The sequence below is a fragment of the Chiloscyllium plagiosum genome, unplaced genomic scaffold, assembly GCF_037043375.1.
Source record: "Chiloscyllium plagiosum isolate Xiang-an unplaced genomic scaffold, Cpla_swu_hap1 HiC_scaffold_35, whole genome shotgun sequence".
Lineage (NCBI taxonomy): Eukaryota > Metazoa > Chordata > Chondrichthyes > Orectolobiformes > Hemiscylliidae > Chiloscyllium > Chiloscyllium plagiosum.
Genome location: NW_028270173.1, coordinates 16,615,688 through 16,679,463, shown reverse-complemented (window position 1 = coordinate 16,679,463; position 63,776 = coordinate 16,615,688). Strand labels below are relative to the sequence as shown.

Here is a 63,776-nt window from a genome sequence, read left to right as displayed (position 1 = left end):
GTGCAGGTTCATTACTTCTTGAAAGTAGAGTCGCTGGTAGATAGGATAGTGAAGAAGGTGGTTGGTATGCTTTCCTTTATTGGTCAGAATATTGAGTACAGGAGTTGGGAGGTCATATTGCACCTGTACAGGACATTGCTTAGGCCTCTGTTGGAATATTGTGTCCAACTCTGGTCTCCTTCCTATCAGGACGATGTTGTGAAACTTCAAAGGGTTCAGAAAAGATTGACAAGGATATTGCCAGCATTGCAGGATTTGAGCTATCGGGAGAGGCTGAATAGGCTGGGGCTATTTTCCCTAGAGGGTCGTAGGCTGAGGGGTGACCTTATAGAGGTTTACAAAATCATGAGAGACATGGATAGAATAAATAGACAGTCTCTTCCCTGGGGTGGGGAGTCCAGAACTAGAGGGTATGTGTTTAGGGTGAGAGGGGAAAGATATGAAAGAGACCTAAGGGGCAACTTTTTCATACAGAGGGTGGTACGTGTATGAAATGAGCTGCCAGAGGAAGTGATGGAGACTTGTACAATTGCAACATTTAAAAGGCTTCTGGATGGGTATACGAATATAAAGGGTTTGGAGGGATATGGGCTGGGTGCTGGCAGGTTGGACTAGATTGGTTTGGGATATCTGGTTGGCATGGACGAGTTAGACTGAAAGGTCTGTTTCCTTGCTGTACATTTCTATGAATCTATTTGATCCAGTGATTATTACCTTGGAGGTTCTGCTTTTTAACTTAGTTCTTAATTATTCAAAGTCTTTCAACCAAACCTTGTTTCTCATCCTCCCAATGTCATTGGTACAAATGCGGATGATGACTATTGGATCTCTCCTCTCCCCCTCCAAGTTATGCACTCGGGCAAGCAATATAACCTTTGGGGTTCCCACTCATAGCTGCCATGAACAGTAGCAAACAGTACCTGTTCTCTCTAATTTTACTGTCCTCTGGCACAGTTACATTTCTATTTTCTTTCTCCGCTTAAAAAGCTCTTTGTGCTGTGGTCAGTTTGCTCTTCATCCTGAGAGTCCCCAATCTTTTCTGCACAGCTTGCATGAGCCTTGTAACTGGTGAACAATTGTCAAGATCGAGGCTCCTCAGTTGTAACCCCTGTGTTGTCATATCTGCCTCATTTGCAATTAAGTCCTTATATCACTAATCATAAACCAACTTTTAGATACCTAATCTGAAGGGTGTTGTCACTCTCTCAAGCAAAGTGTCCAGGTAACTTTGCCCTTCCCTGGTATGGCGCAATATCTGTAGCTCAGACTCCAGCTCCTCAACTCAGATCCGAAGTTCCTTAAGCAGCAAACACTTCTTACACATGTGCCTACTTTTGATGATAGTGCTGTCCAGTTGCTCCAACATGTTCAGCATCAACACATCACATGTCTTGCCATCATTATTGTATTTGATTTATCTTGTAAGTTAATTGCTCATAATTTCCTGCTCTTTACACTTCACTGTACTGATATTGTTTTTGTAAACTATAAATTAAAAAAAATGAGTAGCCTTCTAATATTTAAGCAGTTATTTATAAGAAAAGAAAGAAGAACAAAGCAGACCAGAAAACTAACCTTAATTGTATTTGAAATAGAAATATTCACCATCTCTACTCACCAATCAGCTTCTTTCCCTGTAAATGATTTGGAGTGCTGCTCCAAAAGCTAGTGCTTCCAGTTAAACCTGTTGGACTATAACCTGGTGTTGTGAGATTTTTAACTCTCCCTGTAATTGTGTCAAACTCTGGTCTGTACTGTAACTCTGCAGCAAGTTGGCCTCCTGATCCATGTCATATTTCATTTCCCACTATTTCTCACTCTGGAGTGTTTACCTCTTGCAGTAAATTCTAATAAAAACACCACAACTCCCTTTGCACTGAATTTCCACTTGGAACCAAATTTCTTAACAATAGTCAGTAACTAATTTGGCCTTTACCTCATTGCTGCAGTCCCATACTGTCCATGCTCCTTACTAAATGTGCTGTGGCTTAAGAACTTATAGGTGCAGTTTTATTTTTAACTTTACTTTCATCTTAATCAAAAGTGCTGGGTTGAAAGTTTACCATCTGTGTGTACAAGTTAATACTAGCTGGTTTGTGGCACATTCCTCAGTAGCCAGTTGAGGTACGTTAGCAGTTGCACAAACCAAATGACCCATGATTGAGTGAGCTGATTAATCAGTTGACTTCCCTTTTATAAATGTATGGTCTGTGACACACAAATCAAGGATGATTCATTTATTGATATATCACAGATGCCGTCTCTAACACCATAATAAGGTTAAACATGAGTTCATACAGAAAATAATGCAGTAGATATAAACCAGCATTAGACAATATTATTAAAATCCCAGAATTCACAATCTGATTAAACATCACAATCCCAGCAGGGGTAACACAGTGGTTCAGTGGTTAGCACTATTGCCTTACAACACCAGAGACCCAGGTTCAATTCCTGTCTCAGGCAACTGTCTGTGTGGAGTTTGCATGTTCTCCCCATATCTGTGTGGGTTTCCTCCCACAGTCCAAAGATGCGCAGGTAATGTGAATTGGTGCATTAGTCTGGGGTAAATGTAGAGGAATGGGTTTGGGTGGGTTGCTCTTCGGAAGGTTAGTGTGGACTTATTGGGCCGAACAGTCTATTCCCACACTGTAGGGAATCGAATTGAATTACAGAGTATTTTACTCCGGCATACATATTTTAATCTTTACAAAATTTAACTTGTATTCAAGATAAATGTCCAATTAACAAGGTAATTTCAACTCATCAATTTGTGAGAAAGATGATTATCAACCATCCAGTATAGTCTCCTTCAAAGAGCTGGTTGATGTCAGTAACTGGATATATTCTCTACTAGAGTTAAGGGTAAAGTAATTGAACAGCTTCAAGATTTCAGCTGCATGCAGAGCCTGAGCATGGATTTAGGGGGGGTAGGTCATTTTGCATTTCAATATTTGAAGAGACGAGGGATTGTTTCTGAATGCTATTGATTTGGCTTCAAGAAGATATTTGAGAAGGTCAAGGAGATTAAGGAATCTGGTCTTCTATATGGCAGAATGTGACTAGTATTGTTCCATAAAAGGTTCTGAGTTGAGGCCTCAATTACAGCCACAACCCAGTTTATTCATAATTCAGTTGCAGTCAAAAGCCACATTTCTAAATTTGGTGGTTACAACACCAAGATAGGTGGCATTGTAAACAGTGTAGATGGAAATATCAAATTGCAAAGAGATTTTGTTGGATTAAGTGAATGGCAAAGCTGACAAGTAGAGTTCAATGTGGATAAACGTGAGGTTATCCATTTTGAAACTGAAAGAGGTAGAACAGGGTACTTTGTAAATGAGGAGCAGCTGGAAACAGTGGAGGTTCAAAGAGAGGATTAGAGGTCAAGATGCACAGATTATTGAAATGGCATGTTGCCATCTGGAAAATAGCCAAAAGGGCTAACAAATTGTTGGCTTTTATTTTTGGATTTTGAGGGAATACAAGAGGCAAGTCATGATACAGCTTTGTACAAAACCATGGTTAGACCCTACTCTGGAAACTGCCACAGCTTGATGAGGAGGGAATTTGCATGGTTTTCAGTAATTACAATTGAACCTGAAACTTCTGTTTAGAATTCCACCAGAAGACTTCCTACAAAGTAATAGTAACCACTCAAAGGACAGAAAGAGACCTTTTCTTTTGATTATGGAGTCTAAAACTAGACCTCTTAGTTTAAGACATTAAAGGAGAGTGTAATAGAAATTTTGAACTGGCAAATGTGCTAGACAAATTATTAATTTTAAAACTAATATGGATAAACTTTTGTTATCCAAAGGCATTAAATGATAGGGCACAAAGGCCTCTTGGTGTGACATTTCCCATCTATGTAACTTAGGCATTCATGTGCATTGCTGTTGAGGCCAGCATTTGTTGCTATCTCTAATTGGCATTGAAGGTGGTGGAGAGCTGCAGAATGAATTAAAAGTACATATTTGTTTTCCTAATTGTTTTTGGATAACTTTCTGTAAATCATATAGAGACTAAAGCCCCTCTGACTGTAATCATTTCCCAGTCTATCATTACCATACAAAATGGATAACTATATGCTTTGCTACTTTGCATTACACTGCCATTTTGCTCACTAATCCAGCCTGTTTGTATTCTCCTCAATACTTAACATCAACTATAACATTGCATAATCAACATTAGCTTCTGTTACAAAAGGATTGGAATATAAGTGTACTTAGAGTCTTATGATAAGTATGCAGGCCACCGGTGAGGTCAAACCTGGAAGACTCTGTGCTGGGTGAAGATCCTGTAAAACCCTCACTAACAGTCTTGTGGGTGTGCCTATGCGACAGATACTGAAATGGCTCATGAAAACAGCTCATCACCACTTTCTGCCACTCAAGGCAAAATAACAGAAACTAACTATCAATGGTTTGTAATCCGGATAATTTTCAAAGCTGCTGAATTTTTTTTGCTAAAATTCCATCCTGGATCAAAAATGGGAAAGATTCTCTCAGTGAAATCATGCGTGAAAGTGTAAAGATTGGACATGTTGTCTGCGTTGTAAAATGATAACTGTCCACCCTCGTAGTCCAGGTAAACTCCAATCTTTTGGGGTTTCACATTGGGTGTGAGGGTGGTCCATGTGGGAGAGGTACTTGCAAAATAGTCATTTTCATTTCCTAGTCCTACTGTCCAGTATCCAGTTTCAGGTTTTGGGTCAATTTCACCTCTCCTCTGAGCAGACTGTCGGGCCACTCCAAGACCCCATTCAGTCTTGTTGCCCACTTGCACCTCCCAGTAATGTCTCCCTGATGTGAATCCCTCCAACCCCAGGACAAAGGCCCAAGAATCAAACCTCTGTGAAGTGATAGGGAGCGACTGTGCTTTATTTCCAAGTCTCACACTAGTCCAGTCCTCAGATAGGATGAGTTGGGGATGTGCTGTTTTTGGATCCAGAGTCAGAGAGGCTGGAACTGGGAGAAAATAATATATTCAGTGATACAGTTATTTGCAATGCCTTACTAAAACTCTAGTAATTCAAAGTATCCCACCATCAAGTAAAGTTTCCTTCATTTTAATTATATTCAAGAAAATCTAAGGCATTACCCCTCCTTATCTCTGTAATCGCCAGCTTCACGACTCTTCAAAATAAAATGTTTCTCTAATGTTCCTGGACTAGTAATTGAGAATGCCAGGCTAAAGTTGTAGGGACATTAATTTGAATCCCACCATGGCTGATTGTGGAATTAGAATTCTGTATGCATCTGGAATTAAAAACGAAGGTAATGGCAACTATTTAAGTACTGTTGATGATTGTAAAAACTCATCTGGTCCATTTAAGTCCTTAGGGAAAGAAATCTGCCATCCTTATCTGATCTGGCCTACGTGTGACACCAGACTATGTATTCTGGTTGACTCTTCACTGCCTGCCAAAATGGTCTGGCAAGCCCCTCAGTTGAATTAAATTACCACAAAGTCGAACAAAGGAATAAAATTGGATGGACCACACAACATTGACTGAAACAGCAACCTTATTCACAACACAAATTCCTCCATACCATCATCTGGATGCTTCTAACAAAATTGGGAAGAGCTGTCCCACAGACAAGCGAAGCAACAGCTTGTGGACAATGCCAAACAACACCATCATTTCTGGGTATGTCATGTTCCATTTGAAGGACAGACCTATCAGAGGTAGCAGAATAGTGGCATAAAGCTGAGAAGCAGTTGATGTAGGAATCCTTAACATTGGTTCTGGAATTCAAGACATGTGATGACATCAGGTCAAACATGAGCAAGGAAACCTCCTGCTAATTAACACCTCTCAACAAACCTTCCTGCACGCCACTCCCTCCAAGCCCTTGACTGATGATTAGTTATCATCTTCAGGAAATCCATCTACATGTTATATGGAACTGCCATCGTCTAAATAAGACTAACCTCAAACAAATCCAGCAATTCAAAACTGGGCACTCAGGAGGTGATATGGACTATCAGCCACAGAACATTTGTATTTAACCAAAATCTATAACCTAAAGGCTTGGTATACCCTCCATTGCATCCTACCATCAGCTCAAGAGATCAAACCTATCACATTGAGGAGTGTAGGAGGATATGCTTGGACCAGGTATACCCAAAATGAGTTGTTAAACCAGTGAAGCTATTACACGATACTATTTGCATAACAAACCACAGGAGCAGCTTGGAATAAACAGCACTAAGCGGTTCCTACAACCAAGAGATCAGAGGTAAGCTCTGAACTCCGGCTGTAACCAGACATTCGTATGTATCATCTACAAGGTGCATTGCAGAAACTAGCAGTGACGCACATCCTATAAACAATTTTTAAAAATCTTCCCACCATTGGTGGTCATGTCTTCTACTACCTGAGATCGATGTCCTGGAAATATCTTCACAAACCAGCCTCTCCACATCTAACACATTCTTAAAACCTCCCTCCTTGACTAAACCTTGCTTGTATCCCTTAACATTGTCCTTTGATTCTTGATTTCAAATTTAGCACAATTAGGCTGCAATGAAGAATCTTGGGATATTAGAGGAGCTGTGTACAAATTGTTCTTTGATTCTGGGTCAAGAAGGTGGGGAGGTGGCTGCAGATTCTGATTCCTTGTGCTGTGCAGAGCAAAGACTCAAAAGGAAGAGGTTTTACATAGCGGGGTAACATGCTACAGAGCTATTAAATTCTCTACCTTTATCTTTCAGAATGCTGACAAATTATCCATCAAGTTGAATTAGGATTAGCTCCGAACATCATAACAATGAGCCAGATCAGACAAGGAAAGGAAGCAAATCATACAATCTGGATCTCACTACCTCTTGGGATGTCCTATATGTGCTGAAAGGTCAGTGGATTGAGAATTGATCTATTCAATCACATGAGGATCCATTGGAAGAAACTTACAATCCAAGTAGACATAATCCTCAATTTGGGGTAGCTGATGATTTATACACAGGATGTAAAGCTCTGATCTCTGACAGCTCCCATTTATGCAGCCAGTGCGGCATGTACAACATCAAACCAGAAGCATTTCTCCAATGCCTCCTGATGGTTCTCAGTTTTGTATCCATTCTGATCCTAGCCTTTCAATCTCCTATTCTGTCAATTTTTCTGGCAGTATTATTATGACATATTTTGGGAAAGGAATTTGGAAGTCTACATACATAACACCAGCCTCACAACTGTCATCATCAACCTTCTGCATTTTATACATAAATACTCTGTCACAACTTCACTGTATACTCATGTCAAGAGTTTTGCAAGGTTTGAATGGAAAAAACTGGAATCCTTTTACCTGGGTGAATGCTCCCTATCATTTCTTTCCACACAATATACTGTAGAGGCCCTTTGAATCTTCCCAGTGAAATTGAGGCAGGTATCACTGAATCTTCAATATTCTGGGATTCGATCCTGTGAACATAAAATATTCAGTGTTAACCTCTGTAGAGTTTTGATGTTACTGAATGAAATTAAATGGAAAGGCAGAGAATACATACCCTTTGTCCTTTGAAACCTCATCTTGAAATAAGAGAGAATCACAGGTCTAAGAGGATAATCAAAGGTTAGTGACACAGCTAACATGTTACCAATCAGTATTCTGTCTCAGATCAGTCAAGAATAAATGAGTGTAGTGTAACAATTCGTAATAGAACATTTCTATTTGACACTGCTTCATGTTGTATATTTTCAAGGATAACATTGAAATGAGGTAGTTGTTATTCCTTAATGAGAATTTGTTATTTCTATTAATAATGCATTGCCATATTTTAATGCTATGATTTTGAGACAGTTTTTTTCTCACAACATCAGGCAAAACAAAGAATTGGCTTAGTTAAATGTGTTGGAGACAGAAATTTTTAAAAGTTAAACCTGGTGTCCAACTATGGGTGACATGGTGATTCAGTGGTTAGTATTGCTGCCTCACAGTGCCATGGACCTGGTTTGATTCAAGCCTTGGTCAACTGTCTTTGTGAAGTTTCCGTGTCTGTGTGGGTTTCCTCTGGGTGCTCTAGTTTCTTCCCACAATTCAAAGATGTGCAGGTTAGGTGAATTGGTCATGCTAAATTGCCCATCGTGTTCATGGATGTGTGGATTAGGTGCATTAGTCAGGGGTAAATGTAGAGTAATAGGATTGAGGAATGGGTCTGTGTGGGTTACTCTTCAGAGGATCGGTGTGGTCTTAAGAGTCATAGAGTAATAGAGATGTACAGCATGGAAACAGACCTTTGGTCCAACTTGTCCATGCCGACCAGATATCCCAGCCTAATCTAGTCCCATTTGCCAGCACTTGGCCTATACCCTTCTAAACCCTTCCTATTCATATACCCATTCAGATGCCTTTTAAATGTTGCTATTGTACCAGCCTCCTCCAATTCCATACATGCACTACCCTCTGCATGAAAGAGTTGCCCCTTAGTTCCCTGTTATATCTTCCCCTCACACCCTAGACCTATGCCCTCTATTTCTGGACTCCCCCACCCAACGGAAAAGACTTTGTCTATTTACCCTATTCATGTCCCTCATGATTATATAAACGCCTATAAGGTTAACCCTCAGCCTTGAACGCTCCAGGGAAAACTGCCCCAGCCTAGTCAGCCTTCCCTACAGCTCAAATCATCCTACCCTGGCAACATCCTTGTAAATCTTTTCTGAACCCTTTCAAGTTTCACAACATCCTTCCGATAGGAAGGAAACCAGAATTGCACGCAATATTCCAGAAGTGGCCTAACCAATTTCTGTAAAGCTGCAACATGACCTCCCAACTCCTATACTCAATACTCTGACCAATAAAGGAAAGCATACCAAATGCCTTCTGCGCTATCCTATCTACTTGCGACTATACTTTGAAGGAGCTATGAACCTGCACTCCAAGGTTCAGCAACACTCCCGAGGACCTTACCATCAGGTGGGCGGCACGGTGGCACAGTGGTTAGCACTGCTGCCTCACAGCGCCTGAGACCCGGGGTCAATTCAGGCGACTGACTGTGTGGAGTTTGCACGTTCTCCCTGTGTCTGCGTGGGTTTCCTCAGGGTGCTCCGGTTTCCTCCCACAGTCCAAAGATGTGCAGGTCAGGTGAATTGGCCATGCTTAATTGCCCGTAGAGTTAGGTAAGGGGTAAATGTAAGGGTATGGGTGGGTTGCGCTTCAGCGGGTCGGTGTGGACTTGTTGGGCCAAAGGGCCTGTTTCTACACTGTAAGTAATCTAATCTAAAAAAAAAGGTGTATCAGAAGAAAAGTGAGGACTGCAGGTGCTGGAGACCAGAGTTGAAAATGTGGTGCTGGAAAAACACAGCAGGCCAGGCAGCATCTGAGGAGCAGAAGAATCGACGTTTCGGGCTTATTCCTGAAGAAGGGCTTATGCCCGAAACATCGATTCTCCTGCTCCTCGGATGCTGCCTGGCCTGCTGTGTTTTTCCAGCCCCACATTTTTCAACATTAGGTGTATCAGTCCTGATCTGATTTGCTTTTCCAAAATGCAGCATCTCACATTATGGCCTGTTTCCACACTTTAGGAGTTATATGATTCTATAATCTCTTCTGCTGTTTAGTAGATGCTTACAAGTTGCTACCGGATATTATTACCAGCATACTTCTGTTAATGCTGGATTTCAGTTCTTAGTGATTTGACATGAAGATTTTCCTGACGAGCTGAGTTTCTCCAGCATTCTCAATGTTTCTTTTGGACAACATCAGCATACAAAAGAAAAATCATTCTTAACTAATTTACAGGCCTCATCTATGCCTTCATTACCTCTAAACCTAAATGTTCCTAATATATTGCTAGCTGACTCTAACTTCCATAAACTTGCAAGTTTTTCAAAACTCCATTTCTTTTGTCCTAATAGGTACCAAGTGCCTTTTTAATACCATTCCTGGGCTCACAGACTTGCATAGTACAGCAATGTATCAATTTAAAAATTTCCAGCCTTGATTTCAAATCTTTCCAAGGCCTTACACTCCTGTAACTGAATCCTCAGTCCCACACTCTTCAAACCATACGTTCTTTTTTTAAAATTCTGACTAGTTCATTAACCCTGATTTTACTCACCCCATTAGGGGTGATGATGCTTTCAGTTGACTTGATCCTAAATGCTAGATCTCTCTGACTAAACTTTTTTGCCATATCTAACTTTCTTCATTGAGGATTCTGCTTAAATACTATTTCATTGTCCAAACCTTTAATTATATATTCTGGTATCTCCTTACATGGCTGAATCTCACATCTTCATTTACAATGCCAATTTGAAATGTTTTAGGGGTATCTTGTTACTAAAGTGTTTTGAAAATATAGACCGTGTTGCCTACAGTGACTGCATCTTTGAGAGAGCCAGGGCCTTAATTTAATCTAGTAAAATGGAAGATGCTGGTAATACTTAGCAAGTCAGGCAGCAACTGTAGTGATGAACAAAGAGAATGTTTCAATGACTCTTCATCAGAGACACTTAGTTTCATCGCTTTCAGCATAAATGGCCACAAATCCTGAAGGTAGCAGGACAAGGTGATTCAGAAGATATATCTGTTATCTTTCCTTTATTACAAAGTTATTAGAAATCAGGTCAAGGAGGAACTGCAGTGTTGGAAACAATTGTAAGTGAGATTAAACTTGAGTATTGTGTTTAGTTCTGGTCATCTCCTTCCAGAAAAGATTTTAAATCACCAGAGATGGTACAAAGGAAATTTACAAGGATGGTGCCAGGACTGAAAAAAATAGTACCTATGGGGAAACATTTGACAGGTTGTAGTGATTTTCTTTGGAATAAAGGTAAGCCGAGGGGCACCTTAATTGACGTGTGAGGGGCCTGAATGTAGTGAATGGGAAGGACCTTTTGACCAGGACAGAGAGAAAGGGAAATGAAGGTGACCCTTACAGAGGTTTATAAAATCATGAGGGCATAGATAAGGTGAATAGCCAAAGGTCTTTTTGCTAGGGTGGGGGAATTCAAAGCTAGGTGCATGTTTTTTTAAGATGAGTAGAGAAAAATTTAAAAATTACATGAGAGACAACATTCTTTTAATAGAGAGTGGTTTCTATGTGGATAGAACTGCCAGAGCAACTGGTGGATGCTGGTACAGTTACATCATTTAATAGCCATTTGGATAAGTACATGAATAGGAGAAGTTTGGAAGGATTTGGGCCAAATGCAGGGAAGTTGTACGAGTTTGGTTTGGGAGCGCGGTCGGTGTGGACTAGTTGGGCCAAAGACTCTGTTTCCATGCTGTATGACTCAACGACAAAGATCAGGTGGCATAGATTTGAAATGATTGGTAGAGATTGGAAAGGAGATAGACAAGAAGCAATGAAAACGGGAGTAGACTGCGTGGCTCTTCGACATTTCTCAAGTCCAGTTTCCTGCAATTTCCTGTAAGCATTGGTTCTCGCACTGAAGTTCTAAGGGAGAAAGGATGTTGTTAGTTCAGATTAAGTGATCAGAATGGCAGAACAAAGGAGTGTCTAACTGCCAGACTGGAAAGGACACACAGTCCCAGTCGGGTGGGGGAGGGGAGACAAGGTGACAGAGAATGTAACAGGTAAAGCTATAAGAAAGGGAAGGAATGGGTTCACAATCTGAAGGTGCTGAACTCAATATTGAGGCCAGAAGATTGGGAAGTGCCTAGTTTGAAGATGGGGTGTCGCTCCTCCAGTTTGCGTTAAGATGGGCTCTTGAAAATGTCAACTTTTGAAGCGTGGGTTTCCTTCAGTGAAACCACTCCTTACCGTCAGAAACCTGAGCGAGTCACGTTCCTTAATCTGATCCTGTAACTTTGATAGTTCTTCTTCAACGCTACTTAACTCCTGTCTGATTGCACTGAGTTTTTTCCCCATGATTTGCAGAACCCTCTCCTCTTCTTCCCTGAGATCTCGGAGTAAACGCTGCTCTTTCTCAGTGAGAATCCGGTGCATTTTAGCGAACTCGGATGTGATGTGGGTCTGCAGACCGCTCGCCTGCTCCTACGGAATAAAAGGTGAAGCGTCATTAACGTTTCGCGATCAAGAGCAAGCGGAGTCCAGAAAATCTGCTCAGGGTCGAGCCCGAAACGTCGATTTCGAAGCTCCCTTGGATGCTGCCTGAACGGGTGTGCTCTTCCAGCACCACTAATCCAGAATCCCTCACCTTAAAGTCAGACAAGAGCTGCTTCTGCCGCCGTTCGGTGTCCTGAACTTCGTCTTTTCTACGGGTCACCGATTCTAAACGTGGTTTCAGTTGATCCTAGAACGAAGAGTCAAATTGGAAAATTAGAGCTTTGGACAACAACAAAAAAAAATAGAAAATGAGGCAAAAATACCCGAAGTGAAACCCTCCAGGTATCTGTTTTTGTTTCTACCTTGTACATCTCCGCAGCCTCGTCTATCGGTAGGAACTCATGAGATTTGTGCTCCCGCGAATCCCTGCAAATGAAGCAGATCAATGTCTTGTCGGTTTCACAGAACAGCTTCAGTTCTTCCCGATGTTTCCCGCAGTGAAGTTTCTGCTTCGACTCCAGTTTTAAATTACGAGCTTTCTCGGCCAGATTTCCTAAGGCCCAGCTGGCTCTGAGCTTTCTATCCGGAAACTCCTGTCTGCATTCCGGGCAGGAGTTTATCTCCTTCTTTTTCCAACTCTGGGTGATACAGGAGCGGCAGAAGTTGTGCCCACAATCCAGTGAGACCGGATCGGTGAAGAAATCCAGACAAATGGCACAAATCGCCTCCTCGGTCCAATTTTCAGCCTTCCTTCTGTCAGCCATTTCATCGACCTATGTATTCCTATTGGTTTCACTTTCATTATTCGGAATGACTGTCTAAACATGGGCCGGCTCTTAGCCTCCGGGGTGGGGCAGAGGAGGAGGAGGAAGGAAAACTATCAACACCCTGGAGAAGAAGCGATCCACCACCCCGGCCCCCGCCCCCACCCAGGAGAAGTACATGAAAAGCAAAAGACATTCGGCGAGAAGCAGGTTTCGCTTTTTGGTCGATGACTTATTATCAGAAATCAGTTTCTCCTCCCCACAGATGCCGCCAGTTTCCAGCATTTTCACAGAATCCCTGCAGTGTGAAGCAGGCCACTGGGTCCATCGCATCCACGCTGACCCAGTCCCCTCTCTATCGCTACACCTAACCCTCACATTTTGTGACACTAATAGATGGCTTATTCAGCTCACCTGCACATCTAAGGGAGGAAACCAGAGCCCAATCAGGCTGAGAATGTGAAAACTCTATACAGGTGAGGCAAGTTGCCCCAGGGTGGAATCGAACCCAGGTTCTTAGAACATCGAACATTACAGCGCAGTACATGCCCTTCAGCCCTCGATGTTGTGCTGACCTGTAGAAACATTCTGAAGCCTATCTATCCTACACTATTCCATTTTCATCCATATGTTTATCCAATGACCATTTAAATGCCCTTAACTTTGGCAAGTTTGCTACTGTTTTAGGCAGGGCATTCCACATGCTTACTACACTCTGAGTAAAGAAACTACCGCTGACGCCTGTCCTATATCTATCACCCCTAAATTTAAAGCTATGCCCCCTTATGCTCGTCATCACCATCCAAGGAAAAAGGTTCTCACTATCCACCCTATCTAATCCTCTGATTATTTTATATGTCTCAATTAAGTCATATCTCAACCTTCTTCTCTCTAATGAAAACAGTCTCAGGTCCCTCAGTGTTTCCTCATAAGACCTTCCCTCCATACCAGGCAACATCCTAGTAAATCTCCTCTGAACCCTTTCCAAAGCTTCCACATCCTTCCTATAATGCGGTAGCCAGAACTGTATGCAATACTCCAAGTGCGGCTACACCAGAATTTTGTACAGATTAGATTAGATTAGATTAGATTAGATTAGATTACTTACAGTGTGGAAACAGGCCCTTCAGCCCAACAAGTCCACACTGACCCGTCGAGGCGCAACCCACCCAGACCTAGCCCCTACATTTATCCCTGTACCTAACACTACGGGCAATTTAGCATGGCCAATTCACCTAAACCTGCACATGTTTGGACTGTGGGAGGAAACCGGAGCACCCGGAGGAAACCCATGTAGACACAGGGAGAATGTGCAACTCCTGTATGGCTGAAACATGACCTAGTGGCTCTGAAACAATCCCTCTACCAATAAAAGCTAACACACTGTATGTCTTCTTAACAACCCTATCAACCTGGGTGGCAACTTCCAGTGATCTACTTATATGGGCCCCGAAATGTCTCTGCTCATCTACTCTGTCAAGAATCTTACCATTAGCTCAGTACTCTTTATTCCTGTTGTTCCTTCCAAATTAAATCACCTCATATGTTTCCACTTTAAACTCCAGTTGCCACCTCTCAATCCAGCTCTGCAGCTTATCTGTGTTTCTCTGTAACCTGCAACACCCTTCGGTATTGTCCACAACTCCACGGACCCTAGTGTCATCTGCAAATTTACTAACCCATCCTTCTACGCCCTCATCTAGGTCACTTAGAAAAATGACAAACAGCAGTAGCCCAAAATCAATCTTTGCAGTGCACTACTAGTAACTGAACTCCAGGATGAACATTTCCCATCATCCACCATCCTTTGTCTTCTTTCCATATATGAACTCCAGGATGAACATTTCCCATTATCCACAACCCTCTGTCTTCTTTCCATAACTGAACTCCAGGATGAACATTTCCCATCAACCACCACCCTATGTCTTCTTTCAGCTAGCTAATTTCTGATTCAAACTGCTAAATCACCCTCAATCTCATGCCTCCATATTTTCAGCATTAACCTACCAAGGGGAACCTTATCAAATACCTTACTGAAATCCATATACACCACATCAACTGCTTTACCCTCATCCACCTATTTGGTCACCTTTTCAAAGAACTCAATAAGGTTTGTGAGGCACAACCTATCCTTCACAAAACTGTGCTGACTAAGCCTAATCAACTTATTCCTTTCTAGATGATTATAAATCCTATCTCTTATAACCTTTTCCAATACTTTACCCACTGAGGGATGATCTGACTGAAACTTACAGAATACTGATCAGCCTGGATAGAGTGAACATTGGGAAAATGTTTGCATTGGCTCAGGAGTCTAGGACCCAAGGGCACAGCCTTAGAGTAAAGGGAAGATAAGGAGAAACCTTTTCAGCCAGAGAGTGGTGAATCTATGGAATTCATTGCCACAGAGGGCTGTGAAGGCCAGGTCACTGAATATATTTAAAGCAGAGATGGATAAGTTCTTGAATGCCAAAGGGAACAAAGCTTACAGGGAGAAAGCGGGAAAATGGGGTTACGAAACTTATTGAATGGCTCAAACATGATTGAATGGTGGAGCAGACTCAATGGGCTGAATGACCTAATTTCTGCTGCTATGTCTTCTGGTCTTATGATCGGAATTCAGGGGTGGGGTGGGGGCACCTATTCAGTGATGAAGAGGACTGTAATGTATTCGATGAGAGTTTATTAAACTTGAAGAATGCACAAAAAATTAACAAATGAAGTTTGACATGTTAAATGAGATATAAATATCTAAATATAGCAGCAGGTGTAGGCCATTCAGCCCTTCAAATCTGTTCTGCCATTCAGTATGACTGCAGTTGATCATCCAACTGATCTAATGAAAATCTTTATAATTCTGAGAGGTTTAATGGAGTGTAATTCAACTTGCTGGAGACAGCAAGACTATAGACTATCAACATAAGATTCTAAGACATCATTTAAGGGGAAATCAGTCAGTCTTATGTAAGAGAGGGAACTGTAATTTACAACTGCTCCAGTCTCTCTTCATAAATCAATCCTACCTTTCCAGGAATCTGTTCTGGTAAACTTTTGTTGCACTCCCTCTGTAGCCAGAACATCCTTCCACAGACAAGGAGACCAAAACTGCACACAATACTCCCAAGTGTCATCCCGCCAAGCTCTTTAATAATTGCATCAAGACTTCCCTGCTCCTGTACTTAATCATTCTTCACTCAGTGTAGAATTTTGTTTTGGTAGTAAGTATAGGGAAAAGAGCAAATCTAGATGGAGAAATAACAGGAAATGCAAGTAAATATACACCAATCACTAAAGTTTGCACCTGAAATTAACAAGTTAATATAAAAAACAACAAACAGAGTTTAATTTCCATAAAGAATGCAACTGAAAATTAAAGATTTTCTGCTCAATCTATGTTCAAAATTGGTTGGATCACACTTGGAATAATATATGCAGTTCTGGTTGACATATTGCACAAGATATTGCTACTTTGGAGAAGTTGTGAGAAAGATTTACCAGGATACCAGAGAAGTGTAGATATCCTTATTCAGAAAGGATTGACAGCCTGATAGAATGGATACAGAGATGATTCAATTTGTTGGAGAGAGCAAAACTACAGACCATCAAAATAAGACACTAAGGCATAATTTAAAGGTAAATTTAAAAGTAAACAAGAGAAAGGAATGGAAAGTTACAATGATAGTTTGAGATGAGAATTATGAGTGTAGGCTTGTTTGAAGTATAAATGGTGGCAGCTACTGGTCATATCAAATGCAGGGTCTTTAAGAAGAATAATAAATAAAGAAAGTGATGTAAAAAGAGTGACATAAAGGAACTTAAGAAATTACGTAGCTAGGTAATTGAAGACACACCACTGTTAAGTGTTAAGAATGATGAAAATTATAGATGCTCAAGTGACCAGAAGTATAAGTGCAGCTAACTCACATGATTGTGACATTAAGATGTTATCTTAACTTGGAACTTATGTAGCACAGGAATGATATCTGAAAGAAATTTAGTGCAAGAGAGGATATAGATGACAGAGTTTTGGAATACCTGTAAATTTTACAAAGGTAGAAAGTGCAGTTTGACTTAGAGTGCAGAGAGGAATGCCCCATCTTCAGTGTTATGTACATACAGCTTAGGGAATGTCACAGAGAATTGTCACATACCATAACTTTGTCTTCTATATATAAATATCGCAAGTAGAATGGGCCTGTAACATTTTCAATCCCTGCTAGCTTCAGAGCTGATTTCATCTCAGACCGGAACTGTCCCCACAATGAACCATCATCAAGTTATTGTAGAAGGAGTATTTAACATTACAGAGTTTGATAAAATCATAGTGAGACACTAAATTTATTTTAATTTTTCTTCCATCTCCAACCTTTCTTACTCTGGATCTGAGCACAGCACATCTCTGGCTCATCCTGTCTGAGGACTGGACCAGTGTGAGGCTTGGAAACATACAACACTTACTCTCGAATATTGTGGAGTGGTTTGACCACCTTCCATGTATCCCGGGATCAAGAGTGTTCATGTCAGGGAGGCATTACTGGGAGGTGATGGTGGGGGATAAGATTGAATGGGGTTTGGGAGTGGTCTGAGAGTCAGTCAATAGGAAAGGGGAAATTGATACAAAACCTGAGACTGGATACTGAACTGTGTGTCTCTTTCGCAATAGTGACTTTATCTGGCACAACCCCCTCATGGATACCCCTCACTTTGAGCATGAAACCCTGGAATATCAGGGTCTTCATGCACTGTGAGGTTGGACAGGTGTCATTTTACAATGTGGGCATTATGTCGCATCTCCACACTTTCACCCACACTTTCACTGAGAGAATCTTTCCCTTCTTTGATACAGGATGGAATTTTGGCAAGAGAAACTCAGGACCACTCACAATTCTCTGGGTTAAAGGTCATGAACAGTGATGTGTCCCTTTCCCTTATTCTTCCTCCGGTAATAACATTTCCACTTAGTGATTCTCTTTGCTGTTTGGTGTGTGTGAAAGAGCCTTCATATATATATTTTTGATTTTGCTTATTCATTTCTACCTAACAAAAAAAATCCAAATTTCTGATTTGCTTGCTCATAGTGCCTGAACAAAGAGCTTCTAAAAACTGACACTATTTACTCGTGGTGTGAATGTGAAGGAGGTTCCCAGTTTCTGGCTCATTATATCTGTGAATGAGAAATTTCCAGACATTTTTACACTTACTCTCTGGAAAGAAACTTTCTCAGCATCTGATTTTCTGCACTCCCACATACTTGTATTATAACTAGTATTTCCAGTTTTGTCTTATTCTCTGAAACTTTGCCCAACAATAGGTTTCATTCACCAGTAATCTATCATTCCCAAGCAGTTTATTCTGAGTTTAACCCTTTGTGACTTAGGAAATTTCTGCTGGGCTATTTATTTCTTTGTTGACCTGTAACCTATTTCTATTATCTTGGTGGGCCCAATACCTTTTTGAAAGTACTTTCTGAGGTCACAACCAGGGGCTTGCTGTTATAATCATTTTTTTTAAAAAATGAAGAACTGCAGATGCTAGAACTCAGAAACAAAAACATAAATTGTTGGAAAATTTCTGCAGATCTGGCAGCATCTGTGGAGAGAAAGCAGAGTTAATATTTCAGGTCCAGTGATCCTTCAGGCTACTGAAGAAGGGTGAGTTGAAAGTCTTAGTGCCCCTGATTTCTCTGGGTCTGGTGGTAACAAATTCTGAAATTAGGCAGATTACGTAAGGATTTTAATAAGCCTGATTCAATATTTGACTCTTCTTATTTGTAGATTTTCAAGCTTGTGTAATATGAATTGTGATGTTGCAAAGCTGCTCCTGAGGGCCTATGTTCAATTTCAGACTACATTTTAGCATTCTTGTTGATCTGAGCATCTAATGTGCATGTATGTGTGTGAAAGACCAGGGTGCCTCACAGGCACAGCAGTTGTGACCTACAGAATATAGTTACAAAGAAGAGTTAATGGATTCAAAATGTTTCCTCAGTTTCTCTCTCTACAGATGCTGCCAGACATAAAACATAGAACATGGAACAATACAGTGCAGAACAGGTCCTTGAGCCAACCTATGAACTAATCTAAGCCCACCCCCCTACACTATCCAGCGTTATCGATATGCTTATCCAAGGATAGTTTAAATGCCACTGATGTGGCTGAGTTAACTACATTGGCAGACAGGGCATTCCACACCCTTGCCACCCTCTGAGTAAAGAACCTGCCTCTGTCATCTGTCTTAAATCTATTATCCCTCAATTTGCAGCCATGCCCCCTCATATAAACCGAGGTAATCATCCTTGAAAAAGGACTCTCACTGTCCACCCTATCTAATCCTTTGGTCATCTTGTATGTCTCTATTAAATCTCTTCTTATCCTTCTTCTCTCCAATGGGAACAGACCCAAGTCCCTCAGCCTTTCCTCATAAGACCTTTGCTCCAGACCAGGCAACATCCTGGTAAATCTCCTTTGCACCTTTTCCAATGCTTCCACATCCTTCCTGTAATGGGGTGACCAGAACTGTACACAATATTCCAAGTGAAGCCACACGAGTGGTTTGTACAGTTGCAACTGTACAAAAACACAGACTTGCTGTGTTTTTTCAACACTGTCTGCTTTTATTGTGGATTGACAGCATGCACTGAATTTTGCTTTAATAAGTGCCCCCAGAGTGGATTTGCGTAGTTTAGATCAGCCAAACACCATGGACAGTGAATCTCCGGGGGGGGGGGGGGGGGGGGGGGGGGTTCTAAAAATGAGAATCTGTTTAGTTGTTTTTTCTTCTTGTTAGCATACTGTCCACTTGGCCATTACACTTGAAGTTAACTTCAATGTGTATACTCATGATTTTCAAGGTTTTCATCTCTGTCAGCATATTACAGAGCAATATAATCTCAAGGGGCATGTCTTTGTACCCACCAAAGTCCACTCAAATAACATCACATTCATTTAACTGTGGAATGTTTTTCCTTTCCATTCATTGAGATAGTTTGGGAACTTCCTGAGTCTCACCCTGTTGGTTACAGCTGATGTGTCACATTGTCTCTGTCATTCCTGTGCTGGAGATCAGGTGAACTGAGAGCAACATTAATGAGGGTGAAGAAAAATACTGGCCCCGGTCAACTGCCTAGTGGAACATTGCCTGTGAATTGAACACTTTCAGACAGATGAAGTGCAGTGAGAGGGAGCCAATGATGTATTAGACAAGCATCTCATGTATCTGTAACATTATCAAGCTCTTTAACCACAATATTAACATAGAGATTGTCACCAATTAAATTGGAGAATAATTGGAGTGACTTGATGAGGAATTGCCTGGCGCCTGAGGAGAGGAATATTAGAAATCCAGCCAAACTTTGATTCAGTAGTTGTTCACAGGGCAGATTTGAGCATTCAGGGTAATAACCCTCAATTACACTCAATTATTTCACAACCCAGCCCAACAACAGAGACTGTATAATCAGAAACAGAAAAAAAGGAATTGCTGGAGAAACTCAGCAGGTCTGGTAGCTTCTGTAGAGAGAAAGCAGCATCAATGTTCTGAAGAAGGGTTACTAGACTTGACATGTTAATTCTGCTTTCTCTCTGTCAGACCAGATGAGTTTCTCCAGCAACTTCTGCTTTTGTTTCAGATTTTCAGCATTTATAGTTCTTTGTTCTCTGTATAATTAGAGGCAGGTAATTAAAGAAAAAGCACACTTGGGATTATTTCATGGATGTCCAAGCAAACATTTTGAGTTGAGATAATGGGAGTTCATCTGACTCATTTCTTGAACACAAGATGAAGTTTGTATATCAGAGTAAAATCCTCTGCAACTCAGTGACTGTAGTGTGTTTAATGAGTGCTTGAGCATTGGATTTTAATGTTATTGGTTGACACCAACTGTGAGTATGTAATGCTGGTTTATGCCTGTTGTGCTATTTTCTGCATCAGTTTTTTTTTATCTGTGTGATGGTGTTTGGCATGACACGATTAATATAGCAAAGAAAAGGGATTATTTTATCCTTCCTGTGTCAGATTGAATACTTGTCAAAGAAAGTTTACGAGTTAACCCAGCTTACAGCAACTAATAAATGTTGACTGGTTAATCATAGATGACCCACAATTCTAGGGCTGTATTAAACTTCTCATGTGCATGTTACAAAATAACAGCCAGCTGTAGGCTCATAGAATTGTAGCAACAGAGAAAAGGCATTTGACATTTTGAATCTATTTCAGCCACCAGTAAGAGCTATTCAGAAAGCTCCTCTGAGTGGCTTGTAGCACTGCAATTGTTTTCCTCACAGGTACTGATCTCATCTGATTTTGAAAACCTTCATTAAATTTGCTTTCATAATCCTCTCAGGCAGTGCATTCCAGATGGTTATTGTTAGCTATGTGAATAGGCCTTTCTTTTTTAACATGTTTGTCAATCATTTTAAATCAGTCTCCTCGGATTCTCAACTCATTTACCAATGGGAATAGTTACTTTCTGTCCACTCCCCTCCAGATTTAAAGCAACGTTATCAACTCTTCTCGAAGTCTTCTTTGCTATAAGGTGAGCAACTCCAGTTTCTCACATCTATTCACTTAACTGAAGTTCTGCATACCAAGAAACATTCTCACAAATCATTTCTTGGCCTTCTCAAAACCCTTCAACTTTCCCTTGCAGTGCAATGTCTAAAACTGGAAAACATCTTTGTCTTTATGCTCTAAGCCAATATTTGCAAATGGAGGATTTTGTATGCTTTTGTAGCCATTTTGTCAAAGTTTCCTGACATTTTTAATGCTTTCATTTGTTGTTATGAAATTATAGGTGTGTACTATACCTTTAAGAGAGAATGAAGGCTGTTTTAGCAGTGACAATTTGCAGGCCACTGCCATTGTCACTGACTAGCAGTCTCAGAGTATACTGGAAAATTTAAAATATGTAACATTTGGCTGTAAACTAAATACCTCAGTTGTTTTGACCACCATTTGAATTTAACCAGTCAGTTTAAATTCAGCCCCAGGATGCTAAAACCCAATCAAAATTGAATTTCCCTGTTTTGGGAACATTGAACCCATGAGAAAATCCACTGTTTGGGGTATAAATGAAGTTGGCATTTTGAGAGTTAGCCAGAGAGAGCACCAACTGCCATTGAGAGACTGCCAAGCAACATTCTCTATTAAAGGTACTTCTATCATATGAAACATATTTGCAGCAGAAGACTGAAGATGACCCATGGAGATCTACAAACAGAAGAAGACTGACACCAGAGATGACAGCTGCTGCCTGGTTTTGAAAATTATGTTACTATAAATTAATTATGGCTTTTATTGGATCAGTATATTGTTGTAGAGTGGAAGGTAGATAACAAATCTATAAGAGAAAGGAAACTTAGAGTTGTAAATAGTTGTTTAATGTTCACTTTTAAAGTTAAAGAATAAATGTGTTTTTTTTTTCTTTAAGTAATGGAATTTGGGTAGTTGTTTGTCATTCATACTTTAACAGATTATGAGGTGAGGGGAGCTTTTCTGTGTGTTTGGGTTAATGAGCAGAAGGATTCACTGCCGTGTCATAATAGCATGTTCTCCCAGATCCCTCGGCTCCTTTAAAATTGTGTGTTTGATATCCTTTCATTTATTTTTCGTTTTGCTTGATCTTCCTACCATGAAGTGTGACTTCTCAACACTTAATTGAATCTGCCATGTGGTCACCCCATTCATCACTTCCTGTGTGTACTATTGAAGCTGATACTATCCTCTTCAAGGTTCATTACACTTCAAGGTTTTTATGTTATCTTTAATTTTTGAAATTTCGCCCTGTATACACTTTTATAGTCATGTACATATCGTGGAAACTTTTGTCAAAGCAGTGACCCAGGGAAATTTCACAGTATAATTTTCTTCAATCAGAGAACACTCATTCAACTATTCTGTTTCCTGACCTGCAGCTATTTTATGTGCATTTGACACTATCCTTTTTGTAACATTGACTTCAACTCTACTGACAAGCTTACTAGGTTTTTTTGGAAGTTCATGCACATCACATCATCTCCATTTCTTTTCAAATTTAATAAGCACGATTTGCCTTTAATAGCTTTCCTTAGCACAGAATTGATTAAATAATGACGCATTCTGCCCCACATTATCATTCACGAAAGTTTTAGGAAAACTAAAATTCTAAAAGGTGGCCTTTAGATACCTTTAAAATTATGATAGGATTTCATGATAGGATAGATGGAGAGAAGGTATTTAAATATGTCCACAGCTTGGTAGCCTTAATATAAAATAAACACCAAGAAGTTTGAGGCCGGTTCAATTGCAACATTTAAGAGGCATGTGGATGGGTATATGAATAGGATGGGTTTGGAGGGATATGGGCCGGGTGCTGGGAGGTGGGACTAGATTGGGTTGGGATACCTGGTCGGCATGGAGCAGTTGGACCGAAGGGTCTGTTTCCATGCTGTACATCTCTATGACTCTAAGTGTAATAGGGATTCAGGGAAATGTCTTTATTCAGATTGTGGTAAGATTATGGAACTCATTACCACAGGGATCATTGAAGTGAATAAGAACGATGCACACGTGGGAACATCAAAAATGATATGCTAAAACAAGGTGGAAGCTTGAATACAGCATAATCACCTGCTTACACCTGATTGGCCAATAGGTCCGCTTCTGCACTGTAGATTTCTTTTATTTGTTCTTAGTATGGGGACATTACTGGCAAGCTTCCATTTATTGTCCAGCCCTAATCATCCAGAGGGCAGTTAAGGGTCAACCAAATCAATATGGAACAGGAGTCACATTAAGCAAGAACAGGTAAGGATGACAAAACGAATTCCCTAAAGGCCTTGGTGAACCAGGTGGGTTCTTAACAACAATTGACCGTTGCTATGGTCACCATGAGGCCATTTTTAAAAAAAATTACAACTTCTGGAATTCACATTTCACTATCTGCCATGATGGGATTGAACTCATGGCGCTAAACTATTAGACTGCTTTGTTTTGGAATACTAGTCCAATGATATTACTGTGCTGCCACCACCTCCAGCGGTTCTTTAAACCACTGGTTCTATAATCCAGCGGTTCTTTAAACCACTTGCCCCAGCATTACTTTTTCTCAGACCAGCTGCAAACTATTTGTATTTACTGTTGCAATAGCAACTGATTCACTTTTGATGGTTTGCATTGCCCTTAAAGCGTTGGTTGGAAATATTTAGTTGGCTATTTGATGACAGGGGTGATTAATAAGATAGTAAAAAGAAGAAAAATGATAAGAAGTCAAGGTGATTTTGATGAGAGCAAGTCACTCAGTTGTGCTTAACAGCACTTCGGAATACAAAAGAAAAGGCAGCTCATCTCTTGAAACAGGAATGCAAAAGTACAAGAAACGGGAGCAGGAGTCAACCAGATCTGGAAAGTTTCAATTAGATAATCTCTTGATTTTAAATTCAGAAAATTTCCTCATCCTCCCATCACATGACAACTCTATCTTCCCATGGACAATCTTCTGAATCTTTGTTGTACTGCCACTAAATCAAATACACCCATCCCTAAAAATGGAGATCAAGACTGTGTACAGTGTTCCAGGTGTGGTCTCACCTAAGCCCTGTTCAGTTGTATTAAAAAAAAATCCTGTAATCCAAGTCGTTTGCAATGAAGGCCAAATCGCCCAGTTCGCTAACCAATGAGTATAAACTAATTGTACCAGCGAGGAATTGTTGATATGTTCAAGAGGATGGAATACTCCAAGCTGACCCTCGCTGGCAAAGAAATATGAGAAGGTTATGAAAGCAGAAAATGATGGAAATAGTATGGAGGATAAGTAACACCTATAGAATGAAAAAACTGAGTTAGTAGTTCAATTGGATATCTTTTTTGTCAGAAGGTGTGTATATGTTTCAGCTGAAAAGCTTCAGAAGAGCTGAGTTGTAGGGAGGAAATTTAAATCACAGTGGCAATAGGAGAGATTGCGGACTGCAAGTTGAAGGCAATCAAATTGATTTATTCCACTCTAAGGGACTGAAACATGGATTCTCAGCACAGTGGATGAACAAGGACACAGATGAATAGGACAGAAGAGGTATCCTCCATCGATTTAGGGTTTAAAGGACTAGAAACTGAGGAATGTGGAAAATAATTTTAATAAGCAGGGACTAAAAATGCCAGCAACTGTCAGAGTTTCACCTTCTCTACAATTGTTCGGAAAAATGAATAAAACTTTCAAATGTTTTCCAGGATCACATAGGAAGGCACCCTTTGTCTTCCTGCTGTGTAATTACACTGTCAAATAACTGAAATTCAAGAGCCTGTCAGTGAGCCACGGTTTGTGCTTGATGACTTTCCAAATTCAGGCACAGATTTCCCATTCATCAGCTGCAAGGTGTAGCAACTTATGAGCATTCTGTGCTCAAAGTCACGACGGGCTCAATAGTGCGAACAGGGAAACGTGGAGGTTGTAGTCTGTCTGTAGAACTAAGCGATTGGTTCAGATAGTTGTCATATTATGTCTTTATGAGGGAGGATGACAAAAGTTAGTGGAGAACAGCACAGACTTCTGATGTGATGACTAATGCTCTTCCATTGACATTGAGAGTCACTGGTTAGGCCAATGCCTGTCCCTTGAGAAGGTGGTGGTGAGCTGCCTTTTTGAACCGCTGTAGTCCATGTCTTGATATCAATAAATAACATGTCTGACCCCTTTACCGCTAACTGTTCATCAATCTTCACAGGCTTCTTTGGGAAAAGGAACTGAGTGAGTTCCATCTGAACTCCACATTTTGCCATTGTAGCAGCCACGGTGCGAGACTTTGTGCCTCGATATTCCTCTGCCCATTTCATGGAAGTTCTGTGCAAAATAAACTCCTTTTAAATCCAAGTCGTCAACGACATCTAGGCCTCTTCTCCTTCAGTTGTCGCTGGCAAACGCCATACATGGAACAATGTCTCTGTCGCGTGAACATGATTCACTTTCTCCTCATTTGTAACGGTGAAACATCGAGCTCCCACTATTCCACGATTAGTTCAGGATATCCCATGAAGTTACTTTGGACAGTGCCAATGATCATATCATATTAAAGAAACATCATGAAGTGAAGTCTTGTTACCAAACCAAAATCAAAAATTGCCGGAAAAAACTCAGCAGGTCAGATAGCATCTAAGATAGAAAGCAGAATTAACATTTCGGGTCCAGTGACCTTTCTAGCGATTTCTGACTTCCAGTATCTTTATTTCTTTTCGTTTAGCCATTTTTCTAGCCTATGTGTAGGTCGAACAATCAAGTTTTGCTGCTTTATCGCCAACAATGGCCCAACGCTTTCCCCCAGCGTGTGGGGAAAACCAGTGAACTTGAAACGCATTGACGGCTCCACACATCGGTCGCCGCAGGAATCATCTCTCGTGTTAGCGATAGCCTCGCCTTGCGATAAACTCGAACAGGAATTCACTGAACAGGGAAGAATCAATTCCAACGGATATTGTCCGAGGATGGTCTGTGGCTGGGGGAGAGAGGGGGCCATGGTACGGCAGATTGATTCCAATTTCCGACAGGAGCGGGAGTCATCGCTCAGAGAGAGATGCAAAGCAGATAACAAAGAGAATAACAAATTCTACGCTCTTTCTACGGACACCTGAGAGTGTACGAGAGGTATATTCTTGGTGCAAGTTGTATTCCTTGCAACAAGAGCGAATAGTAGGTTTTAGATGCACTCCAGTCAGCACTGCGAAACAAAGGAAATAAGAAACTTGGGCTGATCCTCGAATAAGGTGAATTCAAAACTGCACGTGTACCTAGCATTAAACACACTCAGTAACCGCCAGTGTTGTGAATAAACACCGCCAAATGTACAACCATGTAGGCAGACTCTGAGGGACCTTTAACCCTGAGGGGTTTGGGAGCCGCTGAACCTTTCTTGCCATGAATCCATCCCAGAATGAAGAGAAAGATAATCTCAGTGAAAGTGTGGGTGAAAGTGTGGGTGAAAGTGTGGACATGTTGTCCCGCATTGTAAAATGGTCACTCTCATAGTCACGCGGGGTGTGAGTGTACGGAATGAGCTGCCAGAGGAACAGGCGGAGGCTGGTAACAATTGCAACATTTAAAAAGCATCTGGATGGATATATGAATAGGAAGGGATTACCGGTTATGAGCCATGTGGTGAGTGGTTGGGACTAGATTAGGTTAGGATAACTGATAGGCATGGATGAGTTGGACCGAAGAGTCTGTTTCCGTGCTGTACATCTCTATGACTCTATAACATTGGTGAGGCCTCTTCTGGAGGGTTGTGTCCAGTTCTGGTCACCCCTCATTCTCCCACGCTCCAGCTAAAAAGGTCCCAGTTTATCCAGCAAACACACCGCCCCACCCCTAACACAAGCACTCCATTCATGGAAACACCCTGGTGAATCTCTTCTGAACTCTCTCCAGCTTCGTAATAGCCTTCTTATAACGGGGTGGCCAGAACTAGACACAGCACTCCACAAGAACGGTGAGGGGGGAAAATGGCAGAGGACTATTCCCTAGGATGGGTGATTTCAAGACTCGGGGTATATTTTAATGTGAAATGAGAAAGATTTTAAAAAGGCATGAAAATCAATATTTTTTACACAGAGTGATCCATGTGTGGAATGAACTTCCAGTGGAAGTGCTGGATTTGGGAACAATTGCAATGTTTAAAAGACATTAGGGTAAGTATAGAAATAAAGGACGTTTGGATGGATATGGGCTAAGCGCAAGCAGGTGGGGCTAGTTCAGTTTGGGTTTATGGTCAGCATGGGCTGGTTGGACTGCAAGGTCTGCTTCCATGACTGTAAGACACGGATCCGTGGAGAAATATGGGGAGAGATGATCAGAATTAAGTGACAACACTCAACAGCACTGCCTATCCAATCTGTTACCAAGGATCAACCATTTGCCTGTCTAAATGAAGGAATACCACTGATCAGACATGGATGGCATGTAAGAATTTTCACTGGAAAATTCCATGGATTGTGGTCTATTTTTCCAGAAGCTGTAATAAACTTCGGGACATCTTTATTGTTTGCCAGTTTTCATTGTTCTGTTTTTCTTCAGCTTTGTGACAAGTCTTTCTACATCAGTGGCATTGGTGTTAGCAGTCGGTAGAATAAAGGACTGAAAGACTCAGACCGAAGCATGAAAAAGTGGATGGTCCTTCAAGAAGTGAGAAGGATTAAATCTTAGTGCATTCCAATCATGCTGGACTTCGGGAGTATGGAAAATAAACAGCATGGAAGCATGGGAAGGGTTAAATCATGGAGACCACTGGCGATCTGTTGAAAGGGGTCTTTGGAATGCAGGGTGGGCTAAGAATATTGGAATACTCTTACACCAATTAGCAGAGTAAGGTCGAGGCCGAAAGGTCTGGCAAGATGAGATAACACAGTTAGTAAAGTTAGCTTCACCTACTGAGTATCATTATCTCAGGATTGGGACCATAAATATTTGGGACATGACATTAAATATCTAATTAATAATTAGTAGAGTCAGCCTGCTTGAGATTATTGACAATAAATATCTAATCATGACATTAGGAAAATATTAAGTAGGGTATGGAATGAAAGACCATTGTTGCAAAAGCTGACACTAAATATCTAACCGTGACATTAGAATAACATTAAGTAGAATGTAGGAAAAATTCTAGGGGCAACTAAAGAGATAATGAGAACTAATATCACTGGATTATTGTGTAGCTAGAGTGAGGTACTTTGATTAATATAATTGGACATGTTGATAAGCTAACAGAAATATGATTTTAAAAATATAAAAAAACCACAGACCCTGAGGTTCATGGGCATTCGAGAATCTGCTTTCTGAATGTCAAGTTCAAGATTTTTTGTTTGCAAATAAAAGACCTACTTCTTGAAGAACTCTCTGCGTCTCCTGGTGATTCTCTACATTTTCTCCACGATAGGACCTGCTACCCCACATTGCCCCTGACAGTGCAAGGCAATGTGAAAACGATACGAGGGAGAGATAGTGCTGGAGTGACAGTGTCACTGAACTAATAATCCATAGAACCAGTTTAATCTTAACATGGTGAAATCTAATTTCAGTTAATTCAAATTTGGAATTAAAAGCTAGTCTGAAAAATGAGAACCATTAATGATTTTGTCTATTTCTATCCGATTCACTAATGCCGTTTAGGGAAAGAAATATGTCATCTTTACCCAGATCTGCAGAAATGCAGTCGGTTCTTAAATGGGATCTGATCTGTAAGCCACTGAAATAAGGGCTGCTTTTTTACATTCCATGATGTGGCCATCACTGGCTGAGCCAGCATTTATTGCCCATCCCTACTTTCTGTTGACAAGGTGATGGTGAGCTGCTTTCTTGAACCACTGCAGTCTATCTGGTACCGGCAGAACCACAATGTAGTTAAGAGGAATTTCCATGATTTCAACTCTGCCAAACAGAAGGGACAGTGAAAGATTTCCAAGTTGGGGTCGTGAACAGCTTAGAGGGAAACTTGCAGGTGGAGGTTTTTCCATATAGCTGCTGCTCTTGCCCTCCTAGTTTATTGTGGTCGTGTGTTTGAAAGGTGCTGGCTGAGGAGTCTGATTGTATAAACCCTATAAGGTCACCCCTCAGTCTCTGAACCTCCAGGAAAGAAAGCCCCAGGCTATTCAGTCTTTTCCTATAGTCTGCAACATCCTTGTAATTACTTTTTCCTGCACGCTCTCAGGTTGACCAACATCCTTCTTTAGTAGGGAGACCAGAATTGAACACCGTATTCTAAACGTGTCGTCACCAATTTCCCGTACAGCCCTAACATGACATCCCAATCCCGTACTCAATGCTATTATCAATGAAGGTAGACGTGCCAAATGCCCTCTTCACCACCCTGCCTACCTGTGACTCCACTTTAAAAAAAACTATGCGCTTGCATCCCTAGGTCAATTTCTTTGGCAGCACTCCACAGGGCCCTACCATTAAGCGTACATTGCTGGCCTGGTTTGCCTCACCAAAATGCAACACCCACACTTATCTTACCTACACTCCATCTGCCACTCATTGACCTATTAGACCATCTGATCAAGGTCGCGTTACACTCTGTGATAATCCTCTTCACTGTTCACTATAGCGTCTATTTTGGAAGTCATCTGCAAACGTAGTACCTGGTAATTGAAAGACATAACTGTTGTCAAAGCTTCCGTCATCACAAATATCTGAAGGTTTGCAGTTACAAAATAAAACCTCAACATGCAAATAGTGTCACTGTAAGAATTGTCAGATTCACTCTCTCTTGCAGTGGGTGCTTAACGTCTGCCCCACTGCTATCCAAAAGAAAGTACAAACCAGGCTTATAATAGAAAATTCTTCACCTCCCTGGAGGAGTTCAGCTCCAACAACCCTCTCAGAGCTGGATACAATTCAAATCTACTTGATCAGCATCTCATCAAATACTTTCAAACATTCACCATCACCATATATACCATTAGCAAGTTGCACTTCAGCCACTTAACAAGTCTTCTTGATAAACAACTCCGAAAACAACAACCTGTACCATCGGAAGGACAAGGATAGCAGGTGCATAAGAGGACCACATCCTGAAAATTGCTTTTCCAAGCCTTGTCCTAGTACTTTTATTCCCTTTCTATATATAAAAAAAAGATGTGAGCATTATTGGAATATTCACCATTTGTTGCCCACATTGCCCATGAGAATTATAGAGTTCCTACAGTCTGGAAGTAGGGCATTCAACCCATTGGGTTCATAGCGACTCTGAAGAGCATACCACCCAGCACCACCCTCACCCTAAAACCCTGCATTTCCTATGGCCAATCCACCTAAACTTCACATCTTTAGACCGTGGGAGGAAATGTGAGCTCCCAAAGGAAAACCACACTGATACAGGGAGCATGTGCAAACTCCGCACAGCCAGTCGCCCAAGGGTGGAATTCAACCCCAGTCCCTGGCACTGTGAGGCCACAGTACTAATCACTGAGTCAGCATGAGAGAAGGTGGTGGTGAACTGCCTTCCTGAAACACCGCAATGCATGTGGTGTGGTTACATCAAAGGTTAAGGAGGGAGTCCCAGTATTTTGATCCGATGGCAGTGAATGGACAGAGATTAAATCACAATAATGCGTGATTTGATGGCGAACCTGCAATTATTGATGTTCTTATGCATCTGGTGCCCATATGTAGAGATTGTAGGTTTGCAAGGTGCCTACAAAGAAGCCTTGGTAAGTTGCTGCAGTGTTTCTTCATGGATTGCACACATTGCTGTGACAGTGCGATAGTGCTGAAGGGCTAGATTATTGAAAGTGACGAATGACCAATCATGAGAGCTGTTTATTCTTATTTGTTGGAGCTGCAACAATCCAAACAAATGGATTTAGTCTTCTTAGCTCAACAAGGATCTTCCTGCATTAGAGGGCTTGTAACAGAGATACAACGGGTTGATTTCTGGGGTGAGGACAGATTGAAGAATTAGACCTGTGCTCCCTAGAGATTTGAAGAATGAGAAATGATTTACACTCAAACTGAGGGTGCAGGGTAGAGGCAGTTGGTTAGTCAGGGGGAAGTCAGGATAACATAAACTCTTGGGCTAACAATCAATATCATGTCTCGGTATCTCTTTAGTTTTCGAGTTTGTGCTCTTCCGGAGAGTAAGGGAACCTCTGACATTTGGCTCTGAGTCTCACTAGATCAGTCCTCAGGCAGGATGAGCCAGAGATTCGTTGTGTTCTTATCCAGAGAAAGGGTAGAGCCAGCGAAATGATAAAACAACACTGGGGGCTATTTCAATTCTGTCTGACTGTGGCTGATTTTAATTCCCTCGTTGTGTAAGGAGGGTTCTGAGGATTATTGCATCTTGTGAGTTGCTTGGTCAGAGTGAAGCCAACAACATTCTTTGTAGCTCAGATAGAAGGGGAAAATAAAGTTCAACTATAATAACAATGGCAAGAAATAACAAAAAAACCTGGAAGTTTACAAATATACAGGTGTTTATGCAACATTTGTAGAACGAGAACAGTCAATGCTGTTCGATGACCTTTCTCGTGAAATCCTAATTCTGATAAAAGGACTCCAATTAGAAATGTTAGATCATTTCTGTCTCTATATATGCTGGCAAATTCACTGGGTTTTTCTAGCAATTCTGGTTACTTCACATTTCCAGCAGAGAAAGTGTTTTAGCTTTGTCTTTTAATTAATCAATTGCTTCGCCAGAATCTCTGTGTGTAATGTCTAAAAGAATTGCAGCAAATCACGAGAGGCCTTTAAACATTTCAAATTAAAGTTAAATGCTCAGATCATGGTAATTACTTCAGGTTATACTGATCAATTATCAGTTAACTGTATGGACCGTCGGATCTGGGATGTATTCCTAGTTACTACTCTGGTAATGCTGCTCCTTTAACAAGATTTTGTTGTGATTTTTTTTCAGAGAGGTTGTGAAAAACGCAACTTCTGAAAAGTCTAAGTTGAGGGGTTTTAGAGCCAATCTGATTAAAGCTAACAGATACTGCTTCAGACAAAAGGCTTTTAAGTAAAAAAAATGCACTTGTACAATGAAAGGAGAGTGGCCAGTTCTCCCAGCTCAGCTTCACTCTGGTTTGGTTTGGTTTCAGCATAGTAGAATTGAAAAAGCTGCTGGACCCCCAAAGAAAAAGGCTGATTCTCTGCTCCCTCTCTCTGAATTTTCTAAGACCCTGGGTTTAATTTTATCTTTTGTTTCAAGGGATGTAGCCACGTATTCAACTGCTCGTTGTCCCTTTTGGTCTCTAGCACGTGGCATGGCTAACAAGCCAGAGGTAATAACTCTGTTTTTTCCAGCTCCACAGAATCTCCTATCTGTCCCCCTAACTGTGGAGTTCCTAATGACTAATGTTCCTACACCCCCCCCCCCCCCCCCCCCCCCCACTCCCTTCCCTTCTGACAAGCTGCATCTCTCCTTGAATTCCGCTGTACACCTGCTTAAAACAACTAGCAATATTTAGGGTCTTGGCTACTTTCATGAGCGGAAAATGTGTTGCTAGAAAAGCGCAGCAGGTCAGGCAGCATCCAAGGAACAGGAGAATCGACGTTTCGGGCATAAGCCCTTCTTCAGGAATGAGGAAAGTGTGTCCAGCAGGTTAAGATAAAAGGTAGGGAGGAGGGACTTGGGGGAGGTGCTTTGGAAATGCGATAGGTGGAGGGAGGTCAAGGTGAGGGTGATAGGCCGGAGTGGGGTGGGGGCGGAGAGGTCTGGAAGATGATTGCAGGTTAGGAAGACGTGAGCGGTCTGGCCTGGTCCATAACACGACAGAGAGTTCTCCAATGCTGAGAAAGCCCCAGGAACAACACAGCGAACAGATCTGTGCTGTAAAGAAAGGAACAGAAGGGGACGCTGCAGGACTGAGAACTGACAAAATAGTGAATGAACCGCCGCTCTTCCGGCCAACGTTCAGAAGTTACAGTTGACTGGTGGAATAGTTGTCAGTAATTTATATATTTCTCAATCTGGTTCAATCATACAGACATTAGGATGAAGAGTCTGCTCCGCTATTCCATAGCATATAGCTGATCAGTTTCCCGCCTTCCCGGACAACCTTTTACTCCTTGCTCATCCAGTATCTACCTACTGCTTCCTTAAAGCTATTCAAAGACTCTTACACTGTCTTTGAGGACGATAGATCCAAAGACTAATGGCCTTTTTCGAGCTTGCCACTCAGATGAACTCATGGCCACGTCTTAATGCCATGTTTATCTTCGATGTTTATCATCGCGATTTGTTCAGACATTGCTCCAGTCAAGTGCAGTAGGTCGTTTGTGCTGAGTTGGAAACGCTATCCAAATTCAAGTTGTTGTTGTTGAACTAAACTCACATGCCTCGCAGGTGACCAATGAACTTTCTTCCTAATGTAAGGAACAACAAGTATTAGAGGTTAAAAAAGCAAGACACATTGCCCTGTTGCTAATATTACTGGTAATCCAGGGGCCCCTCGGTATATAGGATTAAATTCCAGAACAGGTGCCATCCTTACCTGGTCTAGCCTACATGTGACTCCAGAACCACAGCGATGTTGTGGATCCTTAACTACCCCCTAGATAGTTAGGGATGGGCAATAAATGCTTGCCGGCCTACATTCCATGAGCGAATAAAAATAAATAGTAGAACTTTTTGGATGGGTACATGAATAGGAAGGGTTTGGAGGGATATGGGCCGGGTGCTGGCAGGTGGGACTAGATTGGGTTGGGATATCTGGTCAGCATGGACAGGTTGGACCGAAGGGTCTGTTTCCATGCTGTACATCTCTATGACTCTATGATTCTATAACTTAAAGATAAAGCTAGTCACCATAACGATAATTCTAACAACCTTCATCTGAAACAATGCTCTTGAGGAAAGGAAATCTGCTGTTCTTACACGGTCTGGTCAACATGAGGCTCCAGACCCATAGCAGTGCACCTCACTCAGTTCTAGAGTAATTAGTGTTGTCAACAATTGCTGACATTGTCAGTGATACTCATTTGCCATGAAAGAATAAGGAAGGAAAATGAATTTGTGGGCATATTACATCACATGGAACATTGCCATTAAAGGTGGAGGGATGACAGTGGAAGTTTCAGTTGATTGTAGTTCATTGATACCACTGACAAATAATTGAAAGATATATGGGATATATCGCGAGAAATATTCAAGGGATTGTACTGGTTGTTTTCAAATATAGCTAAACTGGTGGAGGTTTATTAAAATCAGAACATATCTCTAGGAATTTGGCTGCATCTTGTTTAGCTATTTGTCTGTATGACTTCAATATCTCTCGTTCATCACAACCTAACTTCTGCTGGATTTAACTAACATTTTCCTAATTTTTTTAGAATTCTTTCTTTTTTCCCCGGAGGTCTCCGAATATATGTAATTCTTTCTCTGTGGGTCATTAGCAGCAGAATGATCTGCAAGTTTATGACTTGGTATATCTTCACCTCTACCATTATCATCAAGCTGGGAGATGAACTCAGGTTTAATGAAGACATAAAGGTTCATGCGAAGATCCGTGCCATAAATGCCTAAACAGGGCAGGGGCTTTTGGCCAACCCAGAAAGACTTTGTCAAACTGGATAAGCCTCAATCAAGGCTTTGTCGAAGTTGGCCAGATTACTTTAGAACGACATCAGTGCAGTAATAATTGGCATTAAAGGTGGGGAACATGATGTGAGAGGGATTTTCAATCTGGACTGAGAAGCCATCAACTGCAAAAGATATATATTTAAAAAGTCATCCGCGGGAGGTAGACATTGCAGGCGGGGCCAGCATGTATTACCAATGCCTGTTGGCGCTTGGGAAAGTGATGGTGAGTTGTTTTCTTATACCTCTACAGTCCATTTGGAGTTGGCAGCCATACTTTCAATAGTGAGGATGGATCTCTATGATCTCAATCTACGTGACAATGAAGGAAATGTGAAAAACCTGCAAGTGGTGACGCTGCCATCTATCTGTTCCCTTTGTTCTTGTAGACGGAAGTAGTCATGTGTTCGGGGGTTGTCGAAGGAAACTTGGTAAATTTCCGCCGTGTATCTTGAAAATGAGCATCAATGGTGGAATGAGAGAATGTTGATGGATGTGGTGTCAGTCAAATGGACTGCTTGTTGTGTCAATCTTCTTGAGTGTTGTTGGAGGTCCATTCGCCGAGGCAAATGGGGAGTATTCTGTGACACACGAGACTTGTGTCTCGTAGTTAATGGTTAGTCTTTGTTAAGTCAGGAGGTGATTTTCTTGCTGCAACATTGCTGGGCCTGGCTTGTCATTGTAGCCGCAGTATTGCAATACCATTGAATTAATATCCAAGGAGTTGTGAATTATCAACGAAAATCCTCACTTCTGACCTTCGGATGGAGAGAATGTCATTGATATAGCAGCTGAAGATAGCAGGGCTTAGAGCGATTCCTGCAGAGGTAATTGACATGCAACAACCTTCAACTATGGCATCATAATTCCAACTAATGAAGTGTTGCCTCCTTTATTCCTATTGAATACAGTTTTGCTAAGTCTCCTTGATGCCATCGGGTCAAATGTAGCCTTACTGAAGGCAATCCCTCTTACCACATCTCAATTCTGGATTTAAACTCTTTGTCTCTGATTGAAGCAAAGCCCTAACGAGTTCAGGAGCTGATTAACCCTAGAAGAACACAAACTGAGCGGTCGTGAGCCGTTCTGATGAAGGGCCATTGGACTCAAAATGAGAACTCTGTTTTAAATTCATGGATGCTGCGAGACATACTGACTTTCTACAGAACTCTCTGTTTTCGTTAGTGACAGGTTATTGCTGACTGTTAACATTGTCGATGGCACCTTCCATCACATATGATTGAGAGATGACTGATGCGGTGGTAATTGCCTGGGTTCAGTTTGCCCTTGTTTTGTGTTAAGGGTATACCTCGGGAATTTTCCACACTGCCAGGGAGATGCCAGTGTTGAACTGAAACAGCTTGTCTAGAGCTGGTATATTCTGGAGCACACATTCTCATTACTATTACCGGACTATTGTTCTAGGCCATAGACTTTGTAGTTTGCAGTGCCTCCAACCGTTCCTTGATATCCTGTGGAGTGTATCCGTTTGGTTGGACACTGGTATCAATGATGCTGGGGTTGAGATCGAAGGGGATTTCTTCATGAATTCTGACCAGAGATTGTTTGGAATCTTTCTTCAGCCTTATCATTTGCACTGATGTGGTATGCTCCCACATCATTGACGATGGGGATGTTTGTGGGGCCCTTCACCTCCAACTAGGTATTTAAATGGTCCACCTACATTCTCGACTGGATGTGTCAAGATTTCAGACCTGTTGTTTTAGCTCCAGTAATCTCATGCCATTATTCTGTTCCACACACAAGTCGCCCTATTTGGTAGAGTCACCAGCCTGATACCTCACTTTTCAGTTTACTTGCTGCTGATTAATCCTGCTGCAGTCATCATCAAACTCGGACTGATACCCTTGCTTACTGACATTGGCAGAGCGGTGGCTATGAGGGGTCATGAAGTTGCAAATTGTGCTCTTCTTAAATTCACGCACCCTAGCAGCTGCTCTTGAACTGAATTGTTTGCTACGCCATTTCAGAGGATAGTTCAGAGTCAAACATGCTGCCATGGATCTGTAGTCAAATGTAGGCCACACCAGGGGAGGGTGGCTGACTTCCTTTCCTGGAGGACTTCAGGTTTTTCCAAGAATCTGCAATGATTTCATGGTCATCAATAGGTTCAAGATATTTTCAAACTGAATCTGCAGTGAACATTAATAGCTCTAATACCAATAGGTCAGCGCCTCCTTAGATACAATTCTGTTTGTAGGTCTTTAAAATCGCCTCCCTTGACCGGATGTTGCACCGTGGTCTGAACAAGCAGAACCGTGATTGCTCTGCTCCCGCATTTGCTGCCCGCTAAAGCTCGAACTCTGGGTGATTTAAGTGCGTCCGGAGAAAAAGCGCGAAAGGTCCCATTTTAATATGCAGGCAGGCACATTAATAATGAGAAACTCTGACTTTAATTTATCCACACATCAAAGAAATTCTGAGTGATTAGAAGGTCAACTTGGATGTCGCCGTCACTCCTTTCCGTCCATTATGGGATAGTAACGTTTGTTTCACATTAACTTCGGTTCACGAAAAGCACAAACGCTGGAGAAATTGTGAAATACTTTATATGGGTTCCCGAGATCTTCCGACCGAATTAAACCCAAACCAGCCGTAGAGTTCCCTTGTGTTTTACTGACATGATAGTAATCCATGCCTGGGGAGACTTTTTTGTCAAAAAAAAACTGTCGAAAGGAGGACCTCTGATAAACTACCCTGCAGGTTTAAAAAAAATCGTTGTTCGAATGGTTCTGCATAATAGTAGCACTTAACTTAGCCAATATAATAGATAACGTTTTGACAAGTTGGCCTTACAGCATTAATCTACCTCGTTTTTAGCGACCTCCACTGGACAATGTAGGTCAATCCTGTTGAGCTGTCAATGACAGAAATCAACCCTCTTGAGAAATTGGGGCTGAAAATGTGTTGCTGGAAAAGCGCAGCAGGTCAGGCAGCATCCAGGGAACAGGAGAATCGACGTTTCGGGCATAAGTCCTTCTTCAGGAAACGTCGATTCTCCTGTTCCCTGGATGCTGCCTGACCTGCTGCGCTTTTCCAGCAACACATTTTCAGCTCTGATCTCCAGCATCTGCAGACCTCACTTTCTCCTCTTGAGAAATTGCCAAAGAGCTGAGAGCAGGGGTGTGATGGGGTGGGGTGACATCCACAACTCTCAGTCTCAATGCCCCCACCCCGTTCGGAACTATATGAAGTACGAAAAGCGATAAGAGAAAAAAAATTAAATCAACGAATGGTTACTGTCTGGAACGTACTAGTTGAGAGTACAGTGGAGGTAATTCAATCGAGGCATTCAAACGGAAAGTGGTTTGCAATCTGGAAAGGGCAAACATGCAGGGTTGCGAATGTGCAGAAGGCAGAAGGATGACGCGAAGTGTAATGCTCATTCAGAGAGCTGGTGTATGGGCCAAACGGATTGTCACGCTAGGATGATTCTGTGATGCTGCATGTTTTCGATCCTATTGTCAGGTTTTAACGTTTATATCTCATTTCAGTTCTTTTCCGAATTATCCTGTGTAACATATGGTTATGTTTGTGCTGCCCCGGACTGTGAAGTCGGACTACAATATTGTCACGACTCGTGAACGGAGTAAAGGACTCTTGAGGTTCCTTGATAGGTCAAACCTGCCGGCAGATTTTTGTTGCCCCTTATTGGTTAAAGTAAAGAGGACTCAGTACACCGGAAGTTGACGGCAAAACTAGAATATGCCCAGCGCTTATTAGAATTTTTGTTATCGCTAACTGGATTGGACTGTCAGGCAACGTACGTGTAGAATCGAATTTAAACAGAAAGATCCCGCGCTAACAACAAGATCCTGCGGGTGTTATCATGCAGAAGGGAGCATCAGAAATGTTCTGTAAGGACAGTGCCAGCAACCTCCGTGTATTTTGTCCATGTGATGGTTAGCACTGCCGCAGTCATATTGAAACCCTATTCCATGCAAATGTCTACAATGGTGCAGTGGCTGGATAACTGACGCTATAATTAACATTATCCTGCGGTTAAATTGAATTCCTGGTGTTCTGCTAACATTCCGCTAACACCGTGTTGTTCTGCACTTCACTTAATAGGAATCTAATGAAGATCCTAATGTCAGCTTCAGTGACAATGTCAGCAGTGGTCAATATCCTTGTAGAAGGCTTGAGGAGGTGCGCAGGAAACCCAACGAGAGATGTCAACACTGAAGCTGTTAAAGTTTCTTGTCCTCCTTCTCATCTCTCTTCTTTCGTTTCTGACAGATATAATTCTACAGGCCTCCTCTGAGCGCGTCAAGTAACAGCGCTCCTGACAATCGCGTCCCAATGGTGATAAGCGTGCGTGAGATTTGGGCAGGCCACTGAACGCAGACAGATCTTGTCTTCGCCCGGCGACAGCGAATAGAAGTCACACATCGTGATTACTTGGAATTATATCGCCTCACTGGGACAACATCCAGCAATGCCCTCCTTAAACAGCACAGTGAAACTTCCAACACCACGGGGACCAGAGGAGTTCCAGAGGGCAGTTGGAATTCGTTTTCTATGAATAAATAGATTGGAAATAAATGCTGGTCTAGTCAGCAACACTCCACTCATGTGACTGAAAAACTAAGGAATGATGTACAGAAGCGGGGATCTATCTCATTTCCTACAGGTCTCAAGCAACTTGTAGTCAAGATTTGAAACCAATTGACATTGGACAAACTCAGCATGTCGAGCAGCACATGTGGAGAGAAAAACAGGGTTAACATTTCGAATTGAATGAGTCTTCTTCGGAATTGAATACTTAACGAGATACCTCGTTAGAAGCTTGAAACTTACGGCCAGATCATGTTTAATGATTCCAGCCACTGGCAAGGACGGATTCAGTATTGCTTGAAAGGACATGAACTGATCCTTCTGCAGCAATGAACGCTGAATGATCCAGCTAACTTGCTTCAAGAATTCAGTGTTGGCATTGAAATGTAACACAATGTTGCCGTCAGCCGCATAGTTTAAATTCCCATGCTGTGCCGAAACAGTTACTTTGAAATCAGGAGGGCATTTATGGTATGTCGAATCAGTTGACCTCCTCAGATGTGTAACATGTTTCAATACGTTAGGAAAACCAGGCTGACAATGAATGGAAAACATTGCAGCAGTATTTTGCTTTAGGATTCATTTTGCACTGTACAGAACAACTTCAAAATCCTTCCCGGTATTCACAGACAGTACCAGAGGCAGACTGTAAAGTAACTTGTTACTGTCATGTTTCAACATCCCATTCGCAAAACGGGACAACCTTCAATGTAGTCAATTTTCCTGAAATGACCTTGTATGATAGGACATTTAATATGCGTTAGAACAGCTCATAAAAGCAACCCCGCCTCAACAATACATTTTTTGATTTCTGTAAACCAGGAACTCTGAAAGTGCGCAGAGGATGTGTTAGTATATCGCCTATAAACCACAGGCCAGTCCATGGGACTCAATGTCACCGAGTCAACTAGACCCACGAATCAGTATCTCACATCGAAATAGATTAATTCACGAGAACAGTATTTATGACAGCGAGTTGTTTGAGGAATAAGGCAAAAAGGATTAGTCCAATTGAACTGTGCAGTGTGAAAGTTTGGATATCACTACTGGAGTCCATTTTTTGCCCTCTATGCGCCCGGGGTTTGGATTCAATAGCACATCCAGGGTAAAAAAAAAGGTCCATTCATGCCGTTCTTGCCAGCACATTTCAACAATAAGCCAACACTTTATCCAGTGCCTACATTTCTTTCTCCATTTGACCGGCCATACAAAGAGAAGGTTTTACCAACGAACTGTAGTTTTGCCCCGGTCACTTCGGGATGACGCATGAAGGGAATAGCAGAGATGTAGGCATGAGAAGTGTAAATTAATAGATGAACGCATGCGCAATTAAATTTGGGGAGAAATAACAAGGGGCGTGTGCGTGCATCCAAGGAGAACTTATAGAGAAAACATTTCTGTCTGAACCAAGAAATCTGGAGCTTCGAATGTAGAATTATTTTACAATAGACAATAGGTGCAGGAGTAGGCCATTCTGCCCTTCGAGCCTGCACCACCAATTCTATAGAACTCTAATAAAGATCAACAGCACTCTAGGTTTTACCAATATGGTATAATAACACAAGAACAATCTGTGGGGTAGTTGGTGACACAGATTGGATTGGTGCTCAGCCATCCATAACGTGTTATAGAAAATATATCGAAAAGGAGGTGAAGGATCAGCCTGGATGCATAGCTTGAGCTAGGATTCATAAATTACACGAACTATTTGTATTAAACCAAAGACTGTTCATGAGACTTAATAACGTTTACTTTCCACATGATGGATTTGCAAGTTTGAATAACGAAGATTACTTAAACCGTCTGCAGCTTCGGTGTCTCGGCCGTTCAAAGGCGCATTCTTCGGATGTTGACAGAAATGCCCTGACTAAGAAAATTGTGCAATGAATGGATCCATTTCCATAATGTATGTTATATGCGTGTTTCAGACAAGGGAGAACTGGGTAGAGTCTGAAGAGCGTGAAGATATAAGGCTACTAAGTGGCGGCTGTAAGAATAGATTCCTGCAATGTGCCCTCACAATCAGGACTATGGCTTCTCTGCGCACTATTGTGTAGGAGGTTTCAAACCATTGACGCTTCTTTCATTAACGTAACAAATTGAAATTTTAGTTCTGCAGGAGAAGAAGCGGCGATTGTTCTCCCTCCAGCAGAGACAGGTGCGGGGAAATTTAATATGACTGTCAAAAGCATGAAGCACTCTGCTCTAATAAAGAGCGAGAAACACTTCCCACTCGGGCAATAATCGCGTACTGGCCGACACCGATTAAAGGTATTTGAAGCAGCGTCGGTGATGAAGTTGTTACTGTTTTAAAATTGCGCAGCGAGTTACCACGGTCTGGAACGCTGTGCCTGTAACGAGGATGGAAACAAAGTTCACAATAAAGTACCTAAAAGGGAATTGTGAAACGCTTTGGAGACTGAGGGGGACACGGCGGAGGGAAGGCAGGCAGATTGGTTCGAGAAGACGAAGTAGGAACTGTTTCAAGCATCCAGTACGGTCAAGCCGGACCGAATGGCCTCCTTTTGCGGCCACGAAGATGATGAAAAAGTATAGCTTGGCGCTCTATGACAGTTCAATGATGGACGTTTTGATGAACATTCAGAAGCGACGCAATTCGTTCCTGTGAGTGTAAGGAGACGGAAAGGATGCACGGTTTGAAATGAGTGGTCTGCTGGGAAGGGAGAGAGGGCGAGTGAAATTGGGGAGTGTAAAGGTGGGGAGAGCAGTCTTGTTTTTCACCGAAGCTGAATACAGTAGATACTGGACATGACAATCCTGAGGTTGAGCGGGATGGGGATAGTAACTGTCAATCCTTGCACTACCCTCCAACCCCACCTATTTCCGTCCACAATCCATCGCCGGTTCCACTCTTTAGTGGACAGCGAATCAGAAACCTAACGTGCATAAGCGATGGAAATAATGAAACCGAGTATTCCACTCCGCTATATAACGCGTGGATTTACCGCTCCGCCCCGGATGCATTGGGCTTGGAGAGATTATGTTCCATTTCCATGTATGGGCGGAACGAAAGTCGCTGGTAGGTTAAACTATACCAGCTACTGCTTTATTCCACCCACACAGGGAGGAAATCGCGCGATGATGTACAATTATTTTCCCTGACAATCAATCTGAATGACACACGCCTCAATTCCCTCCTCAACGGCTGTTACTTCAGATACCGCCGTGGGCCGCAGCGGATGTGCTACTGTGGTGGTTGAAGAAATCGTAAAGTTATAAAGCTGGACACTCCGGCGTTCAGCATGGCTTCAGGCCACACCACCCTGAACCTGGAAGATGAACTAAACTGTCCCCTTTGCCTCCAGCTCTACGCAGATCCGGTCATACTGGACTGCGGGCACGACTTCTGCCGGCACTGTATTACGAAATACTGGGAGAAGGAGAATCGAACTGCCTGCCCCGAGTGCGGCCAGGTCTTCCCGGACAGAAGCCTGAAGGCGAATCGCGCGCTGGGAAAACTGGTTAAAAAGAGCCGGAATCATTCCCTGAATCTCAAACTCAAGGACAACAAACCGTATTGCATCGAACACGAGGAGGAGCTGAAATTGTTTTGTGAAACGGACAAGAAGCTGATCTGTGTGATGTGTCTGGACAGGAGAGACGGAAGAAGCCATAAAACCCACAACTTCATGTTGATCAACGAAGCGGTGGAGATTTACAAGGTAAGGGAGTAAATGGAAAGCTTTGGGGCTTGGAATATTGCGTGAAATTCTGGTCTCTTTCCTATCGGACTGATGTTGTGAAACTTGAAAGGGTTCAGAAAAGATTAGCAAGGATGTTGCCAGGGTTGGAGGATTTGAGCTATAAGGAGGTTGAATAGTCTAGGGCTGTTTTCCATGGACCGTCGGAGGCATCGGAACGTGCAGAAGCGGTTAGATTACCAGGATGTCTATGCCATGCTGAAGGTCTTATAGAGGTTTATAAAATCATGAGGGACATAGATAAGATAAATAGACAAAGACCTTTCCTGGGGTGGGGGAGTCGAGAACTAGAGGGTCTAGGTTTAGGGTGAGAGGAGAAAGACATACAAGAGACCTAGGAGGCGACTTTTTTCAGTCAGAGGGTGGTGCGTGTATGGAATGAGCTGCTAGTGGAAGTGGTGGAGTCTGGTACAATTGCAACATTTAAAAGGCATCTGGATGGGTATATGAATAGGAAGGGTTTGGAGGGATATGGGCTAAGTGCTGGACTAGATTGGGTTGGGATATCTGGTCAGCATGGACGAGTTGGACCGAAGGGTCTGTTTCCGTGCTGTACATCTCTATGATTATGACTCTATAACGGTGAATGCGCAGGAACACCTTAAAGACTCCCACACCACCGCCACTAAGAATCTCGACTTTAATTGCAGGAGAAAATAAAATTGAGCCTCAATTCCCTCAAGCAGAAAAAGTCTTATTACCAAGAATTCGAATCGAAACAACAGGAAAAGATCACAGAAATCAAGGTAACGACTCAGGTGCCTCCGGGATTTCTTTCAGAAAGCTCCTTCGCATTGAGTTGTACTGACCATGGTTTGTGTTTGCAGGATCAGTCGAATAAGCTGCAGAACCACATCACGACGGAGTTTTCCAAAATGCGCAGCGTGCTGGACGAAAAGCAGCAGAATCTGTTCTCGGACCTGACGACGCAGGAAAACGACGTTCTGTCAAGAATGGAGAGCAACCTTCGCAAGATTCAGGAGAACCTAAATCGCACGCAGCAAATGCTCTTGAACGTGCAGAAGCGGTTAGATTACCAGGATGTCTACGCCATGCTGAAGGTTAGCGGTTGGTGAACAAAGAACATAAAATAATTGCACTACTGGCCTCCCAGCCACTTGTTGGCTTCCTCCTTGCCCCTCGCTCTTGTTTCAGCAATACAACCGCGGCGCAATTTCCACGCCATTTTCACTTTTTTTTTTGTGAACTAAGATTAGGTTTATTCACTCTGAACAAAACATCAAAACAACACTCCCAGCGCCTGGAGAACGAAGCAAGTTGTCAAAATTTGTTCGGTTTGACGAAGTTTGCGTTCGGGATGATGCCTACAGCGACCCCAGGGACCCACTTTGTTTCCTCACGGATTATATTAATTAATTTGGCCATTTGTGGAATTATTCTTAGAAAGTCCAGAATTGAGGTTTTGGAGGACGGGGAATGTTGGAAAAGGGTATGGGCTGTCAGCTGAGGTGAAATGATCGCTAAATCCATTCGAATTCATAATTATCATTATGAGGGTGAGAACAGGAGTGGAAGAGGGGTTCACATTTATGAAATTGTCCAGGTTAAAATTCTGGTGCTCTGCCCGGAAGCACCGATGGTAGGTGCACTTACACTATCCCTCCCCATATTTCATAAGCATACTGCCTTCCACGGAATCTGGAGAACGGCGATAAATTAGTCGTTTGTAGCCATTCCAGACGGAGTGAGGTGCAATAGGGGCAAAGACGGTGAGCACTCTTTTCTTTCTATTCCGGCAGGCTGACGAATGCTTTCATATAGTCCCGAAATTGTCCAATGTCAATTTACTCATGTTCGGCCACTTGACATGTAGATTCCTGTAAAATCATGGGAATTACTTTATCACAACCTAGAAACCTAATTTGACCTTAGAATGCTTGCAGATATATGTACAGGTATTGTCACACGAAGGCAGCGTTAAGGGCCAGACAATGAAAGTGGAAGGGCCCACTAATCATTCATTGTCCCTTTTGCTACGCTGTGGTTTCAAACATGTTCGTTTCTACACGACTTTGATTTGGTAGTCTAAGTTAAGTCGGCATGAGGACATGGCATCTTTTTTTTCTTGAGTGGCACCGAACATGTGCCTTTTTTGTATTTGTTTTTGAGATATGTGCATCCTAGGCTAAAATTCATTCTCTATCCAATATTATTATCGATGATGGGAGTTACCTTCTGGGACAACTGCATTCTTTGGAGTGTAGGGGACACCCAAGGTGCCCATGAGATGGGAGTTCTGGGATGGTTGCCCCGGAATGTTGCAAGAATGGCTATATATTCACAGGTCAGGAGAGGAGTGTGCCTTGAAATGGAGCAATTGGTTGGTAGTTGCAAAGTATCTGCTATTCTTGTATCTAAATGGTAGTAGTTGTTGGTTTGCAAATATTGTCTAGGAAGCCTCAGTGAGATGTTACAGTGCATCTTGTAGAGGTACACACTGCTGCCACTGTCCTTTGATGGTGAAAGGGTTATGCATTGAAGGTGGTGGAGGGGAATGCCAGTCAAGTGCGCTGCGTTGTCCTGGATGGGGTCAAGCTTCTTGAGTGTTCTTAGAGTTACACATGTCCAGGTAAAATAAGAATATCCAACTGCATGTATATGGGAAACATGAAATCACTCTCCTGACTTGTGCCTTGTAAATGATGAACAATCTTTTTGGAGACAGGAGTTGACCTCTGACCTGCTCTTGTAGTGATGGTGTTTATATGGCCGATTGAATCCCGTTTCCGGTTGGCCCCGGATCCATTGTTGGTAATGCCATTTAATTTCAAAGGGCAACGCTCAGATTCTTCATTGTTGGAATGGTATTTTTTTCCCTGGCACTTGCATAGCCTGAATTTTCATTGCCACTTATCAGCCCAAGCTGGGATACTATTCAGGTCTGTCTCCATAGGTTACAGAGATACACAAAGAGAGGTCTCCGGGGCAATGTCTGGCTTATTTGCATGACATTAGAAAACAACGGTCCGTTTTCTGTCGAGGTCTATTACTTGTTATGTTGCGACAATGTATTCTTTCAGACTAATGTAACTTGACATCGATCTTCTGTGACTTTAATACCCATTTTATTTTCCTTTTAGGACCCTCCACTCGACGAGAAGAGGTATGGCACGCTCTTCATAAAAATTACATAGCATAATCAAACAGTTAATTGGAGTGTTTGTTGTGTGCATTGTAGTGCTAACTTTTGTCTATACTTACTCTCAGCACTGAAGACGACTACCAACCTACGATAGCAGAGGGCAACCTACCAATCGGAATTTTCCAAGGACCAGTCCAGTATAGAGTGTGGAAACAAGTAATAGACGTAATAAATCCTGGTAAGGAAGTCTTTTTACACCCATGAAATCCTCAGTAAGTATAATTATCTGCGCAATATAGGATACTTAAATTTGAACCTGGACAATGGTCTGGCATTCCTTAGGATTATCGTCAGTCTTCTACCATTACCTCTGTGATAAGATGGATGGAATGTCTGAAAACTGTGAATTCTGCAATTTGCATTCAGTCTAGTATTGAAGCAATCCTGGTGATATATGGCGATATGCCACTGGACAATCACAATCTCATGAAATGTCGAATCAGATTTGAAGGATTAATCAGCTAACTTCTGTTTGTCCTGTACAGTGGGTGACACACGGTAACTCAAAACATTTCAAGACCAGAGCGTTGAAACTTTTATTCATTTAAATTACCACACGGTATGAGATAGCTGGAATAATAGTTTAGGCTAACTTAGCTTCAACTATTAAGTGAGGTATGTTACCAAAGACTGGCAACTGAAACTTTCAGCTTCCGACAACAAAAGGGAGAGGGCCAATCGAATGTATAAAACACAGATTAAATCATATCTTCCAACTGTTTGGGACACAAATTAAAAGCAGGTTCTTTAAACCCACAAATGAATGCATCCTGTAAGTATTACTTCCTATTTGGAAGTTCAGAAGTTGAATCCAATTTTTTGGGGGGTAGTGTTTTCTGTTTAAGTGATAGTGAAGACGTGAATGAATATTAAAATTCGGTGTTAATCGAATTGCTTGCTTAAATCAATAATTTCAGTTAATATTTGAATTTGCTGAAATTCCCAGGGTTGGTTCAGTGTAAATACACCACAAACAAAATGTTAATTTGAAAGAATTGCCCCATAACCAATTTGAAGAAAGCCTTCTATTAACAAACTGCAGTGGGACAATTTCCAGTGCCTTTTGCTTTTATCGCAGTGTTGAATGCTGACAGAACAGAGATTTATATGATAAACTGTAATTGGAGTAATTCTAGATAGGGAAAGAATAGATGATGCAAGTTCAGAGGACTTATAAGGTTAATCCTTCTCCAGCCCATAATAAAACCTGAGATGCTATTGCCCTCCGTACTCTTCATTCCTGGAATATGATTGCCTCTGGCAATACCCTACCTGACAACAACTCTCCAATGGCTGGCTCCTTTTTTGTGAGATGTGGGCATTGTTGACAAGGTCAGAATTTATTGATCAATTATAATTGCCATTGGGAAGGTGGTGGAGAGCTGCATTCTTGAAATACTGCAGTCCACTTCATGTAGGTCCACATGCAGTGCTCTGCATGGAATCATAGAATCCCTACAGTGTGGCAACAGGCCATTTGGCCCAAAACGTTCACACCCATGCTCTGAAGATCATCCCACCCAGACCCATTACCCAACCCTATTAATCTATATATACTCTTGACTAATGCACCTGACCTCCATATCCTTGAACACTGCGAAATTTAGCATGGCTACTTCACCCAACCTACACATCTTTGGATTGTGGGAGGAAACCATAGCATTCGAAGGAAACCCACACAGATATGGAGAGAATGTACAAACTCCACTCAACCCTAGGCTGGAATCAAACCTGGGTCCCTGGCGTTGTGAGTCAGCAGAGCTAACCACTTAGCCACCATGCAAATCCAGGATTTTGGCCAAGTAATGGACACATTTCTAAGTTAGAAAGGTGTGTGGTTTGGACAGGTTCTTACAGGTGGCCGTGCTTTTATTTGCCCAGTAGGTATTAGAAATCGTGGGCTGAAAAGTGCTGTCGAAGAGGTTGACGAACTGTTCCTTCTCCTGCCAGAATTCCTTTTCATGGCAATAGTGCCTGTTTGGGTCCTGGAAGGACACCCTGCCTTAAATGTGATAACATTGCTGGTCAGCTGGGCCTTTCAAGTGAAAGTGGTTTATTTGATGATATTTGTCGGTACCTTGGTTAATAATTGGGAAACGACATTCATGAATAACAGACTGAAACATCAGCCTCTTGTTTGTAACTTGAAACTATGGCAATGAAATTGGAAGAACATTGTTGGAGCCCCAGAACCCACATGGGAAAAAAATTCCGTAGCTTAGTACTTTAAGGCAGGTAAAAGCTACCTGGTCAGCTACACGCCCCCCTACAACCCACCCTCCCATCCTGGCACCTTCCCCTGCCACCGCAGGAATTGCAAAACCTGCGCCCACAACTCCTCCCCCACCTCCATCCAAGGCCCTAAAGGAGCCTTCCACATCCATCAAAGTTTTACCTGCACATCCACCAACATCATTTATTGTATCCGTTGCTCCCAATCGGTCTCCTCTACATTGGGGAGACTGGACGCCTCCTAGCAGAGCACTTTAGGGAACATCTCCGGGACACCCGCACCAATCAACCACACCGCCCTGTGGCCCAACATTTCAACTCCCCCTCCCACTCTGCCGAGGACATGGAGGTCCTGGGCCTCCTTCACCGCTGCTCCCTCACCACCCGACGCCTGGAGGAAGAATGCCTCATCTTCCGCCTCGGAATACTTCAACCCAAGGGCATCAATGTGGACTTCAACAGTTTCCTCATTTCCCTTTCCCCCACCTCACCACAGTTCCAAACTTCCAGCTCAGCACTGTCCCCATGACTTGTCCTATCTTCTTTTCCACCTATCCACTCCACCCTCCTCCCTGACCTATCACCTTCATCCCCTCCCCCTCTCACCTATTGTACTCTATGCTACTTTCTCCCCACCCCCACCCTCCTCTCAATTATCTCTCCACTCTTCAGGCTCTCTGCCTGTATTCCTGATGAAGGACTTTTGCCCGAAACATCGGTTTTACTGCTTCTCGGATGCTGCCTAAACTGCTGTGCACCACTCTAATCTAGACACTAATACTTTAAGGCAGCCTAGTCCCCTTATTCGCAGAGATTCAGATCATTGTTACAATCTGGTTTCTTTGTAAATTATGGAAGAGATGGGGGAAAACAGATGATTCCTCAGAATATGTGCATTACCAGCAGGGTTAATTCTTCACATTTGTCCCGTTCTCTGGAGCTACTTTTATCTTTGTGCAGAGATACACTGAGGATTGAAGGAAATTTCATTTTGCATGGCATTCAAATCTCATGATATGAACAGTTGGTATGGTGATTAAGTAGGTATTACCCGTTATATACCAGCTGGGAAATCCAATGGCTGGATCAAATGCCAGTTTTATATTTTGGCCAAATGTTATCATTATAAAAAAATCATTCATGGGATGTTTGCCACAGCTTAAGCCAGCTTTTATTACCCACCCTAATTGCCCATAGGGCAACTAAGAGCTTACTTCATTGCTCTGGGTGTGGAGTCACTCATAGGCCAGACGAGTTTCCCTCCTTAAAAGACATTCATGAGCCAGATGGGCTTTTGGCTCCTGCATTGGGTACAACATTAGAATTTAATGCGATGTCCTCAGATTCCAGTCAATGGTTCATTTAACATATGTCTTCCTGTAGGTCGCTTGTTAGTTGAGGTTGGTTACTTGAGTTGGCTGGAGGCTGGTTTGCAATTTAGAGTGACACCATCACTGCAGGTTCAATTCTCCACCTTCTCAACCTGAGACGTGATGACCCTGAGGTTAAAACTTCACCACGTATCTCTCTTTCTGATGAATCCTTAAGTATCGTGCTCTGTGTACAGCATTTTCTTTGACAGTTCTATCAGCTGTAGCCATTATTCCCTTTATAATATGCCAAGGAGCCAAAGATTGGGTGGAGGGTTCTTGGCAAAATCGTTCCTATTGCACTACCAATTCTCACGAGTTTCCACATCTTCATCTCGGAAGGAGAAGATAGAAAGCAAGTAGGCCCAATTGCAATTCCAAAATCGCTCTCAGTGAAAACCTCAGTGTACTTGTGTGAAACCTGTTGGGTTTAGTTGTTTAGTTCCAGCTGTAAAACAAGTCGATACCGAACAAGAGTAAGTTCACATGAGGAGAATGACCTCGTCAGTGAAGCAGTAAATGCTATTAGCCATTTCTTGGCTTCATCAGAGCTATGAAGAAAACAATTTGACGAAAATGGCAACGATCGATTGTAAAGTTACCTCAACAGGAAAAGGCCGTCGATATAATTTTAAGTAATATGTAAGTCTTGGAAGTTTCAAGTTAACGTAGTTTTATTAAAAAATTGTGAATTCACTGAAATATTTGAAACGAGAAACCATAGGTTAGCGTTTTGGATACAGACTCTTTTCCAGAATTGGAATGTAAAAGATAAGCATGCCCTTCATAGGACTGAACAAAATGGACATTAGAGGGGACAATAGATAAAAGCCAACTGTCAGCTTTTAATTAATGATCACAATGAAATTATTAAAATATGTCTTCAGTTGAAATGGTCCGATCTAATCCTCGATTTGTTTCTCCATCCTGAGGAAATAGTACCTTAACCTGTGAATGCCACACATCAGACTACTGTTTTGATGTAGGGGTGGTTTTAATGCTAAGATACAAAGGATTTTTTTAAAGCTGATGATCTAAAACTTGCAGGTGAGGATAGCACTAATGGACTGCAAGGCTAGTGAGGTACGCAGGTAAGAAGCAAGTAGAATTTAAAATAAGGAAATGTGAAGTGATGTATCATGTCAGAAGGCAGTAGAGACTAAATGGCACAGGTCTAAAGTGTATGCAGGTCTCGAGAAACTTTCGGATCCATGTGCACATAATTTGACAGCACGTATTGTGAGAGTAGTTTGCAAAATCTTTCAAATTATTGGCTTCATCAACAGTGATGCAGAGTGAAAAAGGCAGAAGCTAATATCGAACTTGACAAAGTGCAGGTGACGTCTCAACTAGAATAGTGTGTCATCGCATCTTAGGGAGGATGTGAGGATTTTTGAGAGGGTGCCGAGTGGATTTATGAAAATGTTTATCGAGCAATGACGAATATTAACGACAAGTTAGGTCGAAAAGGGAAGGGTTGTTCACCTTGGAGAAAAGGAGATTTCTTAGAAGTGTACACTTTATGACATGTTTGGACAGCATAGACAAGAAAATGTTGTTCCCATTCCCTAACTGTATAAAGCCAATTAGAACATAGTTTTAAGCTTGCAGTCTGAATATAGAACATGGTGTAAATGAAAACAAAGCAACGATTCCTAAAGGAAATTGGCTGAGCTATTGGGAGAATTGATCTTGCAGGGCCATTGGGATAGAACAGCGGAATGAGACTGACAGCATTGTTCCACAGAGAGGACCTCCAGTGTTGGTGGACAGAAAAGCCTCTTTTAGTGCCTTTTCACTCCTGGAATTCATGAAAAAATGAAAATAATATGTTGCTGACCTCTTGCAAATGATCAGAAAAATTCTGATTGGATTAGGTTCTAATTTAATTCAAAAATCTCAGCAATGTTTGATAGATGGGCTTGATGCTTTGGTAAAGCCAAAGGGATAAAATACAGCTTCATTGGGAACTGATTAATCACAGGAGGTACCAACTTGGAAATCCCCTCTGACATTCTGTATACAGTCTAAAGTCAATACCTTGGGAAATGAGGCACAGTATGCAATGGGTTGAGGGGTGTCTAATGGCTACGGACACCTTCCACCCAATCCTAAATCGTATTTTGCATTCTTTTGGTGTGTCTCAGAGAAGAGAGGTAGTGAAGGCAGTGCTCTGACAGTGACATTTTTCTACTCTCCAGTTGCTCCTAAGCCTCTTTGTAGGTCATTAAGCCCATTAGAGATTTAATTTACCAAGTTAACTAGGAAGCACCCTGCGTGACCTTTACCTGTTGCTCTCCCGTCCTCAGTTGCATTTGATCAGTCTTAGAGGGGCCCCCTTATCTTGAAGCTTCCCGTCTCTAACCAAAACTTTAACCTATCTTTTTCCTTTTCAGACGCTGAAGGACCCGATTGGCTGAATTCTCCTGATGGTGGCAGGTTAGCGGCTGGGTGGGAAAAGCACCCGGCCACGTAACTCCGCTGCTGAACTTTGACCCCAAAGCCTTAATAAACCTTGCAGCCTCATTAGGAGCGCTGACTTCAATTCTCACGCGGGGGTTGATTGTTGCCGCAACTGTTACCGGGTTGGAACTGGAAATGCAAGGTTCCGTTGAAAGCCAGTGGGGGAGGGCAGGGCTGGAGAAACTAACACGAAGTCAATAAGATTCTCAAAAAACTTTCGCTCAAGCGTGTCAGTCGAGGTTCCAACATAGGATATCTTATATTGCAATGGTGTGGTTATAGGTGATCGGAGGGTGTTGGGACAAAACAAGTGAATGAGTTACATGTTTAATACAGACAGAGGTAAGCTGAAGATATGCTATTGAATACAGATTAGCCACTGTCTCATTCAATAATGAAACAGGCTGGAGGGGCTGAATGGCCTACTCGTATTCCTATGTTCGTATGACTTCGACATGAGCAAATTCAGGTGGGAGAACTGTCAAGGTAGACTTTCTCTGGGTCAGTAGGACAACCATGCGCATACCAACACTTGAAAGCCGAGGAGCTGTCTAACAAGCCTAAAGGAATTACCCCAATAACTTAGACTTCGGTGACTATCTAACTATTGCATCATTGCTAATTCTATGGCCTTTTATCTTAAAAGAAAAACTATTCCATTGTCAAAAGTTAGATGCCAGAAATACTTTAACAAAGCTGGAATGGTGTGAACATCAAATTAACTTAGATAGCCTTGATATAAGGTTCACTTTGAAATACCAGGGACATTTCATTGAAAGGGGCAACATACATTTTCCCATAAGGCAGGCACTCAGATGCAGGGTTCTATTCCAAACTGATCCTCTCTAGCTGCCTCCCTCTGTCTGCATTTTGCATTGTTTTGATATGTGTGCATGCATGTTATGAAATGTGGCGCTTTCCCTCCCCTCCCGTGCTCGACCCCATGCCCCCCAACCCCAGTTGCATATTCTTGCTGGTGGTTGTACTCCGCCCCAATCTCTTTGGAGTGTTGGAACTAATGTTCTGAGAAAACGTGATAGTCCCGATCTCACATTATACGAAAATTGTGCAATCGTCGTTTCAGTTAATCGCGTTATAGCCAAAACATGTAAGGAGAGTCCGCGTTCCACAAATAAGGGCCTAAATGCTTCAATCGCGTTAAAGCCAAGTCGCGTTGAAGAAACACGCGTAATGGTAGAACCGACTATATGTTTCTAAAGCTTTTCTCGTCCAGTGGACCTCTTCAAGCATTTTACAATCAATTTGACGGATGAATCAGTCATTCACAGGTAATGGCAAATAAGGCAAATGGTTTCGCTTTTTCTCTTGAATGCTGCTTTTTTGAGTAGAGTGACTGTGACTTTGTAGCATTGAGTCATTTACAATTTGCATGGTCAAAATGTCGTCAACGTACTTTAGATTAGATTAGATTCTCTGCAGTGTGGAAACAGACCATTCGGCCCAACAAGTCCACACCGACCCTCCGAAGAGTAACTCACCCAGACCCATATTTATCTCTGACTAATGTACCTTACACTATGGACAATTTAGCATGGCCAATTCACCTGACCTGCACATCTTTGGATTGTGGGAGGAAACCGGAGCACCATGAGGAAACCCAGACGGGAGACTGCAAAATTCTATCCTATAGAGAGAATAGGGAAAACATTTAAACACATTTGTTTTGATGGCTTGCACAGGATGGCGGCAAATTAGTTAATGAATCAATTAATTAAGTTTAGATCCTGGGTTGCGAGCTCAGCTCTTTCTCAGGGCAGTGATGCAATCTTCTTTCCTGGAAAGCCTGTTCTTATGCTATGAGGTTGGACGCACATTTTTCTTTTTATCCTAATCATTCTTCCGTCTTCCCGAAGTAAAAGGTCCATTGGTGTGATCCAGAACCAAGCAATTGACAGTGGTAGGAGCGGCTTTCACCTGCATTGCAGGCCTTGTGCAGTGACCTCAAATGATCACTCAGAATTCCTACACCACCAGAAAGCTAAGGTGATGAGTGGGAAAATATAATTAATCCACAGGTGTAGCAATAGCAGGTTGTATTTAATTCAACACCTACATAGACATTCGATCCAGTTTGGAACTGAGACAAGGTGAGGGTCTCTCTCTGGGATGGTGTTGGCTCTCTCTCTCTCTCTCTCTCTGGGACAGGGGGAGGGTCTCTCTCGCTTGGACAGGATGAGGATGTCTTCTAACACAGGGTGAGGGTCTCTCTCTGTCTTTGGGACAGAGTGAGGATCTTGATTATACAATCAAATAGTGCAGAAGAAGGCCTGCGACTTAACGATTCAGTACCCACTCATAAGCTACACTAGTTGCTCTTTCCAATACTTGGCACATAGCCTTGAATGTCATGACATTTCAAGTGCTCATCCAAGTACAGCACTTTTTAAAGGTTGCGAAGTTTCCCGCTTGAACAAACCTCCCATTTCAGATTTATACGATGAGTGATAAAGGGTTTATTGTAAGCTTCCTGCTTTTCATCTTACATTATACCACCTTGCTATAGACCCTTAAACTAATTTGAAGTGGATGTTAAATGGAAGCGGTGGTTCATGATTCATGCTGGATACCTGGATGACAGTCGATGTGTGAAAGATAATCCGACAGGAGTATTCTCCACTTCACCCTTAACCCCTACCCCGTCTGAAGACAGACACTGAATCAAAGTTTAAAAAATCAGTCTCCAGTGGCTCATCCAATGAGTTTGCTTTTCTCAAACAAAACTTTTCAAGGCTTGCCGAGCTTGTTGCTTGGTTTTAGAGCAAACAATGTGCAAGGGAGCCATCACACACCTGGAAGGTAGAATATAGCTGCAAGTTCTCCTCATGATCTCCAGACTAGCTTCAGCAGGGGTGTTAAACCGGCGAAGCCTTTAACCGACTCGTTAGTCATAATACACAATGACAAGTTCGATTACAGTACAGAATGATGATAGCAAATTAGCCATAGTTCCAGAAGGCTACATCCTCATGAGAGAGGGACGACTGGTCCGGGAATTTAATGTGACCGTCACCGCATCTCAGGTGAGAGCTGAGGTCGAGAAGGCGGGGCCTTCATCGTGACCCTAGCCACCATGGGAATTCATAGGGCAGAATTATTGGAGTGCAGACGGTGGTCGTTCGTCCCATTGTGTTTGTACCAAGTCTTCAAATGAGCACCATGACTCAGTCCCATTGTTCCGGCCTTCTCTAGATACTTCTGCACGCTGTTTGCATTGAAATAATCATCAAATGCCCAGATGAATGTTTCAACTTGGGCCTGAACTGTTGGTATCACTCTGCATGGCAAGCCAGTATAATGAGGTAACCTACACCCAAGGTAAATGAGTGATCCTTTGGGAACTACCAACCTTGATTTTTTGTTGCTCATCTTCATCATCCTGAACAAATTTGGTGCCAATTTTAACCGATTAGAGCTTGCTTTGAATTTATTACAGTGGCTTAAATATTAACAGTCGCTGTTTCTCTCAATGTGAGTTGGTGGTGGGCAATCGTGATTAGTTTGGACGTTAGGGTCGAAAACGAACCTTGCTGCATCCACCTACTTGCTGTCCTGTGATATCCACTAGAATATGGCTTGTATGTGTTCCTGTATGTACTGGAAAATACTCATCTGTGAAATTACTGGTAAGAATGATAACTTCCTAGAAGTACCAAATAGTTGAGCAGGCGTCCACAAACAGGAGTTATTTCTTCCCATGGAAATATTTACAGATTTCTCACATTTGACTTCGAGCTACTTTGGTGAGGTTCATCCCTCCCATAGTCCGGAAGAGTATCAGAGCTTGAATCTAATAATGGTAATAGAAACTTTAAAATATTCAGAACGCTTCTATGTAGAACGATTAGTCGTCCTTTTGTAGAATGCTGTGCGCTGTATCTGTTTCGCACACTTTATATGCAGACAACCTAAAGCTTCAGTTACACTGTACTAACGCAAGTCGTTGATTTTATTTTCCATCGCAATTGGAAAATCTCCAGGGAAACCCTCGTTTAAATCGTGTTCAGCCCCCTTCGCTTCCAATATGCATCCCTTTGAGCAGCTAAACCCATTATTATTGACACATGCAAGATTCGAGGGAATGTGACGTGTTTCAACACGGTGTTTCCGCTCTTGTGTAATTTAAATAAATAAGGCCTCTTCCGGCTAAGACGGAGAGGAGGGGAAATTCTTCTCAGCGACGGTCTTTTGTAGTCAGAATTCTCTCGCTGTACGTGTAGTGGATGCTGACTGAGTTCAACAAGTGTTTGATTGGCAATCATGATTTGGAGATGCCGGTGTTGGACTGGGGTGTACAAAGTTAAAAATCACACAACACCAGGTTATAATCCAACAGGTTTAGTTGCGAGCACTAGCTTTCGGAGCGCTGCTCCTTCATCAGGTGGTTGCGGAGGACTATAACCTTGTGTTGTGTGATGTTTAACTTTGATTGGCACGGGAGTCAGGTGTCGAATGACGTACTGCACGGTAAAAGTTCTGTGATTCTATAATTGGTTATGGGAAACACATATGAAAATGGAGTTCAAATGACAATCAGATTAGTCCTAAACGGGGGTGGGGGGAGGGGGCGGTTCGGATGGGGAGCAGGTCTGGTTGGTAGAATAGCCCTCCTCTGCCCATTTTATGCTGTTACAATGTTAAACAATGGTCCAGGGAATTAAATAAGCGATGTTACGATTTCCGATAGCCAGCCAAGGCTCACATTCCAATGGAACTGTATACAGCCGTCCTTTGAGATTTTTGGGAATGTTCTCTTTCTTTAGAAAAGCAAAGGTAGAGAAGTCTTCCAGGAGGAAAAGAGTGTCCCTGGCACAATTTCAGTGCTCTAGGAGGCATTAAGCTCAGAGCTTGTACCAAGCAAAAAAAACGTTGAGCATGCTCATAGAGGCGTGAACATGGCACATGTTACGATAAAGCCCATGTCCTGCTTCTTTCAGGAGGCACACTTCGCGGTATGACTCCGAGCCACCGCTCAGTTCAGCGGCTCAGCTCAGTTCCAAAATGAAACCAGACCTGAAAGGGGGTCGCGTATAAGCCGTTGATATTAGACTGAAACGTGAATTATACTTTGCAATAAAATGATTATTTTTAATTTCTTGCTCCGTTATTCTATAGATTATAAATATGCAGGCTGCACTGAACCAGCCAGTAACCCTACTTCCCGAACTGATGCGAGCGAAGACACGCCAAGGAAACGCTCCTTTAAAAATAGCAGCGAAGAGAATAAAAGAAAATGTAATAAATTATATAATGATATCATACAATATAATAGATAGCAAGGATCTTTATAGTTTTTCGATTTTATTTTCGGGGGGGAGTCGATTTTCACTCCAGTATCTCGGAGCTCTAGAGCGCCGAGGTTCCTCCAAGAACCGTCAGCAAATTATAATGTTAAATCATCGCATGCAGCATGAAATAGCCTGTCCTTAAGTTAATAACGTGCTTTGAAATAACTCATTTGCTGATCGTGCGTTTGTTTCCTTCTTTTCTGTTTTGTCAGTTCCAACCTATCTGACCCTGAACGCGAACACAGCTCATCCCCGGTTAGTTCTGTCCGAGGATCTGACCGTGGTCACCTACGGAGACGTGAAACAAGAGGTCAGGGACAGCCCCGAGAGGTTCGACACCTGCGTCTGTGTCCTGGGCTCCGAAGCGTTCACCTCCGGCAAGCACTACTGGGAGGTGCAGGTGGGATCCAAGACTGAGTGGGACCTGGGTGTGGTCAGGGAGTCCATAAACAGGAAGGGGCACACCACGGCGACGCCGGAATCCGGCTACTGGATCGTGTGGCTGAGAAATGGGAACGAGTACAAGGCAACCACTGTTCCGCGGACCCGCTTGAACGTACCGAGAAAACCCCGAGCGATTGGGGTGTACCTGGACTATGAGGGCGGACAAGTGTCTTTTTACAACGTGGACAATATGTCCCATCTTTACACTTTCATTGACACTTTCACCGGCAAACTCTTCCCTTACTTCAGTCCAGGCATTAATGATGACGGAGAGAACTCTGAACCACTCAAAATCCTTCCAATCAGATGTCACGAGGAATAACTTGACTATTTCTTCAGTGTTTGCCTTTCCTAGGGCCTGATTATTTTGTCACTTAAATGCATTGCCTTTATTTTTTGTTCTTTTTTTAAACCTGAGCAAACTTTATGTTCCATTTTAGATTGTTTGCTAATCAGCGCTTGATTGCAGGTATGGTGCCACCCTGCATGGGGCCGTCGTGTTATTGTACCAACTTCCATATTTCAATCTACTGCGTGTGTGTTTGCATGTATTCACCACTTCTTTGCTAATGTTGACAATGCTACTTGGTAGGAGAGGCAAGAGTGATTTTAGAATGACACTGTTGAGGAGGTAAAAACTCTCCAGCACGGTGTACTTTATAATTTTGTTTGAACTCCTCCTCAAACATTTATTTTCATCTGCTTTTCTGGAAATATTGTAATGATGAGAGTTTGGTGCGGTGGCAGGGCATCGTGAGAGAATGGCAAAACATACCTTGAGCTTCCTAAATAGAGGCAATGAGTGCAAGAGCAAGATAGTTATGCTGAACATTTATGCAACCCTGGTCAGGATGCAACTAGAACATTGCGCCCAGTTCTGGGCACCAACCTTTAAGATAGACATGAAAGTTCTGGAGATGGGGACAAGGAGTTTTATCAAAATAGTATCAGGGAAGGAAATTTTAGCTGCATGGTTAAACTGAAGGAGCTGAAGCTACTCCCCTTAGAGTAACAGATATCAAGTGGTAATTTGCTGGGGACGCAGAAGGTTGTGACTATTGTGGTTAGGGTACACAAGAAAACGTTTTTTATTGACCTAGCGGATTGCACCATTCTCTGGGACACAGATGAAAACTTTTGGACAACAATGCATGGAATTGTGAGATAGAAAATTGCTTAACACAGTGAATGGTAGTGAGCTGGAATTCACCATCCAGAATCAATGATTTCAAATGGGTTGGAGGTTTTATGACACATCTCAAATGGGGCTTGAACCCAGGCCTCTAGGCTCAGAGGTAGGGACACCACCACTGCGTCACCAGACCCTAATTGGATAGACACTAGAAGGAAATAAGCTGGCACGACTACGGAGTTAGAACAGGGGAAAATGGATTGACTATGTTGTAAAGAGAGAGTTAGCATGGCTCTGAGTAGCCGAATTGCTTCCATATTCACGGAAGTGACTCCATGAGTCCATGAAATGCCTAGTTTGACACCTTTTCTTCCATGTTCTGAACTGGGAGGGGTGTGGTGACGTCGGGTGGGGAATTTTTGTTACTTCACTGGGAACAGTGGATCTGTTGCTCTCCATAGCCATTCCAAGAAATAGAGATGAGAACGTGTGTAAATCATTAAAGTGATTTATACAAATTTCTGTTTACCCCAATGAACAGACTCGGACAAACTCCTTTAAGGATATGTGACAGATGTTCCCGTGCAATGAAGCCAATGTGTAAACGATAAAAGATGATGTGATTTATCTATAATCTCCAGAACCAGACAGATTTGCCCAGAGAACAATTGATGCATGACAATTCTTTGCCAGCACTTGGTTAGGTTCAGGAAATAGGAGCAAATTGTGGCGAATCCCAACTTTATCCCAATACATGATGCACTTTTTTTCAGCAGTCAGCACTGGATAAAGTCAGGAGTGTGAACTTGGGTTCGCACCTTCTTGTTTCAGAGACATTTGCGGGTGGGCAAATCGAGTAATGGTCATGTTTGATAGTTTCGTGACACATCGTTCATACATTTGGCCTCATAACCATTGGGAATAGTCTCTAACATTTCTTCGGAGTCAGGCTTCTGTCAGTAATGTTAACTGTTTTACGGAATATCGTTGAGTCTTCAGTTCCTGTAAACCAACATGACTCTGCAATTATTCCAAAGACGACCTTCACTGAAGGCTTAAATGTTGCACCTTCAGCCTGTTGAACGGATGTTTGGATATTCTTAGCGATTGAATGATGTACGATTTATTAAATTTGTAACAAATGTTTAAATAAAAAGCCTTCAGTTAAAATAAGCTCAGTTTCCTTTTAACTGGCTACATTGAACAAATATCAGGAAGTGAAGTTGATATTTCAGTTACTGTGTAAGAAAGAATGTCGAAATCTCGAGCATTGTGTAACAAATCAGCACCAAATGGTATTGTGGGTCAGCCGCCAATATAACTCGCCGAATGTTCTGCAACTGAATTTAATAGACTTCAAAACCAGGTCATCTAAATCTATTTGCAAGACCGGCCTCAAATTCTTTCATGAATGCTGTAAATCCGGTGGAGGGCTGCGACGATGACAGTGGGAGGAATTATCGCCTCAATTTTGGCAATATTTAACTGTCCTTTTTTAAAAGGCGTTTTGCCAATTTTTACTGAAATAAAAGTGGCACATATTGAAGTATCTTAAAACTGGTGTGGGTTGACGTTAAAATAATTCTAGGGTGAATTATCATATCGCTATTCGGATGCCAAATTCGTTTGTTGATCCACCCTCTTTTCCCTGCGCTTTTCATTTGAGATTAAAATTGTGTAGTGCCTGTAAGGGACAGTTGCTCAGCTATTCAGGTTTTATCACTGGACGTGAAAGCCATAGAACTCGGATCACGTTCTGTCGTGAATGTATTGAGAGTATAATGGAGTGCTTGTTCCTCACTTGGTCTCTGGAAAACACATAATGAGATATGTAATGAAATTCACATAATTAATCAATCTGTGCGTACTGATTTCTAAATGAGCTATTGATTCTTTAATTTGCTGTTTATTTCCTTTTTCAGGTAACCGACAAGCACTTGGAAGGTTTAAGCTATAAGGAGAGGCTGAATAGTCTTGGGCAATTTTCCATGGAGAGTCAAAGACTGAGGAGTGACTTTACAGAGGGTTATAAAATCATGAGCATGAATAGGGTAAATGGACAAAGACTTTTCCCTAAGTAGGGAGTCCAAAACTAGAAGGCATAAGTTTATGGTGAAAGATTATGGTATAAGAAGGGAAAGATTCAAAACGGTCGTAAGGGGCAACTTTTCGGGCAAAGGGTGCTGCGTGCATGGAGTGCGCCGCCAGAGGAAGTGGTGGAAGCTCGTACAATTACAACATTTGAAAGGTATCTGGCTGGGTATATGAATAGGAAGAGTTTAGAGTGATATGAGCCAAATGCTGGAAAATGGGACTAGGCCTATTTAGTATACCTGGTCGGCGTGGACGAGTTGGACCAAGGGGTCTGTTTCTCTCTATGACTCTATATTATTTATTCTTGGGTGTACAGCGTACGGAATACTTGCAGAGAAAAGTACATTATCCTTGCAGTCAGGGCAATCTTGTTGTCTGGAAGTGCTGTGACTAAAAGTGGATTTGGAACTGTATGGAAAATCAGACCGTCGTGGTTTGATCGCCAATTACATACCTTGTCTAGTTTTATATTTCCTTTTACCACAAGATCCACATTAATAGAATGGCCTCTTACACCTATGTATTTAATGGATAGGGTTCCATGTAGGAAGTTATGGACTTAAGCAGGGGTTTTGGCAATATTTCCTGCTCACGCGTGTTAACTAAGCAGCTGTCGGTTTCTTCCATTGCCCTTTTCTCCCGTTTGCACTCAAAGTTTCAGGCTTCATGGGAAGTTAAAGTTCCCTTAAGAGATCTAATTTCCTGAAGAAACAAGGACACAAATGTAATATATTTTCGTCTATCATTTGGATATGAGGGCTGTTGGAAATAAGGGACCCATCACTTATTGTCGTTGGGAATGTGGTGGTGATATGCCTTATTAAATGATAAATTGAACTGGGCAATGAAGATCATTCCTTTGTTCTTAATTTTAGGAAAATACATGCCTAAATTAGACCAGAGTTGTTTGTTTGTTTTGAGTTCAAAAGTGTGACTCATGTTCCTCGGATGCTGCCGTTGTGAAGTGTGCACTTCACTGTTGCATTTTTCCAGCGCCACATTTTTCGACTCTGATGTCCAGCAACTGCAGCCCTTACTTTCTCCTTTGCTTTGACCGACTCAAACTCCAGTGAGGAAATGCAATAAAACATTGAATGTTTCGTTAACCGGGCTATTACTTTTGTTTCTTTCCATTGGTGCTAGATGATTCCAAGTCTCTGTTATTCACTACCATGCATGCTTATCACATGATCAATATTATATTAGTTGCCCATTAACTGGTGAAATTGTAACATCTTCCGAAAATTATATCAGAGTTCAACAAAGGATATTTTCAAACAAGATCTTTTTCAGGGATGTGGCAGGTATATTCTGCAAGGAATGATTTTTAATATTGTTAATGCGAGAACCCCACTCCTGTGTTGTGAATTCCAATAAAAAAAACCTATGCAACGGTAGATGTTTCATCAATTAACATCAGCTATGCGCAAGTTGAATTGGAAATAACCATCATATCTACATAACATTCGGTTTCCCTCCTTTGCCTGAAAATGACGTATAAATTAACTTAAAATGTTGAGTTTTCTCGACCTTGGAGATTTTGTCCAGAAAATTCATAGCTAATGATTTAACATCTAATAAAGGCGATTTTTATTTTCGTTTAAATCCATGTTTTATAAATATAAATTCATTTCACATTATACCTGTTACATATTCCCCTTTGGGAAGAAGCAGGTCAAAGTAACTCCTAAGGAATCGCCCAATATATGAAGATAATTCAGAAAAGTGAAAGCCAGCATTTTGATAAAGTTAATGCGATTTCTGACAAGGATAAGGAGGATAAATTGATAAATTGTCATTAAATCATAAGAATCAACACACTTCATTTCGTTTTTTAAAGGAGAATTTATTTTTAATCTTTAAGCTCATAAATTGCCTGAATGTCTGAAAGTTATTGTTTTTGCTTTTTGATTGTAGTAACAATTATCTCCAATTCACACCCGCAACATGTATTTGTATAGTTTAAACTCTAACTAATAACATGCCACAAAGTGCAACAGAAGAGAATAAACATTTGACATTGAGCAGCTGAGGATGGAGGGGCATACTGTTGCTCTACTACACTATTACACAGATCACGACATACAATAATAGTATTTTCTGAGTGACAAATTTACCAAGAATTTTTAAGAATCACATATGTATCTTCAGAAATTATCTTCCTGAAGCCAAGAACACACACTTTGGCCAATGGATTAAAGTTGTTGTCAAGAAAAAGTTTGGACATGAACGTTCATACTATCTTCTGGTCCTTTGTATGGTTACTTGTAGACAGGTCACTAATTAAATGTAGTTGCCTCTGATGTTTTGGCAGACACGGTTTGCTCAGGAAATATAATGTTGAGATGTTCCTACAATAACCCTTCCAGGAGAGCAGATGGCCTTTACTCTGCACTAAAATAATGTTGTTTCCCGTCTGAAATTTGTTAGTTCTATCCTCAAAGGCTTTTAACCCCAGCTGAAGAACAAAACAAACATCAAGTCAAAGCAAG

The 63,776-nt window shown here is 41.9% G+C and overlaps 2 protein-coding genes across 2 annotated transcripts; one reads left to right on the top strand and one right to left on the bottom strand.

Moving 5' to 3' along the window:
• Nucleotides 1-2,222: 2,222 nt before the first annotated feature.
• On the bottom strand, nt 2,223-12,775 carry LOC122541427 (zinc-binding protein A33-like). Its single transcript, XM_043678191.2, has 6 exons — nt 12,342-12,775; nt 12,131-12,226; nt 11,734-11,967; nt 7,513-7,559; nt 7,311-7,426; nt 2,223-4,970 (listed from the first exon to the last, which is right to left on the bottom strand). Exons 1-6 carry the CDS (start codon nt 12,741-12,743, stop codon nt 4,420-4,422), a joined length of 1,446 nt encoding a protein of 481 aa, XP_043534126.2. The 5' UTR covers nt 12,744-12,775; the 3' UTR covers nt 2,223-4,419.
• Nucleotides 12,776-42,621: 29,846 nt separating this feature from the next.
• On the top strand, nt 42,622-58,380 carry LOC122541534 (zinc-binding protein A33-like). The gene is made up of 7 exons (XM_087978856.1): nt 42,622-43,041; nt 43,731-43,826; nt 43,908-44,141; nt 46,182-46,204; nt 46,309-46,421; nt 57,442-57,561; nt 57,827-58,380. The coding sequence occupies exons 1-7, from the start codon at nt 42,622-42,624 to the stop codon at nt 58,378-58,380; spliced, it is 1,560 nt and encodes a 519-aa protein (XP_087834982.1).
• The last annotated feature ends 5,396 nt before the right edge of the window (nt 58,381-63,776 follow it).

Bases quoted from the DNA above. Each gene is read 5' to 3' on its own strand.
- LOC122541427 (XM_043678191.2), bottom strand. From the start codon at position 12,743: ATGGCTGACAGAAGGAAGGCTGAAAATTGGACCGAGGAGGCGATTTGT. The intron at 7,560-11,733 runs GTAAGGAGTGGT...TTATCCTCTTAG, and splicing joins ACTCGCTCAGGTTTCTGACG to ACCTGTGATTCTCTCTTATT. The intron at 4,971-7,310 runs GTAAAAGGATTC...ATTTTCTCCCAG, and splicing joins GATAGGGAGCATTCACCCAG to TTCCAGCCTCTCTGACTCTG.
- LOC122541534 (XM_087978856.1), top strand. From the start codon at position 42,622: ATGGCTTCAGGCCACACCACCCTGAACCTGGAAGATGAACTAAACTGT. The intron at 44,142-46,181 runs GTTAGCGGTTGG...TTTTCCTTTTAG, and splicing joins ATGTCTACGCCATGCTGAAG to GACCCTCCACTCGACGAGAA. The intron at 46,205-46,308 runs GTATGGCACGCT...ACTTACTCTCAG, and splicing joins CCTCCACTCGACGAGAAGAG to CACTGAAGACGACTACCAAC.